This window comes from Triturus cristatus, chromosome 10 (genome assembly GCF_964204655.1).
Source record: "Triturus cristatus chromosome 10, aTriCri1.1, whole genome shotgun sequence".
NCBI lineage: Eukaryota > Metazoa > Chordata > Amphibia > Caudata > Salamandridae > Triturus > Triturus cristatus.
This window is the reverse complement of record NC_140593.1, coordinates 1084340070-1084412158: the sequence shown is the minus strand read 5'-3', so window position 1 is coordinate 1084412158 and position 72089 is coordinate 1084340070.

Here is a 72089-nt window from a genome sequence, read left to right as displayed (position 1 = left end):
GGCTTGCCCAGTGTTGTGCATACGGACTGTTTGATCGGCCCCAGGGCCGGCCAAACAGTCCCTATGCACAACACTGGGCAAGCCACTCCCCCCTGCCCTCAAGCAGGACCGCCCACCCCCGATCAGGCACTTCTGCTTTCTCGCAGTGCGAGAAGGCAGAAACATAAATGGTAGTTATTACCATTTATGTTTCTGCCTTCTCGCACTGCGAGAAAGCAGGGGGGCGGCGCCCAAACGCCCGTATGGAGGAGCCGCCACTGATGGAAACAGCACAAGGGAACTTTTTAAATGCAAATCAAATTGACGTTCTGAAGCCCACTGGAGGGGAAAAAAATCTTTTAAATAAAGTTGCAACAAGAACACAGATCCCACTAGAGGGAAATAATGGTGCAGAACACATACCACAACTCCCAGCATGCACAAGCACTGAAACTCACTTGGGAGGCCCACATGAGGGCAATTACTACTAGCATGCAGAGGGGAGAAGTGGGTGTGGTACTGCTTCTGTGGACTGGTAGCAAGCCTCTGATGAAAGAACAGGCGCTCTTTAACGCGTTAGACTATGGAAAATGTTTGGAATGAAATGCCGGTTTGAAAGTAAATTTTCTGATGAAACAGCCTTTGCTGAGTGCGCCTTCAATTTTTGGGCAATATATATATATATATATATATGTATATATATTGCAAGCAGAGTCAAGGAGAGATTAATCAAATATGTATATTGCCATAAAATTGTTTAATGGGACATATGATTATTTCTTTTCAGAATGTTGTCATTTTTAGGTCTTTCACATGTGCTGAGGAACTAGGTCCTTTGTTTAAAAAAAAAAAAAAACTAAAAAGGGCATAAAGACCACCTATTTCTTACCAGTGGTTGGCTTTTTAGTCACTCTCATTTCCTTGCTTCTCATTGATCAGCGCATCAATTTCACTTTTGTCTTCTTCATTTCATGTGCTTGTCTCTTCGATGGAGCATGGACTAAGTACTGATTAATTGTTTTATTAGTGCCCTTCTGCTGCTAGTGCTCTGATTGGGGTACTTTTTTCGCTCTTGTTTTATTTGCTTTCTAAACCCTTTCTTTCTGCTGTTCATGTTGCCTTTATGCCCTTTCCCACTGTTCATGTTGCCTTGCCCCTGCCATCAAAAGTGCCATGGTGCGGCCAGCGCTCTCTGCGTCTTAGTGCTTTTTTTCCTGCACGCACCCACACTGTTGCATCCTGCCATCCCTCCACTCCCACCAGCAATGAAAAAAAGCACTATGATGCGATCAGTGCCAGCCGCATCAAATCTGTTTTTTTGGTTACATTGAGCCATCAAACATGGTGCTAGGTAACCAGTGGTGGTGCGTCCATTGGGGCGTTGCCCCACAAGCCGCCCGCGCCCGCAGCTCCCTCGGCGTCTCTGAACTTAAGTAAACTGTCAGCCGAGGCAGAACTGACAATCATGTCAGTCAGCATGACGTCAGACCGCCCACCGCCTTCAGAGTCTGAAGGGGGTGGGTGGTCCGACATCATGTTGACTGACATGCATTTGCATTGTCAGACCAGGCATGCCGCAACTGAGCACAAGTGCGCATGGCTGGGGAAGGTCAGCGAATCTTTCTGACCAGCCCAGTCATGCGCACTAGTGTCTGCTCAGGCTGGCGGCTGCACATTAGGAGACCAAGGGTTGAGCAAAGGCTCAAACCTCGGTTTTCCTAATGGGCAGGCGGGCGGACAGCAGCCCTGCCCTGCTAAGCCAATCCATCCTGGCGCTGCTGGAGCAGCGTTAGGATTGGCTGAGACTCAGAGGGGTTGCCACAAGTGACGCGGCTGTTCCAGTGTAGGCACCAATGGGACCCCGGAGCAGAGGCGGCGCGGACCCGGTCCCAATCAGGTAAGTTTTTTAATTTTATTTTATATTAAAACGCCCCCCCCCCCAATTCTCCCCCTCCCCACGAGTATTGCGAGCCGCGAATGGGCAAACCTGCCAAGATCACACATTGAAACGAGTCGTATATGTAAGTGTGTGTCTCAACTGTTTGAGATAGATCGGATATTGGTTTAATGTAATAGAAGCAACGGGCAGGAAAAAAGAAAACCCTGTTCGTGATTCAAGTGGGGTCCAGATGCCGTTGTGTGACGCGGGTCTCATTTATAGTTAGTGTTGCAAACCTCAGTGGAGTAGAGAGGGAAGTGCTGCAGCGGCGCAGGCGGGACCTGGCGTCCATCCGTAGCGGCTTGAAGCGGTGACTCAGAGGGTGGGAATATGTCAGCGCAAACCAGTTTGGTGAGTTACGCGCGCATCTCCTCACATTTGCTCTAGTGCCGAAAATCCGCTATATTATCAATATATAGAGGCCGGGTGACGACTTTTTGTCTCCATGCATTTATTGGCACCGGTTGGCGGGCAACTGGGGAGTGAGGGGCACGCACGCACAGGTGGTGCCACAAAGGCAACACGCGGCAGATTTCTGGAGTTTCCATTGTGTCGTGGACGTCCATTCTTTTATCTTCAGGTCAGCAGAAAAGTTGGGGAGGCCCGGGGTGTGTTTGAGAGTGTGGGGGAAGGTAAATTGGGTATTTGTGGAGCGAGGAACTGAAGGAATTAACAGCCGTGCCCCGTATTAAGCTGAAATTATCTGTAGATTTAGAGTAGTTGGGCTTTTGGGATCCACCCTACCTGACGATGGCCTTTTGTGTGTCATGATCAAAAACGGTGTAAATTTTGACCTTCTGAAAGTGTCCTTAACTTTCTTTAAATATGTTTGTATGAATGGCACAAAGCTAAATTAATAATAACAATGATCTAGCCATGCACAGCCTGATGCGCCAGTGTTGTATTCGAGCGTGTAGCAGGCGGTACCTTTGAGCGGGGATTATGCGAGCTGCTCGGGTTCGGCGCCTCTCTGTGTACACGAGATGGTGTTTACAAATGAGCCTCGAGCCCTGACAGTTGGCCCATGTCAGGAATGCATAGCTCGCCCACATCTGTTTTTCTCCATGCATCCTGGTACTTGTAGTTTTGTTTATCATGCATCTTAAATCCCTCGGATGCTCTTATAAATTCGTAGTCTTTGACTGAAGAGAGATTCCATTTGCATAAAGTCCGGTTTGTATTTGCTTGACAATTGTGGCTCAAGGAGACGGTCCTTCTAATAATGCCTTCCCACTTGACCGTGCTGTGTGATCTTGGACAAAATACATTTCTTGTTCTCCAGATCCCAAGCCTGGTTAAATCGGAAGTGGTTGGAAATGAGCTAAAAACTAGTATTACGAGCTGTAGAAATGACTAACCATGACATGGAGTCACTTGGGAGCTCCGTGGGCAACATCCGCAGGAATTCCTAGCTTTTTAGTCAGCATCCCTCTGCATCTTTGGGTCTATCAGCCCTATAGACAGACATACCTAGAAAGGTATGTCTCTTAGGTTCCTTAATGCAGATGCTGGTGGCTAGGAGGTCAGGACCCGACAAAGGTGCCCCACATGAGATGAGGATACATTGAAGGACACCATGAACAAGCTCTGCTGTGCAAGGCAGACCCATGTGCTGCGCCTGTGTGAGGCCCGTGTGTGCTGGTGCATGAGTATCCATGTGCAGTGTGAGGTCAGCAACGTGCATGCTTCAGGTGCAGCCAGGTGATGTCTTCAGATGGACATTGGATGTTCTGACTTCAAGAGGTACAGGTTGCTGTATTTGCACATGGATATCCGCCATTCCTGTTTGAAAAAGTATAGGTTGTTGACATGTTTGCACATTCGTGTTTGGAAAAGTACAGGTTCTTGAATTAACAGATGAATATTCACCAATCGTGTTTGGTTATTGCCGCTGCACAAACAACAGTCTATTTAAATTTCTGAAGCCAATAATACTGACTCTGCTTATGAGCTTCTGGTCGCCTTGCTTTCATGTCGCCTGAACCCCTCTATGTATTATTTGAGATTATGCATGGTCACCCAACATGCAAAGTTTCAAGTACGAGATACCCGACACCCTGCAGACCACACTCTCAACACTACATTTGTGAGGGGAAATTCCACGGGACCCACCCTACCAGGCTAAACCCCACAAGTGGCAGACGTGATGGGATTGTGCTGCCGAACAGCGAGATAGATCCGCCTCACTTCAGCCCAACCAAGAAACTGTGTCTTCGCTGCCTGTGGGGCAGTGCGCCGTGCTTACTTTCTCTGTTCTAGTTTAGGGTCAGAGGAGACATGTGGTATGCGGTGCATGTATGGTATTGGCCTGTTAGCTGTTCTCTGGCCTAAGACTGCCACGAAGAAGGTCTTTTAGAGCTGTGGGCTGACTAGTGCCACATGAAATTCGGAAGTGCATGCTCGGCAGCTCGGCGTGTAGACGCAAGGTTGTTTGGTCTCGAGGGTTCTAGCTGTATGCTATACTGGCACTGTTTAGTTAGTTATGCGGTATAAAATGCTTGAGAGATGGTTTGGGCTGTTAGTGACAGGAAAATGAGAGCTACTGGATCGCCATCTGCCCATGTTAAACAGGCCTAGATCACACGTGTCTGTGCTGATGAGAGAGTGGCATGCTGCCCATCGGTTTTGCTTTGGCGAAGTGGACGTTGCAGTTCGTGGCTGGCAGGGACTTATTGCTTTGGCAGGGTGTGCGGCGAGCATGAAGGGGCTCTGATCAAAAACGGGGCACAGAGGAGTTTGTTACTGAGAAATGTGCTGGCAAAGGATGCAGTTCAGAATTCACCCATCGATCACTGCTTTGTGTATCTCCACAAAAGATGCAAAAAAGACATAGATGCCAAGGGTTCACTTGTTTATGTGTGACTTTTTCGTGGTTTCAGTGTACTGTTTATTCAAGTTTGGTGCCCGGCTGCAGCAACAATTCTAGCTGGCTAGAGACTCTAATTCAAGCAAAAGGCTCAAGCCGGTGTGGCAGCAGGCAGGATGTTTTCATTTCCAATTCCTGCCAGCACGGGCCCCCATGAGTTGCTGCTGTCACCTGCGCGGTGCATGCCCGCCAGAATTAAATAAATTAAGGACAAGTCGTGTCCTCCTCACCTCCTCCAATTCCTGGTGGTTATGTCCACTCACGGTGAGAACAGGCGCTGAGTCTGTTGTCTCATAGCAAGCTGACAAGTTTTCAGTTTGCCTGTGTGACATTTCCAACTTTTCATCATGATTCTGTGGCATTTTAAGGCTTTTTGTGCGACAATTTGGATACTAACAGAGCACGAGAAAAGCAAATAAGCTTTGTTCATGTTATGACATAAATGTCCGCATTTGTCCCCTTTTGAGTAATTCAATTTTTAGAAACAACCTTAACACTCATGCACTGTCTCTGAAGTGCCTGGGCTAGGACCCTACCCTACTAACCTGAATCCACAGGGCTCATGCCTGAAATGCCAGGTCTGGCAAACGTGCCACTTACATAAGACAGATCCACTTAGAACCTATATGATGGATTTACAACTTTCCAAGTCTCTCCTTCCACCACTGGCACAATAGTGCTTACTAACCCTGGGCTGACAACTACGCTTCGCCCACGTAGTGTACGTAGCGCTGCCTGCTTCGCAGTTTTCGAAGTAGGCGAAGCAGGCAGCACCTACGCACACGAGGGCGAAGCGTAGCTGCCTGCCGCCCACCACCCGCCTCCCGCCCGCCCTCTTTTATAAAAGATAACATTAATTTATAATAAAGAAAATTAAACACCACTTACCTGAAGCGCGGCGTCTCCGGGGCTCCCTCTTCCTGGTTTCCAACGTTTCTGACAAATGCGCATGCGCGGGCAACCGCGCATGCGCATTTCTCTTAAGAAATGCGCATGCGCGGGCATCCGCGCATGCGCATTTGTCAGAAAAGTTGGAAACCAGGAAGAGGGAGCCCCGGAGACGCCGTGCTTCAGGTAAGTGGTGTTTAATTTTCTTTATTATAAATTAATGTTATCTTTTATAAAAGAGGGCGGGCGGGAGGCGGGTGGCGCGTAGTGGGGCTACGCGAAGCGCGTAGTGTGCGTAGATTTGGGCACACTACGTGCTGCTTCACGTAGCCCCACTACGCCCGCTACGCCCACCCTTAGTGCTTGCGGCTGTTTACATACCGCTTCGTTTAAAGCACTGCCCTCCGTGAATTGCGTATCAACCATTGGAAAGGGTAGAGCCAAAGCAGTCTTGCTTAGTACCATAGCCCTCTTCAGAAGTCAGACTTGCTTGGCAACCCAGAAATTCTCTGAAATAATGTATGAGTTTTATTTTATGAATGCCTAGAAGAACTGAATTTTTAGTCCATTTGTCAAAGAAATATTGCTGAAAATCGCACCAAAAAGATGCCAATTTTTTAAAAATGTCTTCACGAGGGAGAACCCCCCCCCCCCGCATACGTTGAGTCATTCTGCATATGCGCCTCACCAGTTTCAACCACTTTCAAATTCCACCAGCCGCCCCTGCAGATAACAAAGAGCTTGCCTCAGCTGGCGAAAAAACCAGGCTGCACTGCAGATCTGGAGGATCGAGAAAATGAGCTGGCTCCATTGTTGCGGCAGTGTCCGCTTCATAGTCACTACTAATTTCGTGCAGCAGCGAGGGAAGGAAAATTAAAGGGTACCCTTTCTATATTCTGAAATTGACAGTGAGATATTTGCTGCCAGGTCACTGTGCATCATTTCACCATACGTACTTTCGGGTGCTAATAGCGCTTTCCTGGGCAAGAACACTTTTATGCATACCAAAGGCTTTGGCGAAGAAGGTGCTAACATCAGTACCCAGTGTCAAACCATTGGATTCATTTGCCAACCACTTACCTCAATCACTGCATCTGCACTACATGTCTCGGCAGGGGAGGAGGCTGTGACCCCTGCCACCTGTCTCAGCATCATGGGAGACCTAGGAGCAGATTCCGGTGACAAGCAAACCTGATTGTCAAAGGCAACCACCAGCCATTCTCCTACTGTGCCTTCTCCCCACTTCACAACTAGATCAGTGTGCCTATTTCACCCCATCTCACAGGCATTAATGTAGGAGTCTTCAAACTGGGGGGCAGGCCCTCCTGGGGGTTCCTAAAGTGATCCGGGGGACAGGGGCACCAAGCTCTGACCAAAAGAAGCATTATGCTGATAACAGTGCTTAGTTTTCAGCAGAAATAATGACCGGCAGTAAGTAGCTCTGTGATGGGCCATCAGTAACATCTTTAGTCATTTGTATCCTGGCTGGGAGATGGTGTCAAAAGGGAAGGGACTCCAAATATTCTTCAAAACCCACATTTCTAATATTCACACTGTGGATACTTTCCCACGTTAGAGCAGAAAAGGATGTTTGGGCAATTAAAACGGCGACTGAACTTTACTGCAATGCTTAAATAAGTCTTGACATATTAAAACATTGCCAGTTTAATAGAATAATTGGGAAAAACTTTGAAGGGAGGGGCCCGGTGACTTTTCTTCTTTCACGAGGGGGGGGGGGGTGAAGCATTAACATGTTTGAAGACCACTGCACTAATGGAAGAGCGGTGAGCTTGATGGGGCGTTTACTACAGGCTGCTCCTCCCTCCGAAAGCCCCAATGCCAGCGTTCCGGATTGCATTCCTGCCCTATTTGGCGTAGGTGATGATTTATCAACCCTAGAAGGATGAAGGAGGCAGAGGGCATTTTAATGGATCTGACAACAAACCCTAGTAATGGCCAAGAGACCGATCTCTCTGTGCTGTGTCTAATCTGCATACTGCAACCTGTGTGTGCTCTCACTTTGGCAGCCCTTTCCAAAACATGCATGCGTCCCATGGTACTTGTCAGGCCGCTTCTCACATATCCGAGTTTTTCCACCAAAGGTCACTTTGAGTGCTGAGGACCACATTTCTAGATAATGTAGTGTTGTGGGTATTCCATTTAATTCTCTGACAAGTGAGACTGATATCTGTGGGCAAAAAAACCATACAGTTTTAAGCTAAACATGCCTTACGCTGCCACATGGCAAAGATGATTTGTATTTTAAACATGACATTAAACTTTGAGATGTATATTGTGCACACATCCATTTGCACGGTAGCTATGACCAAGTAATACTGTCTCTGAAATCTAATAACAGCCACACTGCTATACAAAATGGTTGAAAAAATGTACAAGTCCAATATCTTTGGTAGGCGAGACCTATTGGCTTTTCCAATGCTTGTTAATATATTTTACTGTGGACTTTTGGTCCTAGCTTTTCCAGCTCTCACAAATACTTATCAGACAGTGTACATGATGAGATGATGAAACCACTAGACCAAAGAGGAGGGTGATGGGTCTCTGAAGCACACAGCTTACATGGGTTACCGTTAGAACATGCGTGCCGGCCCAGGTCCTGAGCTGCCATGCATGAGCGGCTGATGGGAAAGGCATGCCTTTGCAGGGGACAATATCTCTGGTAGGCGAGACCTATTGGCTTTGCCAATGCTTGTTATAATATTTTACTGTGGACGTTTGGTCCTAGCTTTTCCAGCTGTCACAAATACTTATCAGACAGTGTCCATGATGTGATGATGAAACCACTAGACCACAGAGGAGGGTGATGGGTCCCTGAAGCACACAGCTTACATGGGTTACCATTAGAACATGCGTTCTGGCTGATGGGAAAGCCATGGCTTTGCGTGGGACAGGGAGTAGGTGACTTGCTGAATTCATGAAAGCAACATGAACTCAAAGAAAACTGACTTGGGGGAAATGGGCCACATCCTGCTTGCCACATACTGACCACATACTGCCCTCATGGCACACACACAAGTGAACGACACAGAGCGAATGCACTGCGAGCCGAGGTACAGCAGCAAAACTAGGCCGATCAACCTTCAACTTGCCTAAAGCTGCGTGGTATTTGACCTGTAATAGTCAGTCAGTTAGAATACTTTTATTCTGCAATGTAGCCATGAAAAGATAGACACATCAATAAAAAATTACAATAAAAACATATAAAAGGATATGCAGTACAGTGTGCAAAGATGCATAAATATTATCCCTTCGGTTTAAATAGTTTTCGCATGAATAAAAGTAAAAAAAATACACTAGTTAAAAACGTAGATTTCGATTCCAGCTCAGTTATCCACAAGATCACTAAATAAACAGTTTGAGATCTCTAGTAAAAACAGTGCATGGGGCACCTACTTAAAAACCTAAACTAAACCTAGGTGACCATGTCTTTCCTTATCCTCAGTGCTTGTTGGCTATAACTAATAACTGCATGGCATGGAAACTGCGAATCAAGACGTTGTAGAAATTGAAGGCTGAGTCTAAAGGATCTAGAAATTTCATAAGCTGTATAGGTCACAGAAAATGTAGGTATGAAATAATAACCACAAAAGAACATAGAATAGGTAAGAGATTGCTGCGATACATTATCGTAAGGACAGCAGGCCAAACTGGAAAACGAAGGGGCTTATTTACAAGCCCCTTGCGCCACTTTTGCGTCACTTTTCACATGGGAAAAGTGCCGCAAAAGTGCCGCAAGGGGCTTGTAAATAAGCCCCTAAGTGCCCTGCTGAGGGAAAGATAGCAGGAAATGAACTGTGGACAATCTGAAGCGTGTAAGATAGAATCTATGTTCAGGATTTGGGGGCATATCAGCAACAACCGGCGATAATTATCGCTAAGCGCACTTAGCGCTAGGATAATCATCGCCGGCTATCGCTGAATTTTATCGCTGAGATAGCGTGCTATCAGCAACACTTATCTGAAAAGCGAAAAAATTCCTGGTGCAAGCTGCCAAATGTGCGATTGTCGCTGGAAATCCAGCAATAATCGCACAAGGTTTGGCGATAGCTTGCTGATAGGGCAGGGCAGACTTAACCATGATGTCCACCTTCCATTGGATATCATGGCTAAGTCAAACTAAAAGCAGGCATAAGGAAAGTAGCGATAACCAAGGTTAGCGCTACTTTTCTTATCGCTATGCTTGTTAGCGTGCCCATTGATAATTGGAGAAATGTCGGTTAGCGACATTTCTCCAGTTATTTTGGGAAGGAACGCCCACTTTGCATCTCATTAGAGATGCAAAGGTGTGCGTTACGGGAAAGGGCGCTAAGGCAAGGATTCACGCGATAGTGTGACCTTGCTGATAAAGCGATAAAATTAACGGAAACGGCAGCAAAAGCAGCAATATTTTTATAGCGCCGCCTTGTTAATATGCCCCTTGGTATCCACAGTAGGTAGGGTTCTATTCCTTCTGTAGTCTTAATCTCTCTGTAACGAAGAACAGTCCATCGTCTGAATGTTGGTAGTTTTGAAATGTTCTCTAGAGTTATGGAAGATGAATGTTACCTGGGCCTGTGAGTTGTTGTCAATTTCGTTTGGCGGATGGAACAAATTTGGGATTCGGAGCTCAGTAAACGTTCTTTTAATATAAGCAAACCAAGGGATAGAATCCATGTGTTCTTGTTTGACACAATCTTCAATGACTTTGCGGGAGAATTTGGTCTGAGGAGAAAACCATATCTTTAACCTTAATAGGAGGGGCACAATCTTCACCATATCTTCCACAAAGAGGAGGCCAACTTCTGTGTGAGAGATGCAGCTTGCAGTGCTCTTAGCTAACAGCCTACATAGCAATCGGTTCTCTATAGCTTGCAAACACCCCAGGTCAGTGTATCCCCAAACGCCTGCCCCGTAAGTACCCCAAGAAAGTCATTTGCTTTTATACAGTACAATCAGTTCCTTAATGGGCTGTTATAGTCTTGCCACCTCCGTCATTCACAGTCCTTGTGTGACGTAGCATGATCCCGAACTCGCCATTCCCGGTACCTCTTTCATACTCTTCAATAAAATTGAAACTAAAAGGTAAAAGCATGAATGAGGCATCAAGATTCGCTAGGTGAGGTCAGCCAGAGCACTATCAGAGACAGGGGGACACATTTGATCATTTTGACAACCTGAAAAGGGCACTGGCAACTCAAGGAGGTATATTAATTCCCCTTCACGACAATTATTTTGGAACTAACCCTCACCCCTTTCATTAACATTTACAGTACAAATATTCTTTTTTCCTCTCCCTCCTTTCACATACATATTTTGCTTGGCATGAGGTCCATGTTCCCATTTTCTGTGTTCAAGAGTTAATATGCAGGATGGAATTAGTGCTATTTCAAAGACACGCCCATCTCTTTTTCAATACTGATCATGACACAAGATATGGCACATCCATTTTTTAGGGACTTCCGGACTAAGTACTCAGGGTTCCCCTTTCATTTAGTATTCTCTAGACTAGTGTTCGGGAATCCTGATTTTATGATGTCACGCCCGCATGCTAAACGCAGTGACGCCCATGACAATGCTGCTGCTTGTACAGGTTAAAGCAGTGTGTTCCACGGATTATTTTATGTCCAGGCCCATGGGACAGGGGTAGGCTAATGGTAGGACCTTCCACGCTACAAGCAAGTGTTTCCTATACGGGCACACAAAAAAATCCTTTTTTTAAAAAACATTTTTTTTTAATCTCATTACTTTGATTTTGACCTCCATACAGGCAAGCAGCATTAAGGTCCGAACATCCATGGGTTCCCGAGGGGCCCTTTCCTGAAGAGGATTCAGGTGAGGATTGCAGCACCGGTCCAACGAGGAGCGCAGCCTGATGATGAAGCATGCCACCAAGGGCCGGCTCTATGGCGGTGCGACTGGTGCCATTGAACCCGTTGCTGACTTCAGGGGGCGCAGTGTTTGCTAGTTTATTTTGGTTTTACAAGCACCTGCTTCCTTGTTCCTTGCCTCCAGCAATTTCCAGGCAACAATAAAAATGTCAAGATAACTCTGGTGATTAATGTTCTTCCTGGAGAGAGATTGGAGTTTTGTCTAGTTGATGTTTTGGCTGACCATAAAATAACGCAGAGGATTAAAATGCCTGCTGTTAAGAATGTGTACCATGCAGATCACAACGTGCATATAATGTAAATAGGTCAGTGGATTACTGCTTTTCTAAGAGACAACCTTTTGCTGCCTGCAGTTTATACATTAAAATCCTAATATAGAACAGTGAATTATTAACTGTTATCAAGGAACTGCATGCACACTGCAAAGTATAGATTAGAGCATAGATTAATGTTGTAAAAAGGGTTCATTCGGGTAGGAATCAATTCTTATTATTAAAGAGAACCCCCAACTATGGTGTTCAATTGTGAGTTTGTGCTTCTCCAGATAAGCACTCTTAAACTACACCGCCTACCAGTATGGATGGCATGTCACTCCTACACCTTGTAGTCCTCTGCCTTATGTAACATTTCCTATATGCTGATTTACACACGTATGATTGGTTGTCTCTGTGTCATGTGCGTGTGATGAAAAGTGCTCTGACACCCTACAATGGTATGAGTAGCGCTATATAACTAATTAAATGCATCTGAAAGAGAGGGGTTATGAAGACTTGAGGGGCACTGTTGAAAGGTGGTGGTGAGGGAATCCGTGGTGGAGGGGGGTCATTAGGGGGCACCAACAAACATTGTTGCACCAGGCACCAGCGCTAAAGCCGGCCCTGATGCCACCACTAGGCATGTGAGCGCTTGTGCTCCGCAACCACATTGCCTATAACTTCAGAAATTTATGAATTGTTCATGATTTAGACTACGTGTAGCCTTCCTCCCCTCAGAACTGCACACTTTGTCTTTATTTATAGAGAGAATGGGAACACACGAGGAAAACAGAATGCCATATAATAGGCACATATGTTCATTATGTAGAAATAATAAATCGCCCTCTGGGGATGTGCAGGTAGGGTGACCACCTCTCATCATGTCACAATGTCTCTAATCTTGCTTCTCGGGCAAGGTTCTAGCACCTGTGGCGGAAATAAAGGGTCGTTTATTAGCCATTAGAATACATTGGGGGGAAATTCATCTTACTGTAGCGTCCCTCTATGCTCCAAACACACAGCAGGAGTCCTTCCTTCTCTCCGCCCTTGCGAATGTCCTTACCTGTCCAGATGCAGCTCTCTTGATAGGGGGGATCTGAATCTTGTTATGGACTCAGCACTCGATAGGTCGGGGCAGCGCACACAACAAGCAGGGGCACTTTCTTCTCAGGGCACTGAATGGTTGAGGGATAATGGGTTAATTGATGTATGGCGCATTCAACACACTCTGGAGAACGGGACTACACGTATTACTCTGCAGCACACAAAACCTATGCGCGATTGGACCACTTTCTCTCTTCGGCTTCCCTCTTTCCTTACCTCAACACTACCACGATAGAACCTCGCTCTCTCTCAGATCACACTCTCATCGCTACACACCTCCCAGCGCAGCGTTCACGGGAGTTTCCCCCTAGTTGGCGCCTCCGTGAGTCCCTGCTACACTCGGAGGAGACTGTGCAAGTCCTCAGACGGGTAATAAAGGATTATCTAGTGCTTAATGATGTGGGCTCCTCCTCCTTGACTTCTGTCTGGGAAGCACTAAAGTTAGTGGCCAGAGGGGAATTCATTGCCATCTCGGCGGCTCATTACACTCTCCGCAAAGAGATGCGTGGGGCGTTAGAAAAACAGGTCCTTGAGCTTGAGTCTATCCATAAACGTACGGGGGCTCCAATGGTCTGGAGGGAATTGGAAAACCGCCGACATATGCTTAAACATCTAGATCTAGACTAGGCTGAATATGCCCTTTTAAGACTTTGTCATAAGTTCTTCCTTAGTAGTGACAAATGTGGCAGGATGTTGGCGCATACACTGAGAGTTCAAACGCAAACTTCGCTCATACAGGCAATTCGCGACCAAAGGGGGGGAAGAGCAGGTTTCGGATAATCGCATTCTGGATGCCTTCCGTTCATTTTATAGCGCTCTATACTCTGAGCGGGACCCTCCGGCGCTAGACCCGAGTGAATATTTAAGTCACAGCGGGATCACACCTCTCCCTGAGGCTTCGGCCGCTAGGCTTGATATGGCTATTGGCATAGAGGAGGTAATCTCGGCAATTTCCAAGTTGAAGGTTGCCAAGTACCCGGGACCCAATGGATTTTCAGCTACGTTTTATAAGGCTTTTTGTGCTGAGCTGGCTCCCTTTTTAACAAAATTGTTCAACTCTTTCTTGGAGACGGGTAGGGTGACCCCCTCCATGTCGGAAGCAGCGATCTCGGTCATTCTGAAGCCTGGTAAAGATGCGCTGGAGTGTGGTTATTACAAACCCATTTCCCTTCGTAATGTCGACGTGAAGATTTTAGCTGGTATACTGGCAGCTCGCCTCAATCCCCTCATGCCAGATCTCATCGAGCCCGACCAATCTGGTTTTATCCCTTCTAGGCAGGGCGGTGATAACACGAAACGACTCCTCCACCTCCTAGACAGTACTTAGCGGTCAAAGAGACAGGCCTTCTTGTTAGCCATTGACGCCGAGAAGGCGTTTGACAGAGTAGGATGGGTCTATCTCTTTGAAACTTTGCGTCGCTTTGGGTTTGCAGAGAACTTTATCAACTGGATTCGCTGCATCTATTACGCCCCCACGGCCTATGTGCGAGTCAATGGCAGTAGGTCTCACTCCTTTCCAGTTGCCAGGGGGAGGCGACAGGGGTGTCCCTTATCCCCACTTTTATTTGTGCTCTATATGGAGCCTCTGGCCCAGCGGATTAGGGCGGATACTCGCATAGTAGGGATGAAATTCGGCACGGATATAGATAAAATTAGCCTTTACGCAGATGACATGATTCTCTCTCTTATGCATCCGCAGACCACCCTGCCGGCACTCTTGGCGGAGCTCACTTCTTTCGGGGATGTATCAGGCTTTAAGGTCAACCTGGCGAAATCGGTTATCTTAAATCTAGGAATTCCTTCCGCCGATATGATGGCGATGCAACTACAATTCCTGTTTCAGTGAACGATCCATGACATATTATACCTTGGCATTTGGCTGGCTCCTACCATTGCCCGCACGGTCACCCTTAACTACACGGGGCTTCTAGAGCAGACGACCAAAGCACTGGACGCTTGGTCTCGCGTGCGCCTAGCGTGGTTTGGGCGGATTGCGGCAGTGAAAATGACCATTCTTCCTCGCATCTTCTATATTTTTCAATTGCTTCCGATATCTCCCCCGTCTCAAGCGATCAAACAATTGCAGGTTCTCATCAATAAGTTTATATGGAGTGGGAAGAAGCAGCGTCTTCCGCTTGCCCAGATGGTTTATTTGAAAGCACAAGGAGGGGTGGGCTTGCCTCTGATCAGGGGCTACTATCAAGCTTCCAGCCTCTGCTACATAGTGGAGTGGAACAGGTCCATGTCCAGTAAGCACTGGAACTTTATGGACCTGTCGGTTGCAGGAATTAATATTTGGAGGGAACTATGGTTACCCCGCAAACATAGGGCTTGGGGCCTTTATTCCTCGCCGGTCACAGCGCTGACACTTCGGACCTGGGACAAAGTGGCGCTTAAGAGGGGCTGGACCTCTTTACCCTCGCCAATGACGCCCATTGTCGATAATCCTGATTTCCCTCTGGGTCAGGGCTCAGCGATCTTTCACCGATGGCGGGAAGCCGGCTGTAAAAGAGTTGGATCCCTATTTGGCACGGAGGGGTTGATTCCGTTTGCGCAGCTCCGACAGGGTTATGGCCTTTTATCTACTGACGATTTCTCCTATCTGCAGCTTTCTCACTGGGTTACGATGCCCTCTAACAATGCCCAAATGTCCAGACCCCTTACCACATTTGAAAGATGGTTGGTCCGTAAAACCGATGACCGTCGCCTTATCTCTGAATTGTATACTATGATAGTATCGGACCCGACCCCCAAGCGCACAAAGGCACAGGTGCAATGGGAGATGGAACTGGGTAGTCCTCTATCATTCAAGGAATGGGAGCACATCTTATACCGCACTCACCATACAGCACACAACACAGCGGGAGTGGAATCCGCCTTTAAGCTTTTTTTCTACTGGTATTATACACCCGTCCGCGTCCAGAGTTGGGATAAGAGCAAGACAGACCTCTGTTGGAGGGGATGTGGGATGTCGGGTACTTTAGCACACTTGCTGTGGCATTGTCCGAAACTACAGCGCTACTGGTCTGAGGTCCTCGATAACATTGATACGGTATTCGGCATCGCACTGCCCAGAGCACCAGAGTACACACTCCTTGGCCTTTCTCATCCCAAAGTTTTCCCATTAAAATCCTTGCGGGGTAGACAGATAGCCCTAGCGCTATTGGCAGCTAAGCAGGTGATACTAGCTCTGTGGGGAACAGCCTCAGAACCTAAACTGTTGTCCTGGGTACATAAATTATGGCACCTCTTAGCAATGGAACGCATGTCTATGAGAGTGGTGGGCAAAAGCAAGGACTATGCTAAACTGTGAGCGCCCTTTTTGGACTTGCTGACGAGAGACATGAGGGAAGTTACTTGTCCCAAGTATTTGCAAATTCTTCAATTAATACCACTGGACCAGATGTCAACAGACCAATGTTCGGCAGCCTAACCTGTTAAACACTTCATGCAACTCTGTTTAAAGTCTATATTTTCTCAAAGAGGCAACAGCTGGTGCGGAGAGGGTGGAGGGTGGGTCGGGTGGGTTGGGAGGGATCTTGTTTATCCATCTGTTCTGCTGTCAGGAGGTATTTTTCCTTTTGTTTGAAAATCCGGAAGATACCACATGATTAAGAGGCAGCCCTGCTCAATACGCGGCCTGCCTCCGGGTTGTTGGCTTTAAACGCTGTGTATTTTACTATATGCTCGCTCTGCCGGCGTGACGATGTAGGCAGGAAGCTGTGTCTGCTAGCTATGTCTTCCGATAATAAAAACGATTGATTCCTAAAAGAACAAGGGAGGACATCTCACCTCTGATCACTAGTTAGGCAAAGCTATCAGAATGAGATACACATAATACTGTGGCATGTGGGCACGAAAGCAAGAAGAATCTTAGTCATTTCACTTACGGGTATGGACAGAGATTGCTAGCCATTTGACTACTCTCTTGATTACGCAGAGACTGCTAGTCTTCTGACTATTCTCTGCTATGTTATTATCTTTTTCTGCATTTTATCTCCTGTATCATTTTTTAATTCATCTCTATTTAAAATATTTTTATATACTTGTCATTGATAATAGAACAGTATGTTTTTCCTAGGGTTATTACCCAAGTTAGAAAACTTTGCAAAGTATGTCTTGTATTTGATGCCTTGACTGGAATTTAATCTCTATTTTAAATTGTTGTATGTAATTGTTTATTGTAAAATTGTATCTTGCTTTTATGAATGAAATTCGAATAAAGCATACTTTGACTTGACTTGACTGTGGCATGTGGGCACGAAAGCAAGAAGAATCTTAGTCATTTCACTTCCGGGTCTGGGTACTTTCCGCCTGGGCCTAGTGATTCTGATCCTCTGTATACTATAGACCAGGGTTCTTCAAAGTCGGTTCTGGAGGGGCGGATCTATGCCAGATTTTCAGCATATCCCCATTTAGATAAACGTAGTTATCTTAAAAATCTGGCATGGATCGTGCCCTCCAGGACTGACTTTGGAGAACCCTGCTATAGACGCTGAGTGTGCAGCTGGACCGAGCTGGCCTACAATTGGCTCTTTCTGTTGCCCTGTCATTGGACTTGACCTTTTTATTTCCTCCCACCTTCTCCAAGGCAGCAAGATCTGTCCCTGCAGCCATTCATTATCGAGAACAAGTGAAGACATTGAACATAGCCACGTGGGCAAATTTGACTTTTGAGGGAACATTCCCTTCTTGCAAGCACATTTTGAATTCTTTTGTATCCTTTTGTTTTATTCATAATTCCAGATAATAAAGCGTATTTTTCCAGATTCTGTGCACAGAGAATGCATTCATTTTCGAGTTACTCATAGTTGTTGCAACACTATTGAAACATTTTACACTGGTCAGACTTGTGGCAGACTATTTTCAAAATATGCCCCAGCATGGTCACATTATTCCTGCATTTCCGTTCACACCCAGCCTGACTTTTAATGTTTTATGCTGCTAACTTATGCACCCCAAGAACTCATAATGTTTCAAGACTGATTTACAAGTACCAAAAAGCGAAAACTTCATGCTGGGACAACACAGTGGTTTGAAAGCCTTACTAAATAGAAAGGTTGAACAGAATGCTATTAGAAAGAAGTGGTACAAATATGACTTTTTAACACGGGTTCAAGATAACTGGAGATTGGGCATTAAAGAAGGTACTTTAAGGCTGACAACATGTTTTAAAAATATTTTTGTTATTAAAAGTGTTTGTAGGGAAGTGCTATCACAGTCTATGCCAGAATGCGCTTGATGCATGCTACAAAGATGTCTGTCTGATCTATTCTTGCTGGGTTTTTTAAAAGGCGATGTCCACTGGGCCTTAAATTTCTACTCCTCAACAATTACTTCAATACTCGGGGCATATTTACAAGGGCTTTATCTCCTCTTTTTTGGCTTAAAAAGCCAAAAAAGCGGAGATAAAACTATCGCCCTATTTACAAGAGGGTGCAAACATGCATAATCGCATGTTAGCACCCTTTTTCCCAACACCTCCCTTTGCATCTCTAATGAGATGCAAAGTGGGCGTCACTGGGCGTACCCCGGATGGACTACCTTGCAAATATCGCTGATGTTCACATCGCGATATTTACAAGGCAGCCCACAGGATTTTAGCAGACGTTAGATTTTGGCGAAAACAGCTGTTTTCGCCAAAATCTAACATCTGCTAAAATCCTGACTTACCTATGTTTGACATAGGGGGTGGATTATGCGGATACGACCACAGGGTCGCTGATAATATGCCCCTTCGTTCCTTCAAGATGAACACATGACTGTTTCAGTCTCCTATTCTGTCCCCGAAGTCCTTCCTCAATGAGTTCTTGTGTTATACTTGTGTGACTCGATAACCCTTTTTTGCTGTATTGTTCAACTTTGACTCTTATGAATCCCCTCATGTACCTCTTGTAAACCTTATCAGATAACATATCAAGTGGTCTGACACCTTCGAGTTTAGCTAGCACTATAAGAAATTCAAAATATTAATAATAATAACTCGCTGTCTGACATTATGCGGCATGGGAAAATGTGAAAAACAGTAAAAATAAAAAAAAGTTTCACAAAAATAAATAAGCAACCAAATAAATAAATAAGTACACAATGATGTTCAGTTACAAAGACAAACCTCAAAACAAATAATGCAATAGACACCAGAACCTGAAAAAGTAAATAAGTGAAAAAATATGATAAGCTTTTTTAATTCTTTTTCCACACAGTAGCAAAGAGTCCCAGGCAATATGCTGTGTCACTGAGCGTGATCTGCAGGTAAACAACAGATGGGACATAGGCAATGCAGTGCTTTCAGAAGCCCAAGACCGGTGCTGCCCAATGCTGGGTTTGCCGAACATAAAGACTTCCTGGTCTGGATTCCACCTCATGGCTCTTTATTGCCCTGCCCTATACTTCATCTTTATCTCTAACCAGCAGCTCTCTCCCTTTGTCAATCTTTTCCTATCTTTATCCTTCTTCTTCTTGTTCTCTTTTCTGCCTTTCTCTATAATGATCTAGGTAGATGTCTAATGATGACAATTGGCAAATCCAAAAGTATTCTCCTATGCGAGAGCTATTGGCTTTGCTAATGTCTTTTAGCCATGTTATACAGCAGCTTAAAGTGGAGTAGAGTATAGTGGAATGGAGTGGCTTGGCGTAGAGTGGTGTGGAGTGGTGGGGTGTGGAGTGGAGTGGTGTAGAGTGGAGTAGAGTAGAGTGGCTTGGAGTGGTATAGAGTGGCTTAGAGTGGCGTAGGGTGAAGTGACATAGAGTGGAGTGGTGTAGAGTAGAATAGTGAGAGTGGAGTGGTATCAGTGAAGTGGCATAAAGTGGAGTGACATTGACTAGAGCAGAATGGTGGAGAGTAGAGTGAAGTGCACTGTCTTAGAGTAGAGTGGAGTGGTGCAGAGTGCAGTGGCATAGAGTACATTGGCATAGAGTAGAGTTAAGTAGAGTACAATGGCGTAGAGTGGAGCGGGGTAAACTATAGTGGTGTAGAGTGGAGCGGCATGGAGTGATGTACAGTGGAGCGGCGTGACGTATAGTGGCATGGCGTAAAGTGGAGTGGAGTCGCATAGAGTGGAGTAGAGTAGAGTGGCGTAGAGTGGCTAAGAGTGGTGTAAAGCAGAGTGGTGTAGAGTAAAGTGTTGTAGAGTTCAGTGACGTAGAGTAGAGTGGAATGGAGTAGAGTGGCAGCACCTGGATACCCTTGTGGGTGACAAATAGCGCTCTGCAAATCCACTTTACATTACATTACTTTACAGTGGCATATAGAATAGTGGCATTGCATGGAATGGAGTGGGGTAGAGTGGTACTGTGTGGAGTGAAGTGGCATGGCGTAGAGTATAGGTGCTTGGAGTGGTGTCGAGTGACGTAGTCTGGCGTAGAGTGGAGTGGCGTAGAGTAGAGTGGTGTGGCGTAGAGTTTAGTGGATTGGCATAGAGTGCATTGGTATAGAGTGCAGTGGCATATAGTAGAGTGGTGCAGAGCAGGGTACAGTGGTGTACAGTGCAGTGGAATAAAGTGAAGCAGTGTAGAGTAGAGTTGTGTATAGTGCACATCGGGTAGAGTGCAGTGGGGTATAGTGGTGCAGTGAAGAGTAGAGTGGTGTAAAGTGCAGCGGCATTGAAAAGAATAGTGTACAGTGCAGTGACATAGAGTGCAGTGGTGGCATAGATTAGAGTGATGCAAAATAAACTAGAGTGGCGTAGAGTGCAGTGGTGTGGAGTAGAGTAGTGTAAAGTGGAGTGGCACAGAGTTGAGCGGAGTGGCATAGAGTAGAGTGGAGTGAACTGGCTTAGAGTAGAGTGGTGAAGAGTAGAGTAGCATGGTGTAGAGTGCAGTGCCGTAGAGTGCATTGGCATAGAGTAGAATTGAGTAGAGTAGAGTGTCATAGAGTGGAGTGGCATGGCGTAGAACGTTGTGGAATGACGTAGAGTGGAGTAGAATAGAGTGGCGCAGAGTGGAATGGAGGAGCAGAGTCGCTTAGAGAGGCATAGAGTAGAGTGACGTAGACTGAAGTGGGGCAGACTTATGTGGGGTGGAATAGAGTGGTGCAGAGTAGAGTGGCAGCACCTGGAAACTCTTGCGGGTGATAAACAGTGCTCTACAAATCCACCTTACATTACATGACATTGTGTGGAGTGGAGTAGAGTGGCACTGTGTGGAGTGAAGTGGCATGGCATAGAGAAGAGTGGCATAGATTGATGTAGAGTGACATAGAGTGACATAGGGTGCCCTGGAATGGCATAGAGTAGAGTGGCGTGGGGTAGAGTAGAGAGGACAGGCAGCCCAGTGCTTTCATTTGTAGTGCAATCACAGGACCAGAAGAGCAGATTTAAATGGATGCGGTTGCACTTATGAGTACACTGCACCTCAGAGTGAATCCAATAATTTCCCAGGAACCCACGCTGAGGTGGCTTTCCAGATCCCTAAACAATACCTCTGTTCACCCAACAGTTGCCTCTTTGACTTGTTACTTGGCCATTTCCTCTGCTAGCATAAGAAATCCGCAGATGACCTGAGCTCTGATGTTCAGCTTAGATCATACAAACAGAAGAAGAACAAGGTCGTCAGTGTCCATTGCTGATATGGAAAGTAGCACTTCTGTGGCCTCTCTCTTTGCCACTGAAATAGAGGAAGGACTAGCCATGAACTAGACCTAAATATGTGCAGGAGGAACACTTACATGGCATAAGGCTAAACCATAGAAAGAGAAGATTATTCATAATGCACTCTAGACTTAGAAGAATCCTTTGCATATCAAGCATCTGAGGAATGTATTTGGAAACCTATCGCCATGTTGTAAATAGATTAACAATTTTAACATTAGTACCACAAAACTCCGCATAGCAAAAAAAAAATGCATGCCAACATCTCTGTGTTTGTTAATACTTCCTAGAACTTGCTGCCAGCCCTGAGCATCAGTTCAGAGAATTAAGCAAGTAGTGCTCTGTGATTTAAGACATTCCATAAATCATCAGCAACATAGCAATAAAATGCGCTTAGACCATTAGCAGTTTGATCAAACAGTCGAGAGCAGTTGGAAGACAGACTATTAAACCGTGGCATTCAGTGTGTCTATAAATCCCTGACCTCACAGCTGAAAGCCGGCCACATGTACATGAAACGGCATAATTTATTGGCTGGGAGCCGGAAGCTGACCTTTTGCATGTTTGGATGCAGGCTGCCATCGAGGGAGTTATGCCTTTTGTACATGTTGGCAGGGCGGTCTTCACACTACACGGGCATCGGTTCGGTGGGATTTATTCAAAGAGAGGCGCATCGAGAGATTGCTCCTTCAGACTTACAACATATTGCATTCAGAGATTAACATGTTATATACATAATTAAAAATTCCTTCAACATATTAGATTAAATATTCCTGTCGGGCAATCAAATCAAAAAAGCAAAAGCAGGACCCAAATTTTTGCAACCCATCAAATGTTTGTAATTACATCCAACATAATGATGTGGATAGGTAAACGGTAGAAATAGTACAGGCAGCCCCTTGCTCTGTGACACATCATGTAACTGTGATACAGATCCCATCATTAAAACTCTGATGAAAACAATTGAAAATGTCAAATCCTCTATTATTCACGTATATGTGTGTTGTTTCACAAAGCAGTCTCAGTCTTATGATGTTGATGTTTCGGCCAAACGCGGCGCAGTCAAAGGCTTTCATCAGGACTTAATGACCACCTGTCCAAATCCTATAGGAAATACAGAAAAAAAGAGACGGACCCTATTAGCATGAATGAAGGGGCTCAACAGTCCAAAACTACCAAGGACGGCACTACTCACAAAAGTGATGGTACAGTTCTCTCAGGAAGGCTGAAAAAAAGAGAAAACATGATATTTTTAAAGTATCTGTAAGTACCAGTGAATCTATAAGGGGCTCATAGTCACTGTGCTTGTGAACATGCGGTCAAACAGGACTTACCACAGTTTGATATGTGTGACTCACACCGATGAGGATTATTTTATCTGCTTACTTTGCAGTTGCCAGTGTTGGGCCAATTGTTGGGCAATTGCCACCATAGGTCTCTTTTTTTAGTAAGCCTGTTTTTACTTGCCCGAGAGATTGGGCAATATGGTTTCATTCATAGCCATGTGGAATTCTTACTTATTGTCATTTTAGATTTGCAGATTGCCTCCTTATAATGATATGTGACTATACACTTGACCTCTGGAGTATGTTCTGGTTGGACGTCAGGGAGTTACATTGGTCACATAGAACCACGCTGCATTCAGGTACTGGTGGTAAGTCACCCATTGAAATGATGAGTGGCAAAATGGTCACCTCTGATCTGTGTCCATTTTGGATGATGAAAGGGGTTACTAATTTAGAAGTTGTCAATGTTTAGAAGAGGGATGCTAAGGAAGTCCTGACTTTAAGACCAAATATAAGATGTGTGAAAATATTAGAAGGCCAGGTTTGCAGATTCGAAGATTGTGCGAGAAAAGAAATTCCATTCTGGTGAGATAAAGATTTTGTATGTTTTGAGAGCCTGTTCAGGTTCAGCAAATCAAAGAGCATCCTGTCAGAGTGCTATCACACACAAGCAACTGCTGCCTTGAAAGTTCTCCTGAGGAACTCTGGGCTTTTTTTTTAACTTTGTTAGGATGTAGTAATCTCCCTCTGCCCTATCCTGGAGGATGGGGGTATCCAAAGATATGGGAGTAGACATTGTAGGAGAGTAGGATCTGCTTCTTATGGTCACCCCCACTTTTTGCTAATGTTTCACTGTTTTTCGACTTTAGTCTGGCTGGGGCCCGACTATTCAGGACCCCAGCCTAGCTGCTTCTTCTCTAAATTGATTCCATGTACCTTAGGTACACTATAGATTGGATTCTGGGGTACCCTTATAAGTCCCTAGTATATGGTATACTATGTACCCAGGGCATAGGTACCCCAGAGGCCTACCAGGGGCTGCAGCATGTATTATACCACCCCTGGGAAGCCTTCCAAAATGACACCAGAGGACTGATACTTCAGCCTGAGTGAGGTGGTGCATGAACCCCTTACTGAGATATAGGTTCACTATATCTCACCCTATCACTGCACATATGAACCTATCAGTCACCCCTATGGCAGGCCTTATTAATCCTGAAGGCAGGGTGCTTGGTTTTATGTGAGAGGGTGCCCATGCATGAGCAGAGCCCCTCTGCAGACTTCGGAATCTATTCTCCGGTGTTGTCTGTGATGCAGCCTGACCATATACTCTTAAGTGCATTATAACCTCGTGGTAAATGCTATATTTGGGATGGAAACATGTTGTGTTTGGTGTCAAACACCTTGGAATCATACCCCCACACCAGTAACTGGTGTGGGAGTATGATCCCACCCTTCTAGGGGGAGAAACATGACAGCACCGGTATACCCGGTACCAGCTAATAGAGCCCTGGCGTCACAAAATGGATGCTGCCAGCCACAGACACGAATCTGGCCTCCTGCTGCTGACCAAAACTCCAGCAGGGGAGGCCTGGACAATAGGTTTCCTGTCACAGGGAGGTGTTATCACCCCACAGACAGGCCTTAGTGGATTAGGGCTGGGTGGGTGCACTCCAAGAGTGCTTTGAAGTTCAGCACTGGGGGCACATTTGGTGTCCCTGTGCATTGTCCAGTTCAAACCGGTTGCAGGGGCTACCAGCCCCTGCTATGATGCGAAACTGGGCAAAAGAAATAGGTGTAGCCACCCCTCTTTCCTGACCCTCCCATAGGTGGGTCCCCAGAGTATGTCCAACCCCTTCCTTGGGTATAACAAAGGAACCCCCGGCTACAGGACTTTAGATTACACCTGGACGAAACTCTGATACAGAAATCCCATAACCTCGACGATCTATACAACTAGAGGACCAAAGAATCTCCTTTGGAGTAAAGGAGTTACTCCCCTGCAAGGCAGGCACCAAAGACGCATCTGACCGGTTTGTATCTCCAAAGCTCTCGCCGGACTCTGAAGTATTTGTAACACAGGAGGTGGGTTTCTAGACTTCCCAGAGGCTGACCCGAGTCTCCAGTAAAGCTGAGACCCGTAACCCTCGTGGGTGCTGTGGAACCGGAACCCCTGGACACTGTGCACATTTGCAAGTGCATTAGTTTCTCGACGTCCCTTGAGGCTGTGCATTGAGTTACTTATAGCCCAGACCCCAAGCACCTTTTCCACTGAAGATTGCTGGCTTACACTCCACGAGTGTTCCATGAGCTGGCCCTTTGTGTTTTTGCTTGCGGTACCTTCGCGATCCCTGGTCCGTCGACTGGTGGGTCCCTGTGAAGGAAACTTTAACTTTAATTGGGCTTTCCTGGTTGCTCCAGATGTGCCCCGACTCTCCATTGCTTGGGGAGTCCCCAGGACCTTGCTGGTCCACACCGAAGCATCTTTCCTCTTCCTGCATGGGTTGCTGTTGCAAAGGCTTGTTGTGTCCAATCCAGGCACCGATGCTGCAGCACGCAACATCCTTTGTTGGACAGCTCGAATCCAGCTCCTGGTCATCCTCAACGCCTCCTGGTCCTCGTGGCTGAAGAGTCAAGCTTCCCCTCCTCGCACCTGAAGCACCCAACATCGGTGGGCATTCGTCTATCGTGCCCCTGGTCACTGGCAAGTGACTCAGACTCTGTCCCCTCTGTTTTCAGGTTCTTCACATCTTTGATCCAGCCTTGGATCTCTTCGGAAACTTTTCTCCTTCCCGGCAGCAGCACTTTTCAGTATCCTGCCATTGAAAACGGCGACGCAACCCGACACCATTGCTGCTTTACATTCCTTCAAGACTTAGCCTGAAGGCTGCTCTCCATAGCTACCACTGGGATAGCTTTCAAATAAGGTTGTCTTTAACCTATCACCTCAAAAGGGTTGTTTGGACTGGTGCAAGGTGCCCACTATAACTAGTGGACAGCATATACCAGGCCAACTTCTCACAGACATTCTTCACCATTGGTGCCTATCCACACCTGGGTAGGATGATACTACCCGGGCAGACTCAACCATAGATGGAATGGGAGTTCTTAGATAAAGCAATACTGGATAAGCAGGTATCCAGAAGAGTGATTGTTAAAAAATACCTTAAGTTATACCCAAATGCTATGCTTTATTTGGAGGGTACCTGGGGTATAGATAAAATATGAATTTATGGGTTTTAATGAATATAATCATTCAGTTATACCCCTGTTACTTTGCCAACATGTTTCGGCCCTCGCTAAGAGCCTACGTGGGTCTGGGGCCTTGGTCAGGGCTTTATACTTTTATTTCGTCCCTGCTTCTTTATTGTGCATGCACACTATGCTCAAACGTGAGGCCTAATGCGCTCACCTGTCTTTATTTTTTCCTCAGTAGATTTTCTAAGAAAGAAGAGAGATGAAGAGGCCATTATTCCATCTCCCACTCATCCTGACCATTAAACTGGGTCTCATCCATTCATAATGTTGAACCGTGTATTATGTGTTCTATGCATATCTTTAATTTGTGCTTGACACTCTGGCAACAGACTCCCCTATATCTCTTTATTAAAAACCAAAAATGGGTGGCGTGGTTTGCTGCCTGGCAAGATGGCCGCAACCTAAAGGAGCTCCGAGGATTAGGCTGTCTCCCCTGAAATCCGCACATAAATCCGGGAAGCAAATTGTACCCAAAGGACATCAGCGCGTGGCCAAGGAAGAGCGGCGCAGACTGCTCCAACTCCGGTGTCTCCCCGTAGCCCAGAACGCCGTGAAGACCGCGCCGTGTGGAGGGGCCTATACTGGCGTCCGAGACCGGGTACTAAATTTTGCAGAACGGTCCGGGCGCTGTACGTGAGGCCCGGGGCTGCCCATGAGGAGCGCCGGAGATTGCGAGTTACGGAGGTGAGGGTGCCCGACGGGCGAAGCGGCATCCGCGCTCCATCTGCGGCCCTGAGCTAGCGACAGCGGAGTACATTGAACGGCCAGCAGCAGGACCTGACGGGCGCCGATGAGGAGCGGTGAAGGGCTGCTCCGACATTGCTGTGCCGGCACGATCGGGGCCTCTTGAGGTTGCGCCCTGATGCGCATGATGCGCCCCTGGTGAAGCACCTGGGGAACTTTCTCAAGGAATGAACCGGCTGGCCGGACCTCCATTGGAACACCTGTGGCGAGGGGACCTGGCGGGGCAGCATTTGGCGGCATTACTAAATGGCGGTACACTTGTCATTTGGCACCGGAACCCCGCGGCGCTCCACTGAGGCTGTAGCGCCCAATAGCGGAGGAACGACCAGGCAAGAGCTGGGAAGAGTGGGCTTGTGGAGCTGTGGCTGACCCTGTGCTAACCTGGAGGGGGGATTCCTGCTAAGAAAAGGTGGTAACAAACGGGGATTGTGACGCCTGGTCTGTGGTGCCCCTCCCCCGCCCCCCCGAGTGCTGCGAGGAGAGGACGCTGATCAGAGAGAGTGGGCGGCAGGCCGGGGATTTCTCTCCAGTGATGCCTGATCCACCATTCGACCCACGGTGCAGAGAGGTAGCAAAGGAGAGCACTTATCTGCCCGAAGATGAGTGGGAAAGGGAACTGCGCGAACCAGCAGGGAAAGCTGGATAAATTTGTTACAGTAAGGACTTTCCCCCACTGCCGGAGCGGTCTGGGCGCACAGATAAGGTTTCGGAGGAAGCGGGAGCGCCCAAAGTGACATTGGAAGATATAATGGCCGCCCTTAATAATGTGCAGACAACGTGGAGTCTATCTCCGCAGATGTGACCTTCCTCAGGGCGGACTTCCAGAAAATGTCCGCTAGAGTCACGGAGGTGGAACAAACGACTGCAACTTTGACGAAGGACACTACCTTGCTAATCCAAAAAGTGGCACAGTTGGAGGCTGAAAACAAGCGCATAGCGACGAAACTGGATGACCAGGAAGGGCGCTCCCGTCGCAACAATGTCAGAATCACGGGAATTCCCGAGAGTGAAGGGGGCCCTGCCATGGACCTTTACGTAGAGGAACTGATAAAAACCAGACTGCAGCCTAGAGGGCTTTCCACTTTCTTCTCTGTGGAGTGCGCACACAGGGTGCCCAGGGGCAGGCCTTGCGTGTGCAGAATTCAGTGGTATCCTTTTTCCCGGACTATACGGCGGCTGTCTAGGCGCGTCGGAGGAGTTTCCTAGAGGTCAAGAAGAAGTTAAGAGCCCGGGAACTACCTTATTCCATGCTTTTTCCAGTGAGGCTACGGGTGGTAGCGGATGGGAAGACATGGTTCTTCGAAACGCCAGAGGAGGCCCGTGACTGGCTCGAGGGGTGGCAACAGGTGAAGAGCTCCGGAGGCTCAGACAGGCGGAGACGGCATCCTGGAATGGAGGAGGACCTCGATGGACATGACCGAAGGGCGAAGGAGGCTGAACAGTCACAGGAGGAAGCCGGACAGTGAGATACTACGTGTTTATCCTGTACTGAAGGTGCACAGTATGACTGGATGCCTGCTGGGGCTAACATTGACTGCTCTGCTACGCTGAAATGATTTGTACACCTGGACTTTGGGGAAGGGGATGTAAGCGGTCTTCCTCGGACTTCCCGCTCCCTTACACGCAAGTAATGTTTTGGGGTTTGGGTTCTGAGCACTCTGCTGAGTTGGGGTGGCGGGCAGTTCTGAGTCCGTATGGCAGGGAGGCAGGAAGGGGGTTGGGGGTATGGGACTGTTTGAACGTTCTTCTCAAAAGTCTAAGTTTATGTTGGAAATAGTATCTAGATATGCAGTACAGGCAAACACTACAGAGCACACGACTCACACCGGTGAATCCGCAATGCCATTTACAAGCTCCACCAGACATTGTAATGAGTGACACAGCACATGGGGCATCTACCGTAGGTCCTTTGACTCCAGTACAGCCTCTCTCCCTGCTCACGTGGAACGTGCGTGGCCTGGGAGACAAAAGAAAAAGGGGTCTGGTCCTGCACTGTATCAAGAGGAGCGCCCCGGCGGTGGTTTTACTGCAGGAGACCCACCTTACCGGTACCACTAGGAAGGCGATGGATAGATGGGGGTACAAGATGGTGGCGCACTCAGAGTTTTCTTCAGGGTCCAGGGGGGTGGGTATAATGGTGCGGAAGCAGTCCCCTTTAATAATACACAAAGCCAAAACTGATGGATCAGGGCGGTTCGCAGCAATAGTCACTTAATGGGAAGAGCGACCTCTAAATATAGTCTCCGTTTACAATCCTCCTGCACTGCACGCGGTGGCGCTCCCAGAACTCAGTGGGTTTTTACTTGACTTACCGGAGGGGGAGCTGCTCATTGGCAGGGATTTCAACGCCATTATAGACGAAACTGCTGATAGATACCCTGCGCGAGCAGGTGGCATGGGAGTGTCCCGTCTTGGGAGTTTTATAGACGCACTTAAGCTCGCGGATCTATGGAGGCGACATCACCCGACAACGCAACAGTTCACATACCACTCTGGGGTACACAGTAGCTTAACAAGAATAGATTACTTCCTGGGGTCAGCGGGTAGTCTTAAGAATATAGACAGCATAGAGATCAGACCTAGGGGCATCTCTGATCATTCTCCGATACTCCTACAGTACACACCCTACCACCTAACAAGACGACGCATCTACCCGATATACCCCGGCTACTTTACTTCCAGGAAAATGATTCGTCAGTTGACTCCCTGACTGTCCTATGGAAGGCATATAAAACAGTCCTTAGGGGGCAGGCCATCGCCTCAATTGCAGCGCATAAGCGTGAAAAGCAATGAGGACTGCATTCGCAAGAACAGGAGCTGCACACGGCAGAGGCCCAGCATGCAAAAGACCCAACCCCTGAGACATCTCATAACCTACAGGTCACGCAGAGAAGGTATAGAGAGCACCTTACGGAACGCACCAAACAGCAGTTGGAAGCCACACGGCACAAGATATATGACATTGGTGATAAAACTGGGAAATTGCTGGCATGGCAAGAGAGAAGGGACAAAGGTGCCAGATGGATAACGCAGCTTAGCTCCGGGGAGGGACAGGTAACAACTGATCCACGAGCGACAGTACAAACACTGGCGCGCCACTTTCAAACAGTCTATTCTTCTGCCTCCTGCATGATAGTGGAAGAGGCGTTGACCTATGTGAAAGATCTTGATATGCCCAAACTCACCCCTGAAGCAGTGAGCACACTTGAGGCAGATCTTACAGTAGAAGAGTTACAGGCGGCAATCTGGACACTACAGTCAGGTAAAGCGGTGGGGCCGAATGGCATACCTGTCGAACTCTATAAGAGGACGGCTGGGACTATTGCCCCTCATTTGCTCAATATGTTTACCGACAGTTTGCAAGTGGGCGAACTCCCGCCAGATCAACACACGGCCACCATAGTGGCTATACAGAAGCCGGGTAAACCTACCGTCCCATATCATTACTTAATGCGGAGGCTAAGATCCTTGTGAAACTTTTGGCGACTAGGCTAACACCGCACTTGCCGGAAATCATACATCCAGATCAGTCTGGCTTTATGTCGGGCAGAAACACGGCCCTCAATTTGAGGCATTTGCACGGCGTACTGGCTCGGACGGAGTGTCTACAGGAACCGGCGGTGTTGCTGTCATTGGATGCGCAAATGGCGTTCGACATGGTCGAATGGCCCTTTTTCTTTGCAGTGCTCCACCATCTGGGTTTTGGGCCAAAATTATGTGCCTGGGTCAGGCTCCTATATACCAAACCAATGGCTCACATCACTGCTAATGGTCATAAGTCTGAAGACTTCCCCCTGACGCGTGGCACGCGCCAGGGCTGCCCCCTGTCACCGCTGCTCTTTGCCCTGGTGCTGGAGCCTCTAGCGGCGTAGATATGGTGGGAACCAATGATACGGGGTCGTTTTGTTGTACCTGTCCTCCCCGAGGCGTTCCATACTAACCCTGCTCAATATTTGTACGATTTTCGGAAGGGCATCAGGATACACCATAAATTGGTCTAAATCAGTAATGTATGTGCTGCGCGGCCCCCCACCACGGCTTCCCGCGGACTGCCCACTCTGGATAGTGGAGGAGTCATTTAAATATCTAGGTATATATATCACTGCGGATTCAGTGGACTTCTTCAAACGGAATCTACAACCTCCTTTGGACCACCTCAAACGAGATGTGCGTCACTGGGGTACACTGCCGCTGACTCTATTAGGGAAAGCAGCGCTATTCAAAATGATGGCCCTACCCCGCTTTTTGTATGCACTGGAAAATACGTCATATCAGGTACCACCCGCCTACTTCCTCACCATTGCGGCACAAGTATCTAGCCTTATGTGGGGTAGCGGACCGGCGCGCATCGCACAATCCAAATTGGTACGTGGCTGGTACGACGGAGGGATAGCGCTCCCAAACATCCAGCTCTACTACTGGGAGACGCAGCTGAAGGTAATCAACCAGTGGCTTCATGCTCCACAGTCAGACCCAGCGTTTAAGGCAGATAGGGACATACTGGGCACGAGAGGTATGCTTTCACCCCTGTACGACAGAAGACTGGCCCCGGTGCTCATCGGTCCTCTGAGGCAAACCGAAGTCATTTGGCATGCGGCTCAGGCCAGGCTGGGGTGGCGCGGGGTTCTGACCCAGCTTACGCCTTTGTGGGATATAAAGCGTTTGGGAAGACTCAGTAAGGGCTTTGACAACTGGGACAACATCAGTATTTCTACAGTGGGCGACATGTGGCATAGGGGCGAAATAGTCCAATTTGAACGCCTTCAACAGCAATATGAACTGGCGCCTTCGGAGTTGTTCCGTTACACACAGATTAGACACACCTTAATGTCAGTACTACCACCCGGTACTGAAGTTCCGGAGGCGTCGCCCATGGAGGATAGGTTATTGACAGAATATATGCACAAGATGGCCACGTCACTCACATACCGCAAACTAGTAAACAATCTGCCGGACCCAACGGGGCCCCTGTGAGAGAAATGGCCCCGTGATGTAGGCGAGTTTGACGATTTGGAATGGCAGGAGGCGCTGGCTTCACCGCGGGAGGTGGGCATACCCTCGAGCCTCAGGTTGGTGCAGCTCCGAATTCTACACCGATCATACTACACCAGGCACACCCTACACAGGATAGGCAGAGTAGCACATCCATTCTGTCTATGTGGCTGCGGGGAGGAGGGTACCTTCTTTCACACTATATTGGAATGTCCCACAATCAAAGAATACTGGACGCGGGTGATGAGGACAATGTCACAGTCTGAGGGAGTGTCACTAGTGCCGGAGCCTAGGCGGTGTCTTCTGAATATATGGGAACCCAATGACCTCACTCATCAGGCTCAGAGCTGGGCTACACTGGGGATAATGGTAGCTAAACGGAACATAGCCCAAAAATGGGGGACGGCGGAGGCGCCAACACTTGTTGCATGGGGTAGGGACATGGATGCTGCTATGCTAGCTGAACGAACGGTGTTTACTAGGCGGGGGTGCCCTCGTAAATGGAGTAAAATATGGGGGGCATGGAATAAATTCAGGGGAGACATATGTGATCCACCACAAGAACAGGATGATGGAACCTCGGACACAGAATGATATGAGAACCCACAGGGAGGGCCTATGGGGCTTTGCTGTCAGAGATGTTATAATGCAAAGATGTGATTTTAAGGTGTTGCTTGTGATATCGTGTGATGTAATGTTCTATTCTGATGGAAAATTATATACACAACTTTTATTTTGTAAAACAAAAAAAAAAATGAATAGGTGATCCCATGACTGTTTATATTTCTGTGGTTCGTGATCTGACTTTGTACAACTCTGTCCTTTATTTAAAAACCTATATACATATAGGTGGTGAGCTATCTGAAAGGTCAAGAGGCAATCTCTAGGTGTGGTGATTATAACCTTATGCATTCTTTCTGTGATGGCCACCTTGTTGTGTTAATCACACTTTGGCACTCTCACGCTTACCCACTGGTCTTTTTATTCAAGCGGCATGCGGATCAGGCGGGAGATGCTGTCTTATAGTCAAACACTACAGGAGAAAGAACGCCTTTCTCAATTTTTTGTGCTTACATGGATTTTCTTAATGCAGATTTCATATGAGTTTTTTTGTCATTCCTTTGATAGTTTCCTTTGAAAAAACTAATTTTATGTGATTCCCATTGCTCTCAGATATCATTGTAAGTCGCTCTTATTTTGTGGAAATCAATTACTCGGTCCCTTAATACTGTAATTGTATGCATTTATACGTCTATCGGTACATCTGGTATACTATCCCTCATTCCGGGGGCCCGCTGTCTACCAGAGGACCTTGATACATGCTCATGTTAATGCTAAAGGCTTTTCGTACTGTAATACGGCTTTTGAACTGTCTGAAACAACATCAACCGCTCCCCTCCCAGTGCGGTCTCTGCACAGATTTCCCATATCGTGCACAGTTTGTTTCACACTCACTCGACACATGGGGGATAGCGGTGTTCCATCTAGACAACCGCCGCATTCATCCATATGCAATCATTCACTCAACTTACTTTATCAAAGATTCCGGCACTGCGGGACTACCTTCATGACACTGCTTAGACCGCCGCCGAGTACTGGATTTGGCGGGATGGGTCTGTTTTGACGTGCTGTCGCACTTGTTACACCCGCGTCATGTTGCTGCGCATCCATCTATCCTCAAACGGATGCTGGGAAATGTAGTCTCGTGCTCGAAAACGTGTCGTTTCGAGCACTAGATCATAGTTCTATGGCAAGCTTTTCTGGTGAATGGAAGACTGAATACCGTCTCCCAACATGTGCCCCATTGTGATTTGTTTCTTTTTTTGAGGGGTTAGTGGTTGATGTACCCACATTGGTTGTTTCTTGAGTGACTATGTACGTTATTAATGAAGTTTTTTGGTACAAACATTTTTTATATAAAGGAATAAATTAAATCAGTGTGTGCCCAGTTGTTATTTATTTCTTTTTTGGGAGTTAATGGATGGTGTACCCACAATGGTCGTTTGTCGAGTGACCGTGTATGTTGATAATAAAGATTTGACAAAAAAATGTCATTGATTTCGAAAATGTATTGTATATATGTTAAGCAGGCCATGATCACTGTATTGTCAACAGATCTCGATCATGAGTGTTTCATTTTGTAGTGTATTTACACAATTAAGGCACCTTGAAGACCATCCTCTTTGTTATTTGATATACCCTCTCATATTGAAAGTTCTATATCAAAGTAGTCCAGGGTGTCTCTTCATTCAATCCCCTTGTGGTGCTTGAAAGGCGGTAAATTGATCTTTGATCCAACCTCAATAGTTGTGGTTGTAGGTAATTTCTCAATCATTGTCCACGTGAAATCGTTCTCTGTGTGGCCTGACGATTGGAAATAACACATCAATTTCATGATGGTTTTCTCACACCAAAAGGTACTCCGGTGATCGTTGATGCGTCTTTTCATTTTATGTGTAGTCATGCTTATGTATCTTAATTGGCATCTACATGTGATGACTTATACGACATTACTGCGGTTGCAGTTCGTATGTTTCTTGAGTTCCCATGGGGTTCTAAACCCCAGATCGACTTCTTTGCTTGCCTTCGTTAAGGGGCAAACGTTGCAACTCCCACATGGGTAATGTCCCACTACTTCAGGTAGGCTCCACATCGTTTGCAGTGTGCGATCCTCCTCATTTGTCTGTCGGGGGCGAGTGTTTTTTTTCAAAGGAAACTATCAAAGAACGACAAAAATGCCCATATGAAATCTGCATTAAGAAAATCCATGTAAGCACAAAATATTGATAAAAGCATTCTTTCTCCTGTAGTGTTTGACTATAAGACAGCACTTCCCGCCTGATCCTCATGCCCCTTGAATAAAAAGACCAGTGGGTAAGCGCGAGAGTGCTGAAGTGTGATTGACACAACAAGGTGGCCATCACAGAAAGAATGCATAAGGTTATAATTACCACACCTAGAGATTGCCTCTGGACTTTTCAGATAGCTCACCACCTATATGTATGTAGGTTTTTAAATAAAGGACAGAATTGTACAAAGTCAGATCACGAACCACAGAAATATAAACAGTCACCGGATCACCTATTCATTTTTGGTTTATAATAAAGAGATATAGGGGAGTTTGTTGCCAGAGTATCAAGCACAAATTAAAGATATGCATAGAACACAAAAACACGGTCCAACATTATGAATGGATAAGACACAATTTAATGGTCAGGATGAGTGAGAGAAGTAATAACGGCCTCTTCATCTATCTTAGAAAATCTATTGAGGAAAAAAACGAAGACAGGTGAGCGCATTGGGCCTCCCGTTTGAGCATGGAGTGCATGCACAATAAAGAAGCAGGGACAAAATAAAAATATAAAGCCTAGACGAAGGCCCCAGACCCACGTGGGCTCTTAGCGAGGGCCGAAACATGTTGGCACAGTAACAGGGGTATAACTGAACAATTATATTCAGTAAAACCCATAAATTCATATTTTAGCCATATCTCAGGTACCCTCCAAATAAAGCATAGCATTTGGGTATACCTTGAGGTACTTTTAACAGTCACTCTTCTGGATCCCTGCTTATCCAGTATTGCTTTATCTAAGAACTCCCATTCCATCTATGGTTGAGTCCGCCCGGGTAGGATTATCTTACCCGGGTGTCGATTAACACCAATGATAAAAAATCTCACGATAATTGAGTGAGGCGTATATTACAATATCTTTGGATAACCCCATCCTCCAGGATAGGGCAGAGGGAAATTACTACATCCTGACAGAGTTAAAAAAAAAAAAAAGCCCAAAGTTCCTTAGGAGAGGTTTGCAACTGACCTGACTTTCTCTCGCTCTCCATTGTGTAAAAGAATCCTGTCAGAGTGACTGGTTTTCAATTGTAGAATATATTAAGAGAGGTAGAACCTGAACACAGATGCAGGTGACGGTGTGGGCAGTCTTATGAAGGTTGAGAAGGATGGGTCTGGGTAAGAGAATGAGGTAGCGGAGAGGACATTGAACTCAGACGATGGAAGTAACAACGGTGATGATGTTTAACGTGTTAAGGGTGGCGTCTGCCAGTTTTGTTTTAAAAGTTGATTCTGTTTTTTTATTGTGTTGTTAAATGATTTGAATAATCTTATGATATGTTTATTTTCAGGATGTGTTGTGTCGTCTTAATGTGTTTCTCAAAAGAGTGTTACAGCACATAGCAAGGTACCATTCTGGGTGTATAGTCTGACAGAGGAGCCTGAACCCCCTAATGCTGCACTATTGAAGCAAGTTCTATTAAACTCCATGTATGAATTGAATCACCGCTATGTTCATGTGCTTGGCTGAACCCATTAGGGGAGGATGGGCGACAGAGGAAGTAGGAGACAGGGACCGTAATTAGTGGGATTGGGAGTATTGGTGATAGAATGAAGGCAGAGAGGAGGAGACAGGGACAGTGGGTAGAAATGGCGAAGGCTGAGCTTGCCAAAGTAAGACACAAAGAAGTTGATGGAGGTGAAAACTAATTATTAAAAATAATTCCCATATTATTTATATAATCCTGTAGATCATCTGATGCCATAGACAGTAGTGTCTAGCTGTTATTGGGCCGCCATATTACTTTGAATGAGAATAGTTCTAACTGGAAGGATGTACGGATTTCAGGGACATATACCTCTCTAATCTCTTTCTCTAAACAAAAGCAGGTACCACTGGTGTCTGAGTGCTTAACCTCACTCTTGAGTCCAAAACTGAGCACCAAGTACACCCCTTTAGCGCTTGACCGTCTGGGCAGTGAAGTTGAGCAGTCTAAAGCTTACTGAGGAATATGGTGTGCGGTTATACACTCAGAACACAGTAAGGATCCAATAGTAACTAATAAAGCAATGTCCAGCCAGTGTATTGGCATAAAGGAGAATTACTATAGACATACAGCACAATACTCTATGTATTAATCAGAGGGAATTAACTATTGCTCTCTACCCAAGTAATACGTCAGTAGTTTCTGGGAGACAGCCTGTGCTGTTCATGTAGGAGACATCTCAGTGGTGAGCTTAGTGTACAACAGAAACAGTCTCTGGAATCTACCTTGGAGTGATGGACACCTAGGGGCATATTTACATTTGGTTATCACCACCAGAACGTAACTTTTTTGATGTTCTGGTGGTGATAATCCCTTCGCTTTATTTACAGGGTAACATTAAGTGGCTTAACGCCGCCTTGTAAATAATGCCCCATTCATGCAGCACTTAGCGTGAAAGGGGTGGGCAATGGGTGTTGCAGTGGTCGTTCTGCTGCAACACCCATTGCTTTTTGATGCTGACCCCTATTTACAAGGCTGGCGTAAATATGGGGCAGTGCCAAAAACTAGACCAGTGTAAAATCTGGTCTTAAACTGGCACAACAAGGAGAAATTATTAATGTCTCCTTGTCTTTGCTCTTTATATATGTGCTGCATTCTGCACACATAAAAAGAGAAAATTGCCATTAGTGATTGTTCATGTGCAGGAAGGTGTTCCTTCCTAAACATAAACAATCATTATATAATGGTGAGTTGCAACTTCTATATGTGCTGCATTCTGCAGCACACATAGAAGTTACAAATCGCCATTAGTGATTGTTTATGTGCAGGAAGGGACACCTTCCTGCACATAAACAATAATTCCCCGCAACGCAGGCACTCTTGCACTATGGTGCAAGGGTGCCTGCGTTGGCGCTAGGGAGCAACATTTTGCGCCTGTGCTAGGGAAAACACAGGGGTGCACCATATTATTGTAAATGCGTTTTCAGAATGGTGGAGTGTGGCGTTACCAATTGTGGCGATACACCATGCTCTGCCATTCTATTGTGAATATGCCCCCTTGTGTCTGTGGGAGAGGCTGACCTAGCCTTTGCTGATGCTGGTGTATGCTCCCTCTTTTAAGTAAAAGATTCCACCTCCCAGGCCCACTCTGCTTGCTATCTTTCCTTTCCATAGTACCTTCTGACAATTTTAGTCTTAGGTAGTGCAGGCAGCGCCTATGATGTTTGATGGTCGGCATGTCCTGGTTGGGCATGCTCAGCATAGCCCACTGAGTGGGGATTGTAATGGAGCTGACCCAGACCAAGGGACATGGCTGTGGTCTGTGGCTAATGGGCCAGTTTAAGATGGTTAAAATAAACAGAGGCAGTGACAGATTGTCAGATCTGTCCGGAAAGAATCCGATGCTTCTCAGGATTGGCACTATGCTAAGAATGGACCCACTTCCAGGTACTCCTGGGTTCCTATTTGAAACTAACACAGGACCCCTGAGATGGTAGGCCAGGGGAAGGAGGAGGGAAAGGAACTGTTGGAAAGGAGTTTTGAAATGACACATGTGAGAATATTTAGCATAGTATGTGTAAATCTCAAATTCAATAATCATCTACAATGTATGCATTTGCAATACCACAGGTACCTTCAATAAATGTCTTGAAAATCTTTCCTTCCAAAGGGAAAATAGTATTTCCAGAAATATGGTCCGAGCCTCTTGGTAAACAAGGTTGGTCTTATTTTGTCTAAGAAGAGTCAATCTTGAAAATAAGTCTTTTAACTTTAGACATTGGAATGCAGATAAACAACAGTTTACAGCCAAGAGATACAGATGCATTCCTGCCATACTTAAACAGCAAACTGAAACATATATTTCTAAGATGAATTTTAGATTTTTCAAAAACGAATGTGCTTCTCAGCAAATTTACGAGCGATTAGGCTCCACAAGGATTCTAAATGATTGAGAACTAAAAAACTCTCCTTCCAAGGCACCACGAAAACGACATTTGGAAAACACAGGAAGAGAGCTCCTCCTCTCCGTCCATCGAAGGGTTTTATTGAATAGTAAGCGTTGGTCACTGAGTGTAGCTTCCTTATATTTAGGATATGCCCAGCCAGGTCAAGGCAAAGGATCATAGTATTCATAATCCTCTAAAATCAAGGATTGTTTTTTCTTTGTTATTTGGCTTTGTCCGTGAGGATACACATGAAGCGGCCATCTCATTCCAGAGCACAATAAAATCTTGAAGGAGGTTGCACTTGGGTCACATTGCTTGTGGACCACTGGATTTAGACTCCTCCAAGGCCCTAATCACAAACACTCTACCCAAACAATCTAGGTGGCCACTTCAGTAGCAGCATTGGGTTGCTTGAAGTCCCCTTCAAGGAGGGGGATACTTCATGTCTCAGTGTAGTATCTCTTCGGTAGAGAATGGCGGATGTTAACAGAATTCTTTAGGACCCTGATGATTTTTGGTCACGTTTGCAAAACTCACACATTATCAAGGTCCACAGCACCATACCGATCCGAGTGCATATTCTTTATCTCACACTGCGGGGACACTTCAATGTGTCTACCCTCTAGCAGAGTTAAGCAGTTCATTCCCTTTGTCACAGCAGAGGGTTTCAGTTCATCACACCTCACTTACTTTGCATGCCTCTTCTCATGAGCAGTGTCTTCATTATGCAGTAACACCTCCAGTGCTTCTCCTTAACAGTTGGCTTGCTCTCTCTCTCGAAGTAGGACCAAGGTGCTCTTTCCTGGCCTGTTGTTGGGTAGAGCTCCCCAGACCTCTGGTCCTAAACTTGGCAAAAGGGGTTGGCAGTAAATTTCCAGAACTGTAGTGCAGAGTTTCCGTCTCCTATGGTGACCCCAGATTCTGGTTGAGAACTCTTTGCACCCTGAATGGACATTTCTGTGCCATCATTACACTAAAGTTTCAGAATTAGTTTATGTATTCCAAGAGTCAGCTCCTAGATCATTTCAGGCAATTCTTGCCTTTAGCTTGATCCAACCAGTCTGGTCCAGACAAAACGTTTTTTTCCAGGTTCTTCAGATATATAGGGTAGGAATTGGAATCTGCTGTTAGGAAAGACCAAAACAAGGGCAGAAGAGATAGCGGCTGGCCCATTTGACTTCCTTTTAGCTTTTGGAGTGGCCTTTTTATTGTAAAATTGGACAGGAAATGGCAGGGAAAACTCTTGAGGCTTCGTAGGGGTTCTCGGTCACCTCTCCTTCACACCCAAAAGTCTGGCCCAATGCAAAGAAACTCTGAAATCAATTCACATTGCTGCCTGAGCTCCATTCACCCTCCATCTTAGGACCAGTTTGATGCCAGAAACAAAATGGATTCCAGTGTGGTTATGCCACACTTCTTCTACACACAAAAGTAATGAATACACATGTATCATCCATGTCCCACATGGGTTGGAGAAGGATCCAGTTGCAGTGGACTGTCATATTAATCTTAAAAGGGCAGGAGTGGCTACTAAGTGACTTTCCCTGGCAGAGAAAAGTAAAAGGCCTTCTTACTACTACACTCTAGTCCCTACCACCAGCCTACTGCTGGATAATCTGACAGTAATCACACTCAAGGGTGGGCATGGTATGCTGTTCCAGACCATAGTTCCCTGCTGTAGGTCCCAATTTACATCACAAAAATACCCAAGCACACACACATAACAAAAGTTGGTTAGAGTCGTAAGCAAAGCAGAGGCGATCGCTTTTTTATGATCTACTGGTGGGAGGGACCGTGCTCGGACTTCCGTGCTCTACTACTCCTGTCATTGGGGAACCACGAACTCACCTTATACGACAGGCTCGTGTACACCAACAATTATTTGGCTCTTATTCCACTGAAGTCTTATTTCGCATCCCTCAGATTGATCTCTCCTGATAAATATATAGTACGATGTCTACAATGAATATCATTGTGATTACTACAATCTGATTGTCCTTTATTTCCTACCCGATTGGTACGGCAGGAATACTCCTCATGGGACTTACTGACATCCAATCTTGCGTGCCGTTTACCATATCCTTGCGCTATTATTAACAGACCTGACGAAGTTGCGAAATTGATGAAACATGTGTTGGCTACATGAACTGTGAACAAGATCTACAAATAAAAGATCTGTGCTAGCGCCAAAGGGTTGGATGATTGCATTATTCACATGAAACAAATTAATTTTCTTTTCTATGCCAATGTGTAATTGACAATAACTACTGTACGGTAACTAAGCGTTTGTATATGTAGTTTGTGCCTAGGGCTCATCAATTCTTGTACAGGGATCCCATGGGGGGGTCTAATTTTTAGGAGCGTAGGGTAAACACTCCTACCTTGTGTGAACCACTTCAAACTCTTCTTTTGAAATATTGTCTTACTATCAGGTGAGTGTCAACCTTTAGTCCCCAGAATTTACCTGTGCAATTTTTCCACACACACAGAACTGTTGTATGTACTGAAGCAGGGGTCAAAGATCTCCAGAGCTTGCAATGATGACCTAGGATTGGAGACATGCACTCTCCAAAGCCACAGAACGTGCCTGTCTCCAACCCAAGAGTGGTATCACTTGTAATACCAAGACATTTAACATTTTCACAGGTTGCATGCAGGGATGTATGTATGTGGGCCAAAATGAGTGAAGTCAATTATCTGAAGCTGTCCCACTGGGGTTCTTTCCAACACATTCCCATATACACATGAGATCTTAAATGAATAGTCCACAGCAGTTTAACAGGCCAAGGAAACTGCAAATCTCTACCACCATTTTTGGCATCTGTATTGTGTTCAAGGCAGCCACTTAGGTGAGAACGGGCGAGACATTACTAGAAGAGAACAAATATCTTATGGAATGTGGGTGTAGTGGCTCAGTGAACTAAGGCACCCATTCCAGGTATCAGTGTTTGATTTCCTGGTCACTGGTTCAAACCCTGCAGGTCCACTTAGCCTTTCCTCCCTCCATGGTCGCTAATATGAAAATGTTAGGCCTGACATCCTTGGCGTGGCATTCCCCCAAACCGTTTGCGTTCTCTCCTCCTGTTTTGTCGAAATTAGTTTTTGGACGCTTTAGGACTCTGTGACTATACCACTGCAAAACAGTTCTAAAGTGCTTGTACTTTCTCCGCTAAACATGGTAAAATTGGCTTACACCCAATTGGCACAATTAATTTCCTTATGAGTACCTAGTAATGTGGTACTACATGTACCCAGGGCTTACATATTTAATGCTTCTCGTCGGCCTGCAGCTCTTATTCTGCCAACCACTTAAGTAGTCTTGTTAAACATGTCTCAGAGCTGCCTTTGCAGTCTGAAATCACCATTTTGACTTGGCAAGATAAACCTTTTGCCAGACCTAAACCTTCCTTTTTAATACATAAAAGTCACCCATAGGTTAGGTCCTAAACAGCCTGTAGGACAGGATGCATTGTATTTAAAATGTTGGACATGTCCTGTTAGTGAAAAATTCCTAAATTCGATTTTCCCTACTGCTATGTCCACATCTCCCATAGGATAACATTGGGTTACCTTATTACATTTAATAAGGGATTACCTTTGCTTGGGAACAGGTAGAAAAACCATGTTTGGTCTCTACTGAATTGTAATTTAAAATATAACAACCAACTGCGAAGCCCGGCAGCATCTTCGCACTAAAGCGACAACTGTCTGCAATGCCCAGCTTGCTCTTTGCGTTACAGTGGCGACCATCTACGACGCTATCCCTGCTCCTCACCACCTCCTCTACCGCAAACTGAACTCTTCGTGCCAAACTTTTAGTGGGACTAACCTAGTCTCCTGTATCCAGCCCACGTTCCAGCGCGGTCGGCCTGAACTTGTGACTTTCCTCCGGTCTAATGCAAAAATAACAATTGATGGACAGAATGCAGAACAATGTCATATATTTACCCGAGTACAGCTATCTGGGCCTATATCCATCGTTTTTTTACTCCCCATGCCATTCCAGTTTGAACCCAGTCATATGCAAATCAGTCTTGATCCTGTGCACAAATGGAACAGTCTAGCCCAAACTGACAGGCCAGGCACTCCCTGGACTGCAAACCAGCATCCTAGGACCAGTTTCGGGCTTTCACCTCCCATCAGCCAGGATAGCTTGACTCCAGTGGCACGGAGAGCACGGGACCCACGTCTGGACATACCTGTCCCACTCGGGGTGACAAATGCAAAAAGAACAATTGATGGACAGAATGCAGAACAATGTCAAACATTCGCCCCAGTACAGAGATCTGGGCCTAAATCCATTTTATTTTTGCTCCCCATGCCATTACAGAATGAAGCCAGCCATATGCAAATCAATCTTGATCCTGTGCCCAATGGGAACAGCCCAGCCCGAAATGCCAGGCCTTCCCTGGACTGTAAACAAGCATCCTAGGACCACTTTCGGGGTTTAACCTCTCATCAGCCATGATAGCTTGACTTCAGTGGCATGGAGAGCATGGGACCCACGTCTGGGCATTCCCATCCCACTCGGGGTGACAAATGCAAAAAGAACAATTGATGGACAGAATGCAGAGCAATGTCATACATTCACCCCATCACAGAAATCTGGGCCTAAATCCATAGTTTTTTTGCTACCTATGCCATTCCAGTTTGAACACAGCCATATGCAAATCAGTCTTGACCCTGTGCCCAATAGGAACAGTCCAGCCCGAACTGCCAGGCCAGGCCCTCCCTGGACTGGAAACAAGCATCCTAGGACCGGTTTCGGGCTTTCACCTCTCATCATCCAGGATAGCTTGACTCCAGTGGCATGGAGAGCACAGGACCCACGTCTGGGCATACCTGTCCCACTCGGATGACAAATGCAACAAAGAACAATTGATGGACAGAATGCAGAGCAATGTCATACATTCACCCCAGTGCAGAGATCTGGTCCTAAATCCATTGTTTTTTTGCACCCCTTGCCATCTCAGTTTGAACCCAGCCATATGCGAATCAGTCTTGACCCTGTGCCCAATCGGGACAGTCCCGCCCAAACTGCTAGGCCAGGTCCTCTCTGGACTGGAAACAAGCATTAATCAATATTCTGTGACGGTCGCCATGTGATTTCTGGCTTTGTCATGTCCAATTTTGGGGAACCACTGGCTTCAAACCTATATAGTTCCAGCTATCTTCCTGCTTAAGCCAAATGGAATGATTCTGTGAGGGATTACTAACAGGTGCACTATAACATCCACCTGTAAGGGTTATTCACAAATGTAAAGAAATACTTGAGTAAATCTATACTGGAAAGTTTACGCTTACTCTTTTGATTAACTGTACTACATTCAGCTATTCACCATTTGCGAGTGTAAAGTTAATCAAAAGTGTAGACTTAAATGTCCTCCTAATTTACTAGTGTGAAGCTACTACATTTAATTATTTTCACATCTATGCGGAGGTCTCCATCACCGGGAGAGAGATCTCTCTATTGTAAAGTATAGGGACAAGTTTAAAAGTTTATTAAACTTATAAATACATTTGTAAAACTATTTTAATGTTTAATGTTGATGTTAATGTTAATTAATGTAACATATTTATTTTAAATGTAGAACAAAATTTTAAAAATGACATCATTGAATTATTTTTAAATTAAATATTTACTTATATTTGACATTTTAAAGTTACGTTAATCTTAGAATTTAAAGACATTTACATATTTTGTCATGAACTAATATTTAAATGTTATAGATATATATTTTTATAACATTGAATTACATTTATTTATATTTTTGAAAAGTTAAAATAAGGTGATTTAATATAATATTAGTTCCTATAGGGTTTAATTGTAAGTCCCTCCCTCCATTATTTTCTACGGAGGGTGTTACAGTAGTTGCCGGTCATGTGTGGGGTTGGGTTACTCCAGGTCTGAGCTGGGGCACATATAAGACTGTTTTGGGTCGTTTTTGGCTGTCATAACAAAAGAAGCAAAGTTTGCGTATAGCAATGGGGTAACTCTTTCATAGGTAGGTGCATTTCTCTTCCTAAACTTCTCTCTAGGCCTCCCTTACCCCCTCCTTGCTCCTCCCTAAATCTCTCCTATTTATTTATAAATATTCCCCAATGTCCATCAACTCTCCCTGCCTCTCCCACATTTACTACTAAAACATATACCTAAGCTTCTAGCCAACACGGTCCTTAGACTCCGACCTGCCGGTATGCTGCTTGGCACTGGGGGGGAGTCTTAAAGGTTTTAATAGGTTTATGCAAGTGTTATAACTGTTTTAATACTGTGTAGGAATTTTTGTTGACTCTGTCTACCTTTGCTTGCTGTTACTTCTGCTGCTAAACTGTCAGAGCTTAATTGGCAGGCCCGGGGGAAGAGGGGGAGTCATTCTTGGAAACAACAGCTTTCAGAGTTGAATCGGTAGGCCTGAGGAGAACAAGGGGAATCATTATTCTTGGCACTAAAGCACTTTAGGCATTACTGCTACAGACGCCATTTTGGTAGGCGCGCTAGCTCTTTTTTACATCACCACCTATATAAGGAAAACCGTGGCGTGGACGCGCAGCGGACACGCGCAGCAGGCGTGTCACTGGCAGGCCAAAGGCGTGCCAAAGGCAAGCCCATAAGCGCCCATCCACACCCGGCCGGGACCAAGGGCCAGGACCACTGCCTCTCCAGCTCAAAAAACCATCGGATACACACCAGCTCAACTTCAAAGCTTCCATATTAGTGTGGACAGCGGCTGCTTACATGCCAAAATGGCAAACATGCCATGTAAGACCAGCACATTTCACCCTCAGCCTGTCCCTAATCAGATTAGAGAAATAAAAGAGCAAAAAGGCTTACACCTCTTTCTCCTTAACTGTAGGTCATTGGTCTGCCACAAGCTGGATGTTTTCTCCCTGATTTAGTAGAACATCCTAAACATCATGTTACCGACAGAAACCCGGCTACACGAGGGCTTGGAGACTAATGTAGTCCAGGGCATGCCTTGTGGATACCACATCATCAAGCTATTGCGCTGTTTGGAATGGGAACATTAAATGTAACCACTTTGAAGTCCAGTACTTTCTCAACTGTTGTGCTGTTTGGAGTGGGAATAGTAGATCTAAGCCCTCCGAAGTTCAACACTTTCCCTACTGCTGCTCTGCCTGGAGCGGGAATTGTTGATTTACTCTCTCCGAAGTTCGTCACATTCCCTGCTGTTGCATAAACTACAGTGGGAATAGTATATCTAATATTCCCAGACTTCAATACTTTTTCTAATATTTGTTAAATATATGTTAAAGTATTATTTGTTTATTGTCTATATTTTATATTATTGTTTTTATTTTTTATTTTGTGTTAATGTTTATAGTATTTATGGAAAATTTGTTTTGGGGTTTTACATTTTTTATATTTTATTTATTGGCTAATTTAATTAATATATTTTGGAATTGCATTGTTTATATTTTTATGTTTTTATATCGGTGCATAAACATATATATATATGTTTAATAATTGTGTCACACTATATATATATATAAACACATATGTGTGTGTTTAAATTAGTATATATTTATATATAGTTTTAAATATTAGTAGAATTCAGTCAATTTACATTATATTAATGCTATATATTAAAATATAAAATATTTAAAATGCACTGCTTTATACTGTCTATATATTAAACAAACTATATTTTTATATATTTTTGGAAATATTTGTGTCAATGTTTTTTTTTCTAATATTTTTGGACTTACCATTATAAGTATAGGAACACAATAGTGTGGTAAATGATATTTTTGACACAATATTTTTGACAACAATATTTTTTACCATTATATTGTGTCAGTGGCCCGGCGAGATCTTCAAAAAAGGGTTTCTGTCACACCCCTGTCTCAGCCTTTGTTTTGCAATTATGTTGCTCTGGCATTGTTTCTAGATGTCACTCTGCTTCTGTTCTGCATTGTGATGCATGTAGTTTATGGCAGTTGAAACACTGTTAATTGGGCATTGACTTTTGTGCAGGTAAGCTCCTCTGCAACACTGTTGACAGATTTGTTTTAATATGTGAACCTACTACTTTGGTACAGACCAGGTTATAAAGACGAAGAGTTTTCATTGTAAACACATTATTAACATATGCATGACTTGTATTTACCAAATGCTTATCGCACCATTTGAGACAATATCAGATGCAAGCAAAACAAGGCAATCTTATGAATAGTGTGAAGTCCATCTCCCACTCCCACTCCTGTTCCTGTTGCCTCCAGCTCTAGAAGCATAAAGTCACATACCTGCACATGTGTTGGTATCAAAGGTCAGCTGGTAATAGACTCTAAGGGGTCTTTAAACCTGAACCTCTTCTGCTGGTGGAGCTTCCTTCAGCCATGCAGTCTGAATGGGGACCAGCATTCAAATGCCCTTCCTCCCTCCGTCACTTCCTGTCAATCCCTTGGGAGAGGATGTAGAATTGTGCGTCCAAGCTATGCGAGTTGGAAGATCGTATGCTTCCTGCTCCTGTTGTCGCTGTCGTAACCCAACAGTTGTGTTCATGCATCATGGCATCGCCACATCACAGATGTGCCATGATTTACTTTCCTTCAGCCTTGAAGCTGGACTGGCGAACTTTCTAGACATCACTCATGATAAAAGTTTACATTTTCTGCTGGATTCTTTCTGGGCTGATGGGGAACCATGTTTTGCCTTAGGAATCCCTTTCAACGTTGCAGTCAATGTATTTCACCAGCCCAGATATAGATTCAGTCTTTCCAGCCACAATCTGCTTTTCACCTTTGTCACCTCTCTCAGGAAAATGAAATGCCATAAAGAAACGTGAATCTTCAGGACTGTCATTCTCTCCACGGCGTGCATAGCCAGTATCTCTCATCCAGTTGATAACAACTTCAAAAAAATGTGCATCATCTTCATCATATTTCCTTTATTTTGGTTAAATAAACCATAAAAGGTACAATATAAACATTTAAAATGGTAATGTAGTAAAACGCACAAGTTCATTGTGAAACACTATTTCTAGGTAAAACTTTGTTGTGATGGGAATTTCGGTCGAACAATGCAATACTCATCATACATTTATTAAGATCCATATAAAAAAAAAGATAAACAAGATTCGGGTAAAACATCCCAAAAATTATTAGGATTTACAAGAAAGACAAGTGGACACCTAGATAAAAGGGTAAAAAAACAGTCATAAAAACAATTGGAGCAGCACATAAAGTATATGAGGGTGCCATTTTAAGGAGCATTTGACCTAATGTACCATATTGCCGACAGGTATCTTGCAATTGAAAGCACCACACAGCCTCAGGTGCTGGTTTTGCTTATTCTAAGAGCTGTGCGGCGATCCCTAAACCCAAGAAGTGTACAAAGGGGAATAATCCAACATGAGCGTTGTTTAGCATATGCCTTACAAAAAAGTAGCACATGTTTGGCATTCTCTGGGACTGGGCAACCCATCGAGCACACATTGTTATGTCTCCTTTTTTCGTCGAGGAGTGGGTACAAGAAGCCAGAGGTAATATGCCCCATCTGAATTTAACATAAAGTGCACGTGTGGCAAATGTGCATTAATTTGCACTTAAAAAACACCATATGTGTGCCATGTACCATAGATGATTCCAGTTAAACTACCTTGTACTCTTAATTAGACATAATTTATAGTACGATTAAATTAGGATTTTTAATTATGCAAACAAATGGCACACAGACATTCAGAGCATGCAAACCTGTCCCATATTTGGGTCAGGGCAGTGAACCGAGGACCCAGCACTCGAAGTGCACCGCGACTGTACATCAACACATCCACTTAATTAATAACACAATGTCCATCAAAGGTGCTTAGCTATGTACTGTTGCACCCTTGCAAGATTTCTTCCTTGCCATTACGTATATATCCATCCTTCTTTGCAGCCAGTGCTAGGAACCGAGGAGAGCAATTAGCCATCAATGAATTGTAACTAAATGCAATTAACACCTGCATCTTGTGGAAGGTGATCGCCGCAGGGTTATTCAGCCTTAAAGTCGAGTCGGTTTCAGGTTGACAGCAGCAGGTTACATTTCACATGACTGAGTATGCTGCTGTGACGTCACGGCTTGCAAAGTGTGCTGAGCCTAGCCCAGGGGAAACACGTTTTGAAATTTGGTGGGCACTGGACGATGCTTTTATTTACACGCCATCAATTAACAAGGCTCTCTCCCACAATGCACCCTTAAATGAATACTCCTAATATAAAAAGCTGGGGTGTATTTTTTATCGCCCATGTGAAATATCACCCCGGGTGGTTGAATGGTAGTCCAGTGTCCTACGGCTGGATGTTTGTTGAGAAAATTATGTGGAAAACTCTCACCAGAATAGGTTCTTGTTCCATTCTTTACAAACTGCTTCAAGCAGCCAAGGGATGGCGAGTGTGCTGTATATTCAGAGTGTTTATAGCAGAACAGAATATCATCCTGCCAAAATATAATGGCCTAAAATACCAAGCACAAACATATTATGCAGGTGAGCATATATAGGTAAGTGTAGGTTTACTGTACTTGACTTGACATTCTATATCTTCATGGTAGTGGATGCGGATTTAAGAATGTTAACTCTTTGCTTATCTATATATTCTCACCTTCTCAATGTGTGTTTTGCCCGATAATCTGACATGCAACCTTCTTCTGGTAACTTAGTGGAGTCGAAGAGTCTGTGGGAGGGAAATGACGGATGTCCAAATTTATAACAAATGGGATGTAAAAGTTTTTTTGTGTATTTTATTTGAGGTTAGTGCTGATATATATATATTATATATGTATGTATATATATGTATATATATTTATATATATATTCACTGAAAAAACCATAGGTTTCAGACATGTTATAGTTAGCGGAAATTTTACTGATAAAAAACCAATGAAATTCCCCCGTTATAGTTAGTGCAGGCAACTATAACTCACGCGACCGCAATCCTCTGCTGATGCTAATACTGTATTTAGACACTTATTTGCCCATGTCTTCTTCCATAAATTTTTAGCTATACATATATTAGAAATTTTTTTTTTTCATAAAGACACATATGTCATCAGCAGAAGATTGCGGTCGCGTGAGTTATAGTTGCCTGCACTAACTATAACGGGGGAATTTCATTGGTTTTTTATCAGTAAAATTTCCGCTAACTATAACATGTCTGAAACCTATGGTTTTTTCAGTGAATTTGCAAGGTTTTTTAAATGCTAATTCCTAACTATAACGTGTGTGAAACCTATGGTTTTTTCAGTGAATTTGTACGGTTTTTTAAATGCTAAGTTACTTTACGCCATTCGTGGCATGCACGCCCACTTAACGCAATTCGCGCACCGTGCGCGCACGGTGAGCACGCGGTGCGCTACGCGCACCGCGCGCCCACTTTACGCAGTTAGTGCCATACACGCAAGGTGGGCACGCAGTGCGCTACGCGCACCGCGTGCCCACGTTACGCACCGTGCGCACATGGAGGACATATTATGCGCTTCCTTGTGATAGGTAATCTGTTAAATTTAATTTGTAAGTGATGACAATAATATGCCATGCACAGAGAGTGTTTTTTTTTTATTTAAATTTTTAGCGTAAGCGCACCGTACGCGTACGGTAAGCGTAATCGGCGAAATTTTCAAAAAATAAAAATTTACCGTTTTTGGCCTTTGAGGACTCAACTAACATGGCTATGTGCATGGGCGCTGTCTAAACAGCCCCTTTATATGTTTTTTGCCTTTATTTACAGCCCCCCCCTCAGAGTGCGAGAGAGAAAATGGCGGCCGCCGCTTCCTGGTTTCGACCGATTCGAATGTTTACTTAGATGTAACAGCCAATCAGAATCGCGCTCGCGCACGCCACCGTACGCGTACGGTAAGCTGGCTCAGATATATATATTGATTTAAAGGCTATTTTCTCAGAATCTACTGAACAGATTTACACCAAACCTACAAAAGGCACTTCCTTGACCTGAGTACTACCTCTCTGCCAAATTTCTAGTAATTCTGTTCAGCCGTTCGGGCTGTAGCCCTGTCTAAAGGTCCTATGGAAAAATGCATGGGAAAAACGCGTTTTGGGACCCCCCTTTTATCTCAGCCCCCGCTTGACGAATCCCCCCGAGACTTTCAGGGTAGGAGCGGAGCGTAGCGCCCCACCTATTTTGAGAAATTCGCGAGGATTCGTCGACCGGCGCCAAAGTTATTCAAAATAGAATGTTGCGGATTTCCTATGGAAAAGGGGTCCTAACTATAACTACCTACTGGCGACCGCCAGTAGGTAATATACATATATATGTGTGTGTGTGTGTGTGTAGATATATATATATATCTTTGTTTGCATGCACCTCTGCACTTTGCTGTACATGGCCCCGTAACGAATGGAGGCTTATTCAACAAAAAAATAATAAATTACCTCGTCGCATAGGATTGTGTTGTACCGTTCTTCTGCTCGCCCTCGGGACGTGTGGTGAATTGGAGGGCGTTTCTGCATGAAGGCTGAGAGGAAATACGTATATATGTGGCGGCACCCCCATTGGGGTGTGGGGGCGTCGCTCCAATGTTTTCTCGCAGTGCAAGAAAGGCAGAAACATAAATGGTAATAACTACCACCATTTATGTTTCTGCTTCTCGCACTGCAAGAAAGCAGAAGTGCCTGGTTGGGGGTGGGCGTTCCTGCTTGAGGGCAGGGGGGGATTGGCTTGTCCACTGTTGTGGGTAGTGACTGTTTGGTCGGCCCTGGGGCCGACCAAATAGTCAGGACCCACAACAGTGAGCAAGCCACTCCCCCCCCCTGCCTTCGAGCAGGACCGCCCACTCTCCCTGCATGCAGCAGCAAAATGGCCCGGCTGGGGCGCTCTCCTCTACGCCTCACCAATCACAACGCTGCCATTGCAGCGTTGTGATTGGCAGAGGGGAGGGAGGGAGGCTGCCTTTCCTGTGATGACGATGAGAGCTGCTAGCAGGAATTGGAAAACCAGGACGGCGGGAGTCGGGACTCGGGACCCATCCAGAAGCTGAGGTGGCGCAGGACGGTAAGTTTTATTTTATATAATTTTTTTAATTAAACCCCTCCCGCCTCCCCTGCGATTACCCCATTTCCAACCCCCACCCCACCGACTGTAAGGAAGAACCCACCTTGTTTGGTATGCATATGTTTTACAGTTCTACAGATGTCACGTACTTTGTCCCAAGGGCTTTAAAGTGTTACATTCTAAAGTTTACACTTACGCATTGGACATTTACAATCAGTTCATTTCTTGATCTAATCCACTCCACCACACCTGTTCCCTGAGCAGAAGTGGCCGTGACTTTGTGTCCCTTCCTTGGGCCTCGACACCCCACCCCCCACGCATCTCCCCGAGCTCACTCCCCCGCGTCAGTGAAGTGCGCTGTTATTGTAGGTGTCCAAGGCCAAGCACAGTTATATCCCCAGAGGCTCATTTATCCCAGGTGAGGCCTCCTTTGCTTACAGTGGAGGCAGCACACTGACTGTTTTAGAATAAACTCCCGCTCTTTCTTTAATCGTGCAGATGCTGTTTCGTTATTTATAAAGTTAATTTATAGCAAGGGGGAGAGAATGTGGCATACCGCCAAGAGCTACCTACTTTGGAATAGGGAAATCAGCTTTTCGTCTCGGCTTGTGATTCTGGGTAAATCACTTAATCCCCCCTGCCTAAAAAAACAAAACAAAAAAAAAATGTTTCTGTGTGTACTATAACTGGTGCTCATACAAAGCACTCCAGAACATGTGGGTCCAGTTCGCACTAATACTACTAATATTAACAAGATAATATCAGTATTTTATCAACAATAATAAAAATAAAAATGGTGTATATGGGACGCTGCACAAGCGGAACCATAACTAGGCGACTTGATAATACATACTGTTATCAACACAATGGGGCTCCTTTCCTCAAGCTGGATGAAATGCTGGCCTGCAGAGCCTGATGAGAAAGTATCTTGACCTTAAATGAGGTCCCGGGTGCAGATGGATGGTCCAAGGGAATTCCTCTCCCTCTCTCAGACCACAGGGCCCATCAGAACCAGTCGGACAGGCATGAACGGCCTAGAGACAATCACTGGATGCTGTGGTCCTCAGAGACAGGACAGGCAGCTGGACATCTAATATGTGTGTGGTGATGGAGGGTGAATGCTACTAGGTTACTGTTTAACACCGTTTCTGATGCATCTCAGGGCTCCCCTGCCGGTCCCCACCCCTCACCGAGGCCCACACGGATGTACAGTGCCTGACAGGGCTAATGGCTAGCCTGGCTCTCCTCATGTCAACTCCCACCAGGCCCAGCCACCCTTCGAGGGCCCTAGAGGATGTACAGTGCCTGATAGGGCGAATGCGTAACTCGCCTGTCTACTTGTCTCCCTCTAACCCCACTGCAGCCAAGAGCCCCTCACTGAGGACCCCGCAGGATGCACTATTCCGACAGGGCATCTCATAGGCAATCTGATCAATCAGTTAAAATTGGTTGTCTGCCCGTACGCCCTACCACTTTAAAATGTCACTAGCCATATAACCTCTGAGAGTGTGGCTCGATATATATATATATATATATATATATATATATATATATATATTCACTGAAAAAACCATAGGTTTCAGGGGTGTTATAGTTAGCTGGACTTTTCACTTGTACAAAACCATTGAAATTCCCCCGTTATAGTTAGTTCAGCTAACTATAACTCGCGCGCCCGCAATGCACTGCTGATGACGTCACATATTACATCACTCATGACATGGTCAGTGACATCACTGATGACATCTCAAATGACATCACTGATGACATCACTGATGACATCATCCAGTGAATGTGTGTTTTTCTGAAAATTAAATATGTTTTATATATGTATATCTCAAGGTCGATGGAAGAATAAATGGGTATATAAGTGTCTAAATGGATGATTTGTTTTTGAAAAATTGATTGTGTAACTGACTGATTAAGTGTATCATAGTGAATACATGGCTTAGTGAGTAATGTTTAAATATGTAAATATCTGTATCAGTCTCTCACTTTGTGTATAAGTGGCTGCATGGGTTGGTGAGTAGCTACATGGGTGTCTCTATAGGTTATTAGTTGGATTTTTGAGTATCAGTCTGAGTGTCTGCATGGTTCGGTGGGGGGTATTACGTAGTGCATAGGTGCATGAATGAGTGACTCACTGTTTGTATGTGTTGAACACAGCATGTGTGCAGGACTGTATGGGTGGATGAGTGTGTGTATGGGTGTGTTAGTGAGTGAATGACTGTCTCAATAGTGTCTTTATGAGTAACTACATATGTTTTAAACTAGTATATGTGACTATTGGTGTATATATGTGAGTATATGTGAGAGTGAGAGATTGAAAGAGTTCCTGTATGAATAAGTATGTGTTTCTATAAGTGATTGTTTAAAAGACTAAGTATGTGTAAGTTTCCGTAGAAGTAAGTGTGGTGGTGTGTGTATAACTGTATATGCAAGTAAATGTATGTTTGATTCTTTATTAGCATGAGTGACTATGTGTGTGAGTAACTCTATGGATGAGTGGCATTGTGTAACAGGATGTATAGGTGTATGAGTACATATGATGAGTGAGTACATGTATGAGTGACTGTATAGGACTGTTGGTGAATGAGTGGATGTGTATGTGGATCTTAGAATTACTGAAGAGGTTGTTGTAACTGGTATTGGTATGTCCATTGTTTTGAAAATTTTAGTCTCTATTTCTGAATGTGTGTATCAAAGGTTATATTAGGGTGAGAGGAGGTCTGCCACTCTATCACAAGGATGATGTCATCAATGATGTCATCAGTGATGTCATTTGAGATGTCATCAGTGATGTCATGAGTGATGTCACTGACCATGTCATGAGTGATGTAATATGTGACGTCATCAGCAGTGCATTGCGGGCGCGCGAGTTATAGTTAGCTGAACTAACTATAACAGGGGAATTTCAATGGTTTTGTACAAGTGAAAAGTCCAGCTAACTATAACACCCCTGAAACCTATGGTTTTTTCAGTGAATTTCTGAGGTTTTTTAAATGCTAATTCCTAACTATGACGTGCCTGAAACCTATGGTTTTTTCTGTGAATTTCAAAGGTTTTTTAAATGCTAATTTCTAACTATGCCTACAGAGATAGGACATGTGAAGAAAGAAGAAAAAATGCACAGAAAGAAACAAAAGAAGTGCAGAAAGAAGCAACAGGAGTCCTCAAATACGAAGATAAGTGCAGGAAGAAGGATAACGTGCAGAAAGAACAAAAAGAAGAGCAGAAAGAAGCCTTGTTGCAAAATCATCCTGTACCCTCAACTTTTTCAGACGGATACTGGTGGTAACTGAGTCTGACTAACCAGTCCTAGAGCCAGTGCTATGTTAAAAGACACTTAGAATACAGTGAAAACACCTACATACACTAGGGAACATTATGCGTTGGGGTCCCCCTGTGATTAGCATGACCTCCTCTGTAAGCCCCTAGTATATAATAGGGCATGGGGATTAAAACTACCTCTTAAAACAGGCCACAGGGCGTTTTTGTACACGTTAACTCAGGCCCCGTCCCCTCCCTTCACCACTGTGTAAACACGCCCTGTGTCCAATTTTAGTTGGGAGATTAAGTTCATTTGAATCCTGAGGGTCCCTAGGGTCCAACTAGCCCACTAGGTACCTCCAGTAAGTGCCACAGAGCTGCGTTGCAGAGAGGTGTAAAAAGTGGCACGGCCTAGACCACCTCTCTGCAATGCAGCTCAGTGGCGCTTACTGGAAGCACTTGGTGGGCTAGTTAGCCCCCAGGGGCCCTCAGTATTGAAGGGAAATTATATCCCCAATTTAAAACGTGCCATAGTGCGTGTTTGCACACGTCACCTCAGGCCCCGTCCCCTCCCTTCACCACTGTGTAAACGCGCCCTGTGGCTGTTCTAAGTTGAGAGATTAAGTCCCCTTGAATCCTAAGGGTCCCTAGGGTCAAACTAGACCACTAGGTACCTCCAGTAAGCGCCACAGAGCTGCTTTGCAGAGAGGTGTAAATAGGGGCTTGGCCTCAGAACACCTGTCTGCAGCGCAGCTCCCTGGCGCATACTGGAGATGCCTATTGGGGGCGCGTTTGCAGAGTGCTGCACGGAGGGGGTATGGCCTCCGGCACAACGCCAGTCTTTTATTTATTTTAATTTTTTAAGAAGGGGGCTGTGTGGTTCCCCTTCTTATTCTAATTTATAGGCCCTGATGACCCCATCCCCCAGGGCCAGTCTCCTAATTATATTTTTTTGACCCCAATCCCCAGGGCCGGCCACTGTTTTTTATTATTTTTAAAAAATATATATTTATAGACACACCTAGGACATGCTGGACAAACCGTACGTACCGATCACCATGACGATTTGCGTGATATTCATTAAAAGGCGACTATGCATGCAATGAATCCCCGTGGAATGTATTTACACCACTAGTAAAGCTCTGACATGTCTGATGCCCTACCATGCCTAATGCCGGTAGACACCCTTGTCGTTTATTTATACAAACATGGGTAGCTATTGACGGGCACATTTAATACACATGCACACCAAGCCATTCAAAGAGGATTCGACAAAAATTCGACCAAAACTATGTAAGAAACCCCCCTCACGGTTAATAAAACACACATCCACTGCCGGATGTGTAATACTTTTTATTTTACTCTCTGGAAAGGGGATGAACATCACTTAAGAGTCACAGCGCGCTCCTGACAGAGCCCAATGCTGTTTTACACCCACCATTGCCTGCCGAGTGCCACACACCTCTGTGTTGTATTCCACTAGCTAGTGCATATGCTATGACACTCTCTAGCCCATGTGCACTGTAACACCACCCCGTGAATATGTCATGCCACACTTGTCTTCGCACGGGTTATATTGCCCCATCTAACGTGCCTTCCTCGATGCCTATGTTATAACGCACAGTGCTATGTCATACATATTATAATCTGGGATCCATATCTTTGTCACAGTGCATATGCAACGTTACACTCCCCAGCACATATTTTATATTACAACTTTAGAGACTAGTTAGGTTACACAACACTGCCCTGTGCATATTACGCTCCAAGGCGCATATCGCATAGCACGCGCTAGTGCCTGTGCTATCTCGCGCTCTCCAATGAATCTGTCATTGCGCACAATGTATTGCATATTATATTTCACGCCCGGTTCATCTTATATCACACTTTTTGGTGCATAGTTTATACCATACACTATATCTAGTTTTCATTTTCAATCGTGCTCTCAGGACTATGTTCTATATAACACTGTGTTCACCTACCCTTTTCACGGGCATTACATTTTGCGATAGGGGGTGGAGGGTCAGGGGGTGTTTCTGCCAAGTGAGCCCGGAGTCACAGTCACAAACGTCCTCTTCTTCCTGAATAAAAGTGAGATTATGCTGCATACTTGTTCATATTTTAAGTAGTTCGCACAGACACAATGTTTTAAAACCAATAAAGTTCCTAATACCCGCCTTCTCTGAACAGTTAGCTTGCTGCCCCATCCCCCTCCTCCCTATCCTCTGTTGTGTGAATCCATGAACTAGCCTCCTCCCTCCTGCCATGCATGGTCTGATGTGCTGCCACTGCCCTCAATTTAGTATGATGTACCAGTCCACTCCTCCTGCCCTCCATTGCCCAATTCTATGCCCCATCATTGACCTCCTGCTTAAACTCTGTGCTTAGCTTGCTGCCCCTATTCTCCTTCCCCCTGCCCTCCGATGTCTTTGTGCATGCCCCTGCTCCATCCTTTTTGCCCACCATGTTCCATGGACCTGCCACTCCTATCTACTCTGAGTGTTCTGTTGAGCTGCCACTCCCCTCCCACCTGCCTAGCATTGTCAGATGACTGTAACCTGTCCCTGCCACCTCCACCCTGCCTGTCCACATGCCATGCCCCTATCCTCTTCCTCCTGTCCTACATGGTCCATTGCACTGCCACACCCTTCTGCCCTCCCTGGTCTGTTGTGCTGCAACTGCTCCTCCTGCCTGCCCCGTGTGGTCTGTTGTGAGGTCCCTTCCCCTGAACTTTCTTGTCTGTGCACAGGTCCTGACCCTCCCTTCTATCCTCCATCGTCCTTTGTGCATGCCCCTGCACCCTCCTTCTTGCCCATCATAGCCATTGTGCTGCCACTAACCCTCCCACTTGCCATGCATGGTCTTCTGTGCTGCCATGGCCCCTCCCACCTTCCCTGGGTGGTCAGTTAGCTGCCCCTGACCCCCTCCCACCTTCCCTCCATGGTCTGTGTGAATGCCATCACAGTCTCACTGTTGCTCTTCATGGTGTGTCTTGCTTCTAGTGCCCATCCTGCCTGACCTCCATGGCTATCTTGCTGCTCCTGCCCTGCCCCCTTGCCCCCAGCCCTCTGTTTACATGTGCAGACCCCTACTCCCTCCCTCCTGGCTTGTCTGTTCCATTGTAATGCCCCTGATCCATCCCTCCTGCCCTTTATGTTCTGTTATGCTGCAGCTTTCTCTCCTGTCTGTCCATTATGGTCAGCTAGCTACCATTGCCTCTTGCCCCTCTGTTCTCTGTTGTCCATGTGCATGGTCCTGTCCCCTCCCTCTTGCTTTCTATGGATTGTTGTGCTGCACTCCCGTCCTGCATGCCCTGTGTGGTGTATTGTGCTGCTGCAAACCCTGATGCCTGCCCTGCAGGATCAGTTTGGTGCACCTCTCCATGTCCCTCCTGTCCTCTATTATCCAAGTCCATGTCCCTATCCCATTTCCTTCCATGATCCAATGTACCATACTTGCAAACATTTTGAACTTGGTAAGAGGGAGATTTTGAAAAAAATCTGGGGTATTGATTTTCCCCTTTGAGTTACATTGAAAAAGAGGATATTGTAGACAGGAGACAGTCAAATAAAGCCCATTTGAGCTTAAAAACATTGGACGTTTCCTGGCTGAATCGGGTCTGTTGGCATGTATGGTTGTACTACCATTGCCTCTTCCTTCTGCCCACAATGGTCTATTACATTGCCACAGCCTTGAAGGAGGGTAGATTTTGTATCACAGGGGGCCCCTGGCCCGTTCTGTCCACACCTGAAGTATGAGACCCTTGTCTTTGCCCTGCCAGCCGCATTTGTAGGCCGTATTAAATTGACCAGCGGGTCCTGTGTTGCTATATAATTATCCTGAGACATCCCTACCACTCAGCCAGCATAAAACCCCTGTGTAGGCCCTTCTGTTCAATATGTAGGCCTCTTTGTTAAATTGACCATAGCTCTGCAATTTTAGTGTATAGCAGTCTGAAGGCAGGTCAGCGAGGCCTTCTGCTCCAAACTAGTAGCCCCCACCCTACCCGAGTGCTCCGTGCTCGGTATCAACGTTCAACATCCCCCTGAAGCTGTCGATATACAGTAGGCTGCATCCTGGACTGGTACTTGCTTCCTGGGCAGGTTTCCCGCTTTTAAGGAAGTGGCAACCGCAGAGCGTCAAGTTAGGAGAACTGAGAAGATTTTATACATGAATATATTGAATTCCCGTACAATACCCATTATTTTCTGCTTGCTCTATGGAACTTACGATAAGCGATTGGCCTGAGAGACTGACCTTTTCACCCAGTCCATTGTCAGCATTAAGTGGGTAAATGACGAAATGTCTGGTAAAATCTGCAGACGAAGCTTTTGGGTAGCATACGTAGGTAGATGTAGCGTGCAAAGGAGCCCACAAAATGATATAAAAAGGGAGCACCCACAGATATCGAGGGACTACCTCGCCGTCTGTATGTAGGTTAACAGGCTGTGCAGGTTTTCCCCAAGAGCTGGGAGCTCTTGTCTTCCTCTGCTTAAAATGTCTTGCTCTGCTTTGCTTGAAGTATCTTAATATATTTTACCTATATGAAATGTCATGTTATGTTTAACCATTGTTCTCTTTACTTTTGCATTTAAAAGATTTTGTATTGTAATTGCAGGAATGCTTGCTCTAAGAGTAAACGTGAGTGTTCCTAGGTAACATTTTCCTTGGTGTTACTTGTTTCTCATGATGCATTTATAGATGTGTTTTCTCTCTCTCTCTGTCAGTACATTAATTGAGATACAGAGAATATCATGACAGCTGTATGATTATCTGGATTCTGTATTTTGTACTTTATGTCTCTATTCTGCGGTTTCTTTGAAGTTGCATCTTCTCATTAAACTGCCATTGTATTCTGCCTCCAATTCCATGTCTCATATGTCTGTTTTCTTCATTTTTGGAGCAAGCGTTCCTAGGCACCCCGGCTCAAATTAAGGTGCCCCTTTTGTCCCTGACTCACTCTCCTGCTCAGTTCTGTGGTGGCTCCCGGGGCTCTGGGGACCGCCCCTAGCTTCCTTGACCCGTAATAGATCTTCCCTCCAACAGCCTCTCTTGCAAGTCCTGTATTGTTGGTTTGTTGCCCCTGCCCCCCTTTCCACTGCCCTCCATAGTCTGTTGTGCTTCCACGGCCCTTCCTGCCTGCTCAGTGTGGTTAAATTGTTGCCTTTGCACCCTCCTACCTGCCTTCAATTTTCAGAGTCCGTGCCCCTGGCCTCTGCCTCTCAACAGTATCCTAATGAACAACTGGATTGCTAACATTCTATATTTATTACAAAAGTGTGGAACGCCTGACATCATCTTGATGTAATCAAAACTGTAATACCTAGAGCATTTCCTTTAGAAATTACATATATGAGAAGGTCTTATTGGCATCAAAATTATGGTTAGTGCTCTAAAAGACTAAAATAAGGACATATTTTCTGAGTTTTCAAATAGCGACAAAGCACTTTTAAATTATTTGTTATCTTTATGTTTTTTTATCCAGTTGACCACTTGATTAAATGTTGCACTTAGGGGAGAGGATGTGGTGTTACTTCCAGAACTGCAGACTTTGCAACTGGGGAACCAGGTTGATGTTTCTGCTTCAGCTCGACATTCTGTGATTCTGGTCAAATCACTTAGTTTCCCCATGTCTACAACCAAAATGAATTTGTTCTTGTGTGATGTAACCAATGCTCATGTAAAGCACTCCAATACCTGACAAGTCTGCACTATATAACACTGCAAAAACACAAAATAATAAGTGTTTTGCACACTTCTGTCATTGGGCTATATTTGGGCTACATCTGGGTGATTTTGGGCTACATTTGGGCTCTTTTGTCTCCGGTGGCCATCTTGGGAGATTTATTTGTTATGAAGTTTCCTAATTTCCTCATGTACTGCAGTCTCCTCAGTAGGAAATGCTTTCAGTTTTTTACTTTGATTCCATCATGAAGGTATTCAGATATGTCACACATTTGCCATACATTCTGAATGTTAGCACTCTAGTTGCTCATTAGATCACTGTAGTAAAACTACTGTTCACCATGGAAGACTGCTCCTGGTATTAAATGTGCATGTTTCAGTCTGCATGTCAGAATTTTTTAATGAAATAGAAGAGGATTTGAGAAGTCACTCAAAATGTGCCCTCATTTTCTTTCTTCAGCATTAATCATAATTTCTATGGCAAAATGAACCCCCTCATTGTGTTCCTTTTTAAATTAAATGTTTTAAGTGTTACCAGTTTATTCCAATCAAGATGGCTTCAGGTGTGCCATACTTTTGTCATAATGAAGACAGTAAGCGCTCTAGTTGTTTTTAAGAACATTCTGGGACATTCTGTCATTGGGCTATACTTGGGCTACATCTGGGTGATATTTGGGCTACATTTTGGCTCTTTTGTCTCTGGTGGCCATCTTGGGAGACTTCTTTGTTATGAAGTTTCCTAATTTCCTCATTTACTGCAGTCTCCTCAGTAGGAAATACTTTCAGTTTTTTACTTTGATTCCATCAAGAAGGCATTCAGATGTGTCACACATTTGCCATAAATTCAGAATGTTAGCACTCTTTTTGCTCATTAGATCACTGTAGTAAAGCTACTGCTCACCAGGGAAAACTGCTGCTGGTATTGAAAATGCATGTTTCAGTCTGCATGTCAGAATTTTTTTATGAAATAGAAGAGGATTTGAGAAGTCACTCAAAATGTGCCCTAATTTTTCTTTCTGCAGCACTAATCATACTTTTTATGGAAAAATGAACCCCCTCATTTTGTTCCTTTTTAAATTAAATGTTTTAAGAGTTACCACTTTAATCCAAGCAAGATGGCTTCAGGTGTGCCATACGTTTATCATAAGTAGGGCTGTTAGCGCTCTAGTAGTTCTTTGGAACACTCTGGGAAGCTGCAGTAGAACACAAAGGAATCAACTGACAGTCTCTGCCCTTGTTGGATGAACATGTTTTACTTAGAATGTCAGACTTCATTCTCACATGACTGAGAAAGATAATGTGAATTTACAGAAAATAAGCTCTCAGTTTAGCTTATAGATCACCTTCCAAACCTCTGTGGTAAAAGCATGAGTAAATATTTTTCTCTCAATCATGATATCCCAGCAGAAGGCTTTTTCACATGGTGAAATCACCTTAGAACATACCACAATTCCTAAAATGAGTATGGTACCATCAACAAATGATTTATAATGTAACTAAAGTCTTAAAACCTTCTATTAACTGCAATGCTTTTTAATGAGGTGCTATCATGTATATTGGTCCCAAGATGGCTGCCAACACTTCTTGGATGAAGTGCTGACAGCCAATCAGATCTCAGGACGAGATGTGTGGTTAGGCTCCGCCCACATATATATATGCTTTTAAATGCTATTTTCTCAGGAAATACTGAACAGATTTACACCAGACCTGCAAAAGGCACTTCCTTGACCTTATGGCTACCTCTCTGCCAAATTTCAAGGAATTCTGTTCAGCCGTTCGGGCTGTAGCTGTGTCTAAAGGTCCTATGGAAAAATGCATGGGAAAAACGCGTTTTGGGACCCCCCTTTTATCTCACCCCCGCTTGACGAATCACCCCGAGACTTTCAGGGTAGGAGCGGAGCGCAGCGCCCCACCTATTTTGAAAATTTTGCGAGGATTCGTCGACCGGCGCCAAAGTTATTCAAAATAGAATGTTGCGGTTTTCCTATGGAAATAGGGTCCTAACTATAACTACCTACTGGCGACCGCCAGTGGGTAATATATATATATATATAGTTACATTATAAATCATTTGTTGATGGTACCATACTCATTTTAGGAATTGTGGTATGTTCTAAGGTGATTTCACCATGTGAAAAAGCCTTCTGCTGGGATATCATGATTGAGAGAAAAATATTTTCTCATGCTTTTACCACAGAGGTTTGGAAGGTGATCTATAGGCTAAACTGAGAGCTTATTTTCTGTAAATTCACATTATCTTTCTCAGTCATGTGAGAATGAAGTCTGATATTCTCAGTAAAACATGTACATCCAACAAGGGCAGAGACTGTCAGTTGATTCCTTTGTGTTCTACTGCAGCTTCCCAGAGTGTTCCAAAGAACTACTAGAGCGCTAACAGTCCTACTTATGATAAACGTATGGCACACCTGAAGCCATCTTGCTTGGATTAAAGTGGTAACTCTTAAAACATTTAATTTAAAAAGGAACAAAATGAGGGGGTTCATTTTTCCATAAAAAGTATGATTAGTGCTGCAGAAAGAAAAATTAGGGCACATTTTGAGTGACTTCTCAAATCCTCTTCTATTTCATTAAAACATTCTGACATGCAGACTGAAACATGCACTTTCAATACCAGCAGCAGTTTTCCCTGGTGAGCAGTAGCTTTACTACAGTGATCTAATGAGCAAAAAGAGTGCTAACATTCTGAATTTATGGCAAATGTGTGACACATCTGAATGCCTTCTTGATGGAATCAAAGTAAAAAACTGAAAGTATTTCCTACTGAGGAGACTGCAGTACATGAGGAAATTAGGAAATTTCATAACAAATAAATCTCCCAAGATGGCCACCGGAGACAAAAGAGCCCAAATGTAGCCCAAAATCAACCAGATGTAGCCCAAATATAGCCCAATGACAGAAGTGTGCAAAACACTTATTATTTTGTGTTTTTGCAGTGTTATATAGTGCAGACTTGTCAGGTATTGGAGTGCTTTACATGAGCATTGGTTACATCACACAAGAACAAATTCATTCATAACAAATAAGTCTCCCAAGATGGCCACCAGAGACAAAAGAGCCCAAATGTAGCCCAAATATCACCCAGATGTAGCCCAAGTATAGCCCAATGACAGAATGTCCCAGAATGTTCTTAAAAACAACTAGAGCGCTTACTGTCTTCATTATGACAAAAGTATAGCACACCTGAAGCCATCTTGATTGGAATAAACTGGTAACACTTAAAACATTTAATTTAAAAAGGAACACAATGAGGAGGTTCATTTTGCCATAGAAATTATGATTAATACTGAAGAAAGAAAATGAGGGCACATTTTGAGTGACTTCTCAAATCCTCTTCTATTTCATTAAAAAATTCTGACATGCAGACTGAAACATGCACTTTTAATACCAGGAGCAGACTTCCATGGTGGAGTAGTTTTACTACAGTGATCTAATGAGCAACTAGAGTGCTAACATTCAGAATTTATGGCAAATGTGTGACATATCTGAATACCTTCATGATGGAATCAAAGTAAAAAACTGAAAGCATTTCCTACTGAGGAGACTGCAGTACATGAGGAAATTAGGAAATTTCATAACAAATAAATCTCCCAAGATGGCCACCGGAGACAAAAGAGCCCAAATGTAGCCCAAAATCAACCAGATGTAGCCCAAATATAGCCCAATGACAGAAGTGTGCAAAACACTTATTATTTTGTGTTTTTGCAGTGTTATATAGTGCAGACTTGTCAGGTATTGGAGTGCTTTACATGAGCATTGGTTACATCACACAAGAACAAATTCATTTTGGTTGTAGACATGGGGAGACTAAGTGATTTGACCAGAATCACAGAATGTCGAGCTGAAGCAGAAACTTCAACCTGGTTCCCCAGTTGCAAAGTCTGCAGTTCTGGAAGTAACACCACATCCTCTCCCCTAAGTGCAACATTTAATCAAGTGGTCAACTGGATAAAAAAACATAAAGATAACAAATAATTTAAAAGTGCTTTGTCGCTATTTGAAAACTCAGAAAATATGTCCTTATTTTAGTCTTTTAGAGCACTAACCATAATTTTGATGCCAATAAGACCCTCTCATATATGTAATTTCTAAAGGAAATGCTCTAGGTATTACAGTTTTGATTACATCAAGATGATGTCAGGCGTTCCACACTTTTGTAATAAATATAGAATGTTAGCAATCTAGTTGTTCATTAGGATACTGTTGAGAGGCAGAGGCCAGGGGCACGGACTCTGAAAATTGAAGGCAGGTAGGAGGGTGCAAAGGCAAAGGCAACAATTTAACCACACTGAGCAGGCAGGAAGGGCCGTGGAAGCACAACAGACTATGGAGGGCAGTGGAAAGGGGGGCAGGGGCAACAAACCAACAATACAGGACTTGCAAGAGAGGCTGTTGGAGGGAAGATCTATTACGGGTCAAGGAAGCTAGGGGCGGTCCCCAGATCCCCGGGAGCCACCACAGAACTGAGCAGGAGAGTGAGTCAGGGACAAAAGGGGCACCTTAATTTGAGCCGGGGTGCCTAGGAACGCTTGCTCCAAAAATGAAGAAAACAGACATATGAGACATGGAATTGGAGGCAGAATACAATGGCAGTTTAATGAGAAGATGCAACTTCAAAGAAACCGCAGAATAGAGACATAAAGTACAAAAAACAGAATCCAGATAATCATACAGCTGTCATAATATTCTCTGTATCTCAATTAATGTACTGACAGAGAGAGAGAGAAAACACATCTATAAATGCATCATGAGAAACAAGTTACACCAAGGAAAATGTTACCTAGGAACACTCACGTTTACTCTTAGAGCAAGCATTCCTGCAATTACAATACAAAATCTTTTAAATGCAAAAGTAAAGAGAACAATGGTTAAACATAACATGACATTTCATATAGGTAAAATAGAATAAGATACTTCAAGCAAAGCAGAGCAAGACATTTTAAGCAAAGGAAGACAAGAGCTCCCAGCTCTTGGGGAAAACCTGCACTGCCTGTTAACCTACATACAGACGGCGAGGTAGTCCGTCGATATCTGTGGGTGCTCCCTTTTTATATCATTTGGTGGGCTCCTTTGCACGCTACATCTACCTACGTATGCTACCCAAAAGCTTCGACTGCAGATTTTACCAGACATTTCGTCATTTACCCACTTAATGCTGACAATGGACTGGGTGAAAAGGTCAGTCTCTCAGGCCAATCGCTTATCGTAAGTTCCATAGAGCAAGCAGAAAATAATGGGTATTGTACGGGAATTCAATATATTCATGTATAAAATCTCCTCAGTTCTCCTAACTTGACGCTCTGCGGTGGCCACTTCCTTAAAAGCGGGAAACCTGCCCAGGAAGCAAGTACCAGTCCAGGATGCAGCCTACTGTATGTCGACAGCTTCAGGGGGATGTTGAACTTTGATACCGAGCACGGAGCACTCGGGTAGGGTGGGGGCTACTAGTTTGGATCAGAAGGCCTCGCAGACCTGCCTTCAGACTGCTATACACTAAAATTGCAGAGCTATGGTCAATTTAACAAAGAGGCCTACATATTGAACAGAAGGGCCTACACAGGGGTTTTATGCTGGCTGAGTGGTAAGGATGTCTCAGGATAATTATATAGCAATACAGGACCCGCTGGTCAATTTAATACGGCCTACAAATGCAGCTGGCAGGGCAAGGACAAGGGTCTCATACTTCAGGTGTGGACAGAACGGGCCAGGGGCCCCCTGTGATACAAAATCTACCCTCCTTCAAGGCTGTGGCAATGTAATAGACCATTGTGGGCAGAAGGAAGAGGCAATGGTAGTACAACCATACATGCCAACAGACCCGATTCAGCCAGGAAACGTCCAATGTTTTTAAGCTCAAATGGGCTTTATTTGATCTGTCTCCTGTCTACAATATCCTCTTTTTCAATGTAACTCAAAGGGGAAAATCAATACCCCAGTTTTTTTTCAAAATCTCCCTCTTACCAAGTTCAAAATGTTCGCAAGTATGGTACATTAGATCATGGAAGGAAATGGGATAGGGACATGGACTTGGATAACAGAGGACAGGAGGGACATGGAGAGGTGCACCAAACTGACCCTGCAGGGCAGGCATCAGGGTTTGCAGCAGCACAATACACCACACAGGGCATGCAGGACGGGAGTGCAGCACAACAATCCATAGAAAGCAAGAGGGAGGGGACAGGACCTTGCACATGGACAACAGAGAACAGAGGGGCAAGAGGCAATGGTAGCTAGCTGACCATAATGGACAGACAGGAGAGAAAGCTGCAGCATAACAGACCATAAAGGGCAGGAGGGACTGATCAGGGGCATTACAATGGAACAGACAAGCCAGGAGGGAGGGAGTAGGGCTGGGGGCAAGGGGGCAGGGCAGGAGCAGCAAGATAACCATGGAGGTCAGGCAGGATGGGCACTAGAAGCAAGACACACCATGAAGAGCAACAGTGAGACTGTGATGGCATACACACAGACCATGGAGGGAAGGTGGGAGGGGGTCAGGGGCAGCTAACTGACCACACAGGGAAGGTGGGAGGGGCCATGGCAGCACAGAAGACCATGCATGGCAAGTGGGAGGGTTAGTGGCAGCACAATGGCTATGATGGGCAAGAAGGAGGGTGGAGGGGCATGCACAAAGGACAATGGAGGATAGAAGGGAGGGTCAGGACCTGTGCACAGACAAGAAAGTTCAGGGGAAGGGACCTCACAACAGACCACACGGGGCAGGCAGGAGGAGCAGTTGCAGCACAACAGACCAGGGAGGGCAGAAGGGTGTGGCAGTACAATGGACCATGTAGGACAGGAGGAAGAGGATAGGGGCATGGCATGTGGACAGGCAGGGTGGAGGTGGCAGGGACAGGTTACAGTCATCTGACAATGCTAGGCAGGTGGGAGGGGAGTGGCAGCTCAACAGAACACTCAGAGTAGATAGGAGTGGCAGGTCCATGGGACATGGTGGGCAAAAAGGATGGAGCAGGGGCATGCACAAAGACATCGGAGGGCAGGGCGAAGGAGAATAGGGGCAGCAAGCTAAGCACAGAGTTTAAGCAGGAGGTCAATGATGGGGCATAGAATTGGGCAATGGAGGGCAGGAGGACTGGACTGGTACATCATACTAAATTGAGGGCAGTGGCAGCACATCAGACCATGCATGGCAGGAGGGAGGAGGCTAGTCCATGGATTCACACAACAGAGGATAGGGAGGAAGGGGATGGGGCAGCAAGCTAACTGTTCAGAGAAGGCGGGTATTAGGAACTTTATTGTTTTTAAAACATTGTGTCTGTGCGAACTACTTAAAATATGAACAAGTATGCAGCATAATCTCACTTTTATTCAGGAAGAAGAGGACGTTTGTGACTGTGACTCCGGGCTCACTTGGCAGAAACACCCCCTGACCCTCCACCCCCTATCGCAAAATGTAATGCCCGTGAAAAGGGTACGTGAACACAGTGTTATATAGAACATAGTCCTGAGAGCACGATTGAAAATGAAAACTAGATATAGTGTATGGTATAAACTATGCACCAAAAAGTGTGATATAAGATGAACCGGGCGTGAAATATAATTTGCAATACATTGTGCGCAATGACAGATTCATTGGAGAGCGCGAGATAGCACAGGCACTAGCGCGTGCTATGCGATATGCGCCTTGGAGTGTAATATGCACAGGGCAGTGTTGTGTAACCTAACTAGTCTCTAAAGTTGTAATATAAAATATGTGCTGGGGAGTGTAACGTTGCATATGCACTGTGACAAATATATGGATCCCAGATTGTAATATGTATGGCATAGCACTGTGCGTTATAACATAGGCATCGAGAAAGGCACGTTAGATGGGGCAATATAACCCGTGCGAAGACAAGTGTGGCATGACATATTCACGGGGTGGTGTTACAGTGCACATGGGCTAGAGAGTGTCATAGCATATGCACTAGCTAGTGGAATACAACACAGAGGTGTGTGGCACTCGGCAGGCAATGGTGGGTGTAACACAGCATTGGGCTCTGTCAGGAGCACGCTGTGACTCTCAAGTGATGTTCGTCCCCTTTCCAGAGAGTAAAATAAAAAGTATTACACATCCGGCAGTGGATGTGTGTTTTATTAACCGTGAGGGGGGTTTCTTGCATAGTTTTGGTCGAATTTTTGTCGAATCCCCTTTGAATGGCTTGGTGTGCATGTGTATTAAATGTGCCCGTCAATAGCTACCCATGTTTGTATAAATAAACGACAAGGGTGTCTACCAGGATTAGGCACGGTAGGGCATCAGACATGTCAGAGCTTCACTAGTGGTGTAAATACATTCCACGTGGATTCATTGCATGCATAGTCGCCTTTTAATGAATATCACGCAAATCGTCAAGGTGATAGGTACGTACGGTTTGTCCAGCATGTCCTAGGTGTGTCTATAAATATATATTTTTTAAAAATAATAAAAAACAGTGGCCGGCCCTGGGGATTGGGGTCAAAAAAATATAATTAGGAGACTGGCCCTGGGGGATGGGGTCATCAGGGCCAATAAATTAGAATAAGAAGGGGAACCAAACAGCCCCCCTTCTTAAAAAACTAAAATAAATAAAAGACTGGCATCGTGCCGGAGGCCATGCCCCCTCCGTGCAGCACTCTGCAAACGCGCCCCCAACAGGCATCTCCAGTATGCGCCAGGGAGCTGCGCTGCAGCCAGGTGTTCTGAGGCCAAGCCCCTATTTACACCTCTCTGCAACGCAGCTCTGTGGCGCTTACTGGAGGTACCTAGTGGTCTAGTTTGACCCTAGGGACCCTTAGGATTCAGGGGGACTTAATCTCTCAACTTAGAACAGCCACAGGGCGCGTTTACACAGTGGTGAAGGGAGGGGACGGGGCCTGAGGTGACGTGTGCAAACACGCACTATGGCATGTTTTAAATTGGGGATATAATTTCCCTTCAATACTGAGGGCCCCTGGGGGCTAACTAGCCCACCAAGTGCTTCCAGTAAGCGCCACTGAGCTGCATTGCAGAGAGGTGGTCCAGGCCGTGCCACTTTTTACACCTCTCTGCAACGCAGCTCTGTGGCACTTACTGGAGGTTCCTAGTGGGCTAGTTGGGCCCTAGGGACCCTCAGGATTCAAATGAACTTAATCTCCCAACTAAAAATGGACACAGGGCGTGTTTACACAGTGGTGAAGGGAGGGGACGGGGCCTGAGTTAATGTGTGCAAAAACGCCCTGTGGCCTGTTTTAAGAGGTAGTTTTAATCCCCATGCCCTATTATACACTAAGGGCTTACAGAGGAGGTCATGCTAATCACAGGGGGACCCCAACGCATAATGTTCCCTAGTGTATGTAGGTGTTTTCACTGTATTCTAAGTGTCTTTTAACATAGCACTGGCTCTAGGACTGGTTAGTCAGACTCAGTTACCACCAGTATCCGTCTGAAAAAGTTGAGGGTACAGGATGATTTTGCAACAAGGCTTCTTTCTGCTCTTCTTTTTGTTCTTTCTGCACGTTATCCTTCTTCCTGCACTTATCTTCGTATTTGAGGACTTCTGTTGCTTCTTTCTGCACTTCTTTTGTTTCTTTCTGTGCATTTTTTCTTCTTTCTTCACATGTCCTATCTCTGTAGGCATAGTTAGAAATTAGCATTTAAAAAACCTTTGAAATTCACAGAAAAAACCATAGGTTTCAGGCACGTTATAGTTAGGAATTAGCATTTAAAAAACCTCAGAAATTCACTGAAAAAACCATAGGTTTCAGGGGTGTTATAGTTAGCTGGACTTTTCACTTGTACAAAACCATTGAAATTCCCCCGTTATAGTTAGTTCAGCTAACTATAACTCGCGCGCCCGCAATGCACTGCTGATGACGTCACATATTACATCACTCATGACATGGTCAGTGACATCACTCATGACATCACTGATGACATCTCAAATGACATCACTGATGACATCACTGATGACATCATCCTTGTGATAGAGTGGCAGACCTCCTCTCACCCTAATATAACCTTTGATACACACATTCAAAAATAGAGACTAAAATTTTCAAAACAATGGACATACCAATACCAGTTACAACAACCTCTTCAGTAATTCTAAGATCCACATACACATCCACTCATTCACCAACAGTCCTATACAGTCACTCATACATGTACTCACTCATCATATGTACTCATACACCTATACATCCTGTTACACAATGCCACTCATCCATAGAGTTACTCACACACATAGTCACTCATGCTAATAAAGAATCAAACATACATTTACTTGCATATACAGTTATACACACACCACCATACTTACTTCTACGAAAACTTACACATACTTAGTCTTTTAAACAATCACTTATAGAAACACATACTTATTCATACAGGAACTCTTTCAATCTCTCACTCTCACAAATACTCACATATATACACCAATAGTCACATATACTAGTTTAAAACATATGTAGTTACTCATAAAGACACTATTGAGACAGTCATTCACTCACTAACACACCCATACACACACTCATCCACCCATACGGTCCTGCACACATGCTGTGTTCAACACATCCAAACAGTGAGTCACTCATTCATGCACCTATGCACTACGTAATACCCCCCACCGAACCATGCAGACACTCAGACTGATACTCAAAAAACCAACTAATAACCTATATAGACACCCATGTAGCTACTCACCAACCCATGCAGCCACTTATACACAAAGTGAGAGACTGATACAGATATTTACATATTTAAACATTACTCACTAAGCCATGTATTCACTATGATACACTTAATCAGTCAGTTACACAATCAATTTTTCAAAAACAAATCATCCATTTAGACACTTATATACCCATTTATTCTTCCATCGACCTTGAGATATACATATATAAAACATATTTAATTTTCAGAAAAACACACATTCACTGGATGATGTCATCAGTGATGTCATCAGTGATGTCATTTGAGATGTCATCAGTGATGTCATGAGTGATGTCACTAACCATGTCATGAGTGATATAATATGTGACGTCATCAGCAGTGCATTGCGGGCGCGCGAGTTATAGTTAGCTGAACTAACTATAACGGGGGAATTTCAATGGTTTTGTACAAGTGAAAAGTCCAGCTAACTATAACACCCCTGAAACCTATGGTTTTTTCAGTGAATATATATATATTTATATATATATATATATTCAGTGAAAAAACCATAGGTTTCACACACGTTATAGTTAGCGGACATTTCACTCATAAAAAACCATTGAAATTCCCCCGTTATAGTTAGTGCAGGCAACTATAACTCACGCGACCGCAATCCTCTGCTGATGCTAATACTGTATTTAGACACTTATTTGCCCATGTCTTCTTCCATTAAATTTTAGCTATACATATATTACAAATATTTTTTTTTCATAAAGACACATATGTCATCAGCAGAGGATTGCGGTCGCGTGAGTTATAGTTGCCTGCACTAACTATTACGGGGGAATTTCAATGGTTTTTTATGAGTAAAATGTCCGCTAACTATAACGTGTGTGAAACCTATGGTTTTTTCACTGAATATATATATATATATATATATATATATATATATATATATATATATATCACCTCCTACTGGCAGTTGCCAGTA